The 60,948-nt window shown below is 39.5% G+C and overlaps 3 protein-coding genes across 3 annotated transcripts in view; all 3 read right to left on the bottom strand.

The window, feature by feature from the left end:
* fgf24 (fibroblast growth factor 24) overlaps positions 1-3,260 on the bottom strand; it is a 7,783-nt gene extending 4,523 nt beyond the window's left edge. Inside the window, exons 1-2 of the mRNA XM_030765901.1 lie at positions 3,229-3,260; positions 3,014-3,050 (exon numbers count right to left, since the gene is read on the bottom strand). Of these exons, the coding sequence (XP_030621761.1) occupies positions 3,014-3,050; positions 3,229-3,260 (69 nt within the window). The remainder of the gene's footprint in view (positions 1-3,013; positions 3,051-3,228) is intronic.
* An 11,623-nt stretch (positions 3,261-14,883) lies between these two features.
* npm1b (nucleophosmin 1b) lies at positions 14,884-32,579 on the bottom strand. Its single transcript, XM_030766336.1, has 11 exons — positions 32,528-32,579; positions 31,533-31,615; positions 30,788-30,907; positions 26,520-26,613; positions 26,307-26,401; positions 25,233-25,321; positions 24,986-25,052; positions 22,668-22,754; positions 17,520-17,618; positions 16,289-16,367; positions 14,884-15,247 (listed from the first exon to the last, which is right to left on the bottom strand). The coding sequence occupies exons 1-11, from the start codon at positions 32,577-32,579 to the stop codon at positions 15,198-15,200; spliced, it is 915 nt and encodes a 304-aa protein (XP_030622196.1). The 3' UTR covers positions 14,884-15,197.
* Positions 32,580-37,128: 4,549 nt separating this feature from the next.
* tlx2 (T cell leukemia homeobox 2) lies at positions 37,129-47,269 on the bottom strand. Its single transcript, XM_030766566.1, has 3 exons — positions 46,789-47,269; positions 40,040-40,277; positions 37,129-37,345 (listed from the first exon to the last, which is right to left on the bottom strand). Exons 1-3 carry the CDS (start codon positions 47,267-47,269, stop codon positions 37,129-37,131), a joined length of 936 nt encoding a protein of 311 aa, XP_030622426.1.
* Positions 47,270-60,948: the final 13,679 nt, after the last annotated feature.

Below are 60,948 nucleotides of genomic sequence, written 5' to 3' on the forward strand. Positions count from 1 at the left end.
CCTAAAGGAGCATCTTTTGTCAATCTGATACATTCCCACTGAAATAGTTCACAATGTGTGCCTGTCTGCAATGGTCTGCTTGCACGTCACCTGAGGCCCAGTGCTGAAAAACAGCCTGCCCACCGAAACAAAAATGCATCCAAAAGCCCTCATCACGTCTGTCATCTGTGCCATACATGTGGGGATGCAAGAGAAAACGTATACTTTCAAAGCCCTGGAATTTCAATTCGAGCCAAGATCCCGTTCCCCAGCTGTACTGAGTGGTAATTACACAGTAATGGTCTTTTATGTGGTTGCTCTCCGGTGGCTAATTATATACACATTACATTCTCTGACTCCTTGTTATTTTAACCTCAGCAAATTAATGACATTTAGTGAATGAGAGGGGAAATGCGCTCATGGTAGAACAAATCTTTAACAGTGACAAAAACAACCCACTTCCACTCATTTGTCTACCAATCACTGTGCACAGAATAAGAATGTCTGACTGTAGAATAAACAGTGTGATGTGACATAATGCCAATATTTAGCATGTCCGGCTCAGGATCTTCTCCTGCTTCTATCACTGGACTGAAAGTGTCTGAAGATAATCCTCAAATAAAAAATGAATTCATAATATCACGGTCAGATACGAATGAATAAGGCCTTTCATACCACGGACAGCTTCGGATCATGTCAAACGGATTGATATACGACACATGCTCCCATGCATGACTGTGCAATTCTTTGAGTGACAAGAGAGCATTCAAAATGTGAAACATAACAATGATTTTTTTTTTCCCAGGGTTCACTGCCTTCAGTGATCCAATGTGAAAAAGAAATGTTGAGATGAGTCTGTGCGTCCATGCGCATGAAACAAGAGATGGGAACAGCAGTCAACCTGACTGTATACACACACATACACACACACACAGAAAACACTTTTTGGGGGGGGGGGGGTATTCAGTTTACCAGTTTAGGCAGCCTCACATACAGCCCACACACACCAAACACACAAAATACGACAGAGGAAGAAAAAAAACTTCACTTCTGAGGGATTTGTACCAAAATCTCCCCATCTCTAAACAAACACAGAGGTGTGTTTTGTAGACAGTTGCATCTCAACAAGAAAAGGAAAAGGCATGTCTATGCACGGAGCTCTGGTTAAAACTTTTTTTTTTTTTTTTTATCATGCCGTCTCCCTTCAAAGCCAACCTAACGGAATGGATATCACTAAAGTTCAAAAGATTGGCACCACATTCACTATGAGGCTGACTGCTTTTGCATGTCAAATGGGCCCTGTCTACAGTGTCCTATTCACCATCAGAGGAAACCATGAATTAGCACTCTACCACTTAAATCCTTCATCAATCTTGACGCGGACGTCAGAATATTCCCGCAATTCCTTGATCTGGATTTGAAAAAAAAAACAAAGACAAAAAAAACCAAAAAAACAAATCCTGTACCAAGAGCATGACAGTAGCAATTAAGAGGAAAAACGGGCCACATCTATATGGCCTATCTGACCATGGCCAACCCCGCAATTAAAGCACTAGTATTGTAATTACTGACACAAAAGAGAAAGAAATCTGACTGCCCACACTATGCTCTTGTTTGTGCCTACTGCTTTGGAACAAAGTGAGCACATACCGTTATATAACCCAGTTGGGTCTCATTTTCCTCAAATCAGGGGCTTTTGTTCTTTACTTGAGGGGTGGTTTTGTAGATGGCCCTTTTGTTATAAAATACTGATGCAAGGTTTTATAATTACGTAGCCTTGGCCTAATTGTTGGATAGAAGTTTGACTTTCAATGATGTTTTCTTAGATAATGAACGTGTGAGAAAATTTAATTAATGGCTCCCATTTGCCTCCTATGTGTTTTCTACATAGTGTCTAAAAATCAAATAATAATCAGTTTATCACAATGTCTTTTTCTTAAGAAGGCCTCAGGTTGTGTTATGGCACGCTGGTAAAATCTCGTTGATATGATGGTTATTTAACTTTGCGTCCGAGTTTGTTTGTTCATTATAAACGCAAAACGGACAAGGGAGACGAATAGATTATGGATTGTTTGTAGGATATACAACCAGTTTACCTGTGAATGAATATAACAATATCAAGATAGCTAGCTTTGGATTCTGAGGGGAATATAAGAATGCAGATTGCAGGTAACGTAAAATTTTGGAATGTGAGTTTATTCTACCAAGCCAAACTTCCCAAACTGCATGTAGAAAACCATTAGTTCATAGTTCGTTATTTCTGTCGGGAGGTCTTTTCTTTTTCTTTTCATTTCTTCTTCATTTGTCTCTGTTTCACAAAGACATTTTCCTCGCTTAAAAGCAATACTGTACTGGCATTTTCAAATATAGAGGAATGCTATTGTTCAGATTTTGGAAAGTTCGCGGATCCTTGGGCACCCACACAAATTAAATCACAAATTCATTTTGTCGTAGCAAAAATTAAGACAATTCTGCGAAGTAAATCAAGGTTTTCAACAGAATGTCATAATAATAATGAAATATTTCCCTCAGCCTTATCTCGCTCTGAGTAAGGGTTTTTTTCGTTCGTGTGTTTAGTTGTCATTTTATTTTTTAAAAATTATTTTAAAGCTGTTTATCTCAGAGTTGATGATATAAAAGCACAGATCGTATTTCTAATGATAAAACGCAGAGTGATATTTAGGCAACTAATGCAATAGGCTAAAGGCTATGTAAGCCACAAAGTGATTTTTCATCAGTAACTGAGAATAAACATTACATCGAAACCAAAGGAAAATATATATATGTATAGGTTACTGACGCTGAATGTATCAGGTTCTCCGAAATGTGTAAAGGTTGTTCCCTCTATAAAGTTGTTTATCTAACAGTTCATATTAACGAGGTAAGTGGGGCCACATAGCAGTTACAGCAATTTGCACATATCAAATATAAATGTCACAATTCAGCAAAATATGGGTATGAATTGACTGACAATTAATGACTACCGTAGGTTAATCCAAAGAAATGCGCTTATTCAAGGAAACAAGAGACTCACCAGCAACTGGAAGTAGAGGACCAGAAAATGTAAACACCTGGAAAACCGGAGAGAGAGAGAGCGAGAGAGAGAAGGAGGGGTGAATCACACAAGTAATTACATGAAATAAAACTGTAGCAGTATAGCAACTAAAAGCGGGTTTTGAGCGACTTCTATTGGCAAGAATGTAAGAGCTCAGTGAATTAAAATGAGATTTTTGAAAATGCAGTCCTTACACGTAGATAAACCTTGAAGGCAGAACAGACATCTTGCTCAAATACACCTGTTTCCACCGTTTGCAGCCCCAAGAAGTGTTGAAAGGAGCCCCGCCAGCGTCCTTATACAAAGAATCCCGGAGGAGCTTTGGAATCCCAGTGTAAAGATAGATAAAAGTACAAGTGTGCAACTGGCAGCAGCATGAGGTTCTTTCTTGTCTTTAAAGACTGACCAGCAAAATTAAATTTTGTAAATTTCTCCCCGTCTCCCACAAACCGCTACCGTCCTCCCGCAGGGCGTTCGCTGCGCTGTCTCGCCAGACGCGGAAAGATTCTATTTGCCCGAGATGCACGGAGTAGACTCTACCTCGTTTAAATCCACGGAGTTTACCTTTCCCTGGCGTGTCGCTCCAAAGATCAGAGCAACTTAAATTCCCCTCGTACCTGCCGAATGCATCAAAATCTACACCTTGAGTGGATCATTTCAATCTTCGGAGTCCATTGCTTAGTGAGGCAAAAAAAGGTAATTCTGTCAGCCACAACGGCATTTCAGAAAAGAAATTTAAAGACAATATTCTTCGCCTCTACTTTAAATCTGACTTTTATCCAAGTGTTGTTCACGTAAACTTGAATCAAGAGCTGCGGCAGATCCTTGCAGCGTGGATGATGGTGTAATTCCTGTCAGTGAACTGTCTGCCGCTAAAGATTTGAGCACGGTGAGGTTTTTGCTTCGTGGTGGGTGGAAACTTGTCAGCGGTTTGCACCTGATAGGGTAATCTTTGAGAGACCATCAGTGCGGAGAATGTTTTTCCTCTGTCTTACTGATTGTGCTTGAGGAGTAGCTCTTGTTCTTTGAGAGACGCTGTATTCCATCCCCTTTTCGCCTTCTAGTTACATTGCAGCATCTATGAAAAGAATGTCGTTCCATGCAAATTCCATCCCGATTTTAAATAAACTAGCAAGCGGCAAGTATTCAGGTGTATTTCTGAGTTGACGAAAACCAGACTCACTCCCAAGAGATAACAGAATTCTCGTCTGACTTCGTAAGGATTAAGCTAGGCGCGTCCTCGTTAGACATTTCAACTCTTCAAATACAACAACGATAATAATAATAATAATAATAATAATAATAATAATAATGCAGAGTGTTTATTTGCGATTCAGTTTATTTACAGCTTGCTTTAATTTGATGATCCCCGCATAAGAGCCGCTACCACAACGTGTAAGACTAGTACATATCCGAGTGATAATCTCAAATGAATTTGTTTCTCCACTTCCCAGTGCCTATGGGCTCTTTATTGGCGGGCCCTGCGTTTGTGGATTCAGTTCTGCTCTTCCAGACAGTATTGAGATGCAAGCTGTTGTCGAACTCGATTTTTCAATATTGTGCTATAACTTAGCCTACATTGAAATGCAAGGAAGGTGTGAAAATGTTTACAAGGCCTTCTGAACATACCCCCCGCCAGGTTCAACCATTGTGTGATTTACGTGTATTCCATAATTAGAGCGACGACCACAATTACTTCTATCTCAGAAAAAGTGAAGATCACTTAAATTATTCATTTAACCTAGTTTACACCATATTCCAAATTGTCAGTTAAAACAATCAAATCAATAACCTTTCATTAAAAAAAAAAGTTCATTTCAAAACTGCACAGATTTAAACAGAATGGGGCAAAAATGGTTGCAGGCTTATGTCAACAGATATTAGGGCATGTTTTGATTACTTTGTACTCTCACTAAACTACCTGGGGCATCAGGTTGGTGGATCTCCAAAATGTTTATCATCAGCTAAAAGGAGTCTAAAACTTTGCCTGGAGTATCAGAGCATACAGACAGGAGAAAGGAGAAAGTTATATATATATATATATATATATATATATATATATATATATATAATAGAATTTTATAAACATTAATTATAATTGAGAGCTGTAGTGCCAGTATTGTGAAGTCAGTCATCACTCCTACTGCTTAAAAGTTTTTAGAGTAAAGTTATAAATCAATGGGTGTGAAGCCATGTGAGTACAGATTGCTTTTGATGTGTCTATACATCAAGGGCTTGTGGAAACTCACATTTAACCCATAAGAAGAATCAAACAAAAAAAACATGCAAAAAATAATGAAAGCAACACAAAACATGCCAGTCATCTGTGAAATGAGATGGCTGGTTTTTGGCTCTGGGAGCAGTTCTAAACCTTGAGCGCTAGCTTGAGAAACTGGGATCACAGGATTGAAGATTTGAAAAAGGGAAAAATGTCATCCCCATCATAAGATAATAGTGGGCAGAGGAACAAATTTCAAATGTGGAGTTGTGTTTTGGTGAGCATGTTTTATTTCATTTTATTTATTAAGTCTTCATTTGGCTGACTAATTGGCTGATAGGAGTATTTGAAATAGTTAAAACATTATTTAAAATATTTTACATTGGAGATCCCCTCTAAAACAAAGAAGTGAAGTAATTAGAATTAGCTGTAATTTCATAGTGCCAGAAAACAAATGTAAGCATCATTATCCATAGAGATCTTACAGGGCCTGGGTTAAGAAACATTTGCCATCTTTTCTGTGTGTGTGTGCGTGTGTGTGTGTGTGTGTGTGTGTGTGTTTTCTCCTGCTTTTTTTTTTTTTTGGAATTGGTGTGGTGATCATGAGGAATGTAGAGAGGATTGTGTCTCTTGGTCTGAATGAGAGAAAAAAGATGAGAAAAAAAAAACTTCTAAGGGTGGTCACACACAGTTGTTCAAAGGCTTACAAGACCTTTTAAAGTTGACAAAAGAACTTCGCAGTTCTATAAGTAAAGCCCAATATACTACATTAGTGTCAGAATCCCACCCACACACCCCACCCTCCATGCCTCCCTCCCCAATTTCCACTTTCATCTCTGACACAAACATATCGACGAGGGGAGGGGCACAGAGGGGCATCTGCATCCTATTGAATTCTCAAGGTGAGCGAGAGGCCCCCATTGGCTCGTCGATGGCAGTGGGCCTTTTATACAAAGTCAGGGCTTGACGAGCGTGTGAAGAGTCGGGCAGCACTTCCTCCCCTCCTCGCCCTCATATCAAGCCCACCCCATTTGCGGTGTGGGTCAAGCCCTCTCACTCTGCTGGCCTGACTAGACTCGTATGAGCGGCCCAGCGGAGCTGGTCTGGGTCGCCACAGGGTCATGCTTTGCCGCTGTGGGAGAGGGTGACAGAGAGAGTGTGTGGAAGAGTGGGTGTCACTCAGGGTCTTGATGCTTCATTAAGGGCATATGGACTCTCCTAATTTGTCCTTCGCCACACATCATCTGCATGGAACCATTTAGAAACACTGCAGTTTACCACACTCAACTTCTGGTTGTGGTGTGGGTAATTTTGCATAGGTGTGTGTGTGTGTGGTGGGAGTGGGTGTGTACATCTGTATGAATATATGTCAGTGCGTGTGTGTGTGTGTACGTGTGTGTGTGTGTGTGTGTGAGGAATGGGATAATTGTGCTGTCACTCCAGCACAAATGTTCTCTTACATACAAAACGCATTAGCAGATCTTACAACCCCACTGCACAGTGTGACACTAATGGTGATATTTCCCCTTACAGTTCCTCTGAGGTTCTCGAGTTGTCCAACAACATAAACACTTGGTATTGCTCCCTTGCCATTGTTGTGCAGCTGCTAACATATGTTTTTATTTTTACCACTGCATCTATGCACCGCCTCAATGAACCTCTTTTTCCTTAATTATACTTTAGTAATTTTCTGAAGAGGTTAAAGTTGGGAAAGTTAATAGATTTTAAGGAGCCTGGCTGCCCAGGATCTGTCACAGTGGAACATAACAACAAAACACAGAGAAAATAATTGGTTTTCACTCCAGTGATTTGTCCTCTGGTCTGGCACATCTTCCTCCTTTGACATAATGTGTGGAGGAACCTGGATAGCGGTGACTAATAATTTGGATCAATTTGTCTCTTCAAGTCATTGGAGAAAGATGAAGGTTACGCTATGATGAAGCAGTCCTAAGAATTCAGAGGTGGGTGGATCTGGTTGCAAGGGCTAGGGAGTGTATGATGTAAGCACACTTGAAATATTACTGTACTACACTGACCTTCACAATTATTTGATTGCTGTAATTACCTTCAATATTCAGAATTTTGTACAAAATTACTGAATGTGTTTATGTAATGTTGATAACAGTATACGCTGCCGTTTTTTCTGCCTATACAAGGGCAGTGAAATGACTAAAAAGAATGCCATTAAACTCAAAATGTGAGGTAGACAACTAACCTGTCCATTACTTCGTTTTGACGTATAGTAAAAGCAATTTGAAATCTGATTTACGGAGATCAATTTAAATGTCAATTGTTAAAGGAAACCACAAATCAAAAAGTGTAACGGTTAAATTGAGCACATATTGTTTAACAAGTATGTTTTCTTATATATGTGAGAACTTACATGTTAATGGTTTGGGATTCTGCACAAGCATTTGAATCAACCCCTCTCTCAGAGAGAGAGAGAGAGAGAGAGAGAGAGAGAGAAATAAGAACGGTAATGGGTGGAGCCTTGGTGTACTGTGTGGCCCTGCAGCTAGCCCCAACCTGCACAGCTACTCAGGCCTAATGGGGCAGTCCAATCCATTCCCCCTGTCTAACACCTCTTTAGAGGCAGCTCACCCCTTTGTTCTGACAATACACAAACGGCCATTCAAATGGGGACTCTGTAATCAGTGAAATACTAGCCTCTGGGCTTATGGAGAGAGAGAGAAAGAGAGAGAGAGAGAGAGAGAGAGAGAGAGAGAAAGAGAGAGAGAGAGAGACAGAGAGAGAGAAGGGAAAAAAAGAGGGAAGAAAGAAGGAAGGGGAAAAAAAACCCATCCATGACCAATCAACGCTGTAACTACCTGTCTGGCTTTTAGCTGCAGATGTTATTTGAAAAAGGAGGAAAAAATTGTGTCCATTCCAGATGAAACGTTTAAGGTCTCAAAAGAGAAAAGGTTGGTGCCTCTACCAACGGTAAAAGACTTTTTTTTTTTTACCTCTCCATTTGGAAATCAAGCGGGGAAAAAAAACCTTCTGAGATGATTTGCTCTAAATGCAGTGTTTGCAGAGTGAGGCTCATTATGTGAAATTGTGTTGCTAATCAAAATAACATGAGGAGTTTTAAACAAATTTTCCAGAGTAGCAGCTCTGACTACAGTTAATCACATCCTATGTACCAATGTCTGGATGACCAGTCATCAGCTGAAACAAATTGCACTTGGACACAGATATATACCTTTCATTCATTGGCTAAACATTATGATCAAGAAGATTGAGCACTTTGCACCAATGGCAGACCACGCTACAAAACAGTGATGAGAGGTAACTGTTTTACACCAGCCTCTCCGAGGTGCAGCTTGGCAACCGTACTCTAAAATACATAAGGGCGACTTTTATTACTGTGGGACTGAATAAAACCTTTAAAACTTTCTAAACTACTGCAAATCACTGTGAATTGCAACGAGAGAAGCTTAGCCATTCCGCTGTGAGCGCATAACTAAGTGCAATTAAGCTGCAGCAAAATATCAGCCCAGTTCTGTGTAGTTTTTTTTAAGGCACCGCTTCTATCATTTTCTTGTTTGATAGACACATTTATTCTTAAAGGCAAACGTTAGGCTTGCGTAACACACAACCACTGCTCAAGCAACCACCCAGGGATGGAACAATAGACATAGGCCATCACACTAGCACAAAAAGGCCACAAATCATTAAAGCTTGTCATAGACCATTAGACTGCAAATGGGTTCAATTCATCTTGATAAGGGCTTCCAGAACACACTTATGTGTGTGCATGGGGGGAAAACTGTGCAATGTTCCCATTATTCTTTGAGTGCTACAGGTGCCCCATACAAACTTTGCTCTGAGACAGTGTCTGAAGTGCAATACTTCCTCAAACCTCAAGGGCTGCAATCTATACAAATATTACTTTTTTTTTTTCCCCCCACCTGGAAATGTTTAGGAGTGACAAATTGCCCTTTTTAACTCTTCTGTTTCAAGAGAGGCACATTAGCCAAACGTCTTCTCAAACCACTGCCGGGGTAAAATGCACAGTTTGCTTTAGAACAGAAGAGGAGAAACAACAGGAGCTCTTTTGGAGGCAAATGTGGGAGCTCAACTCCCCAGTTTTTTTTTTTTTTTTTTTCACAATCACCGGTATTAAAAGCGAGAACGTTTCATTTGGGCTATCTCCATTCAAATCCAACACAAATGTCATTAGCATGAGAATATTCTAGCAAGAGCTAATACTCTTACCAACAAATCGATGTGTTGTGGTCCTATTTCAATTTATGTTACACATTTGCTTTAAAAGAGACCCACACAAGTACTGAGATTACATTTAGATAGTTGGAAGGACAGATATTTGACATAATGTGATTTTCTTAGTCTTAGTCTAAACTCCAAAATCATTATAGTTGCCATTACTAGTTAAGGAACAGTAGACATGCCTTTGTCATATGAATGGTTTGAGTGTAAACTACAATGACAGTGATTTCTCAGATTTGATTTACGATCATTTCCGTCCCCAAAGTAATCACAGGACCTCTCCTTTTTTCTGTATCTGCTCTGTGTTGGAGAAAAACGTTCTTGATTCTGTGGGTCGAGGAATGTAACTCACATCTCTGCCGTAGCCAGCCGTGGAGGTAATGTACTCGCGTGTTGGCGCTTGTCTGGGAACATGTGCCTCCTCTCATATTAATAGCGATAGCTTGCCAACAGTACCAACACTAGCTGTTCATCTGCTAACCACTTTAGATAGAAACAGAGCAAGTAACCCATTTCCTTTCATTTGCAGATACGGAACACAATTCACAAGGGTAAAATAATATGAAATTCCTCAAAAATTGGTCAGAGGAACAAGTGCACCAAAAGATAATTAAAATAACACAAGAGAAATCTGGAAAAAAAAAAGAGATCAAGATTAGAAAACAACGTCAGTAAAAGTAGTTCTAGGGAAAAAAAAGAAGAAGAAAAAAAGAAAAATAAATTCCTGACAATGACAATGATGGCTTCCTCTCTGTCTAATATAAACATACCAGCATGATCACTTTTGCCCCCTCAGGCTAGAGTATTCTTCCAGTTCCATTTTGAAAGCTCTCTGCGAATGCTTGAAATGTTTCTTTGATTTTTTCTTTCTTATTTGGCTGTATCTGGGCAATGTGTTAACGTGTCATTGTTGATGTAGCTCCTTACGGCTACACTTAGAGAGGTTTGAAGACAGACAGAGATTTCCCTCTCGACACATGTTTTCTGTCCACCGAGAGAGGAAAGAATATGTCCGCCAGTGAGAGGATATGTAAAGGTCACCGGGGTCAGATGTCCCTGCTTGACTGATGAATTCAGGAGGGAAAGAGCTAATCCCAGCCTTCCATATGCCTCCCATGTAGTTTCCCCTAAGTGTCTACCACACACGGCTGAACTCACATGGTTACATAGGGGCGCTACATACTTCTGTTTGATTTGATAATTAGATTTCATCTCGTTGTGTTTTACAACAGATTCGAGGTTAATATAAGAGTCAAACTCTGTGTAAGTCTATGAGAACAACCTTCAGTTTTCACAGGAGCAAATAGAACATGACTGCTGAAACTGTAATGGGATTTTTCAGCGTTCAAAATTGTTTGAATGTTGAAATCTTCATTATTTTTCAAGCTGTCTGAAAACTGACTGAACTCTGCTTTCAGGTAGCAAGAACTTGTAAGGAAAGGATTGCATAACCTTTTCCCCAGCAATGGAAAATGGAATACCTGAAGTATGAGACTAATACACAAATTATTCTAAATGTAGTGCATTGGAATGTGAAAGAAGGCAAAGGTGGGTCAAAAGTAAACCAAAAAAGCTCAGCGATACAAAATATGCACCATGGCGGTTCTCCATGCTTCCAAGCTCTCTGTCTAACAAGACTGAGGGGATTTTTTTTTTTTGAGGAAACACTGCCAACATAGTCAAACAACATTAAACATGTCTGAGTTGTTTCCATTGATTACCACTGCAACCCAATGGGATTAAACTGAACCGTTCTTGCTTAACACAGAGCACACACCTGAGGCTAATGTCAGACCAAATGTCAAAATACCCACATACAGTCTACGCACTACATAATCATATTTGACATATTCATCCTGGTAAAGAAGTCCATAAAAAGAATACCTTTTGTCAAACGCTAGTTTCCACCAAATCCTCTGTACTATGTTTTCAAATGCATTATACACTTCAGGGAAGGTTCTTGGTCAAAAAAATCAAGTCTGTTCAGTGGTCAGAGGCACCATATGTTGAACTCGTGATAGCTGGGCCCACAGCCTCTATAGTGGTGTGAGGAGGGAATGCCCGTCTGTTGGGATCATAGTAGACAAACAGGGAGAGTGTCTGGGGGGTAAACTGAGTCTAATGCTCCATAAACCTCTTTATTATTTCCACGCTTAGTATCTGTACCTATTCCAGCCCTCATAACATGTCAGAAATTTCACCCATTATTGGTCTCTAATGATGCCTCATATTCAGTCAAACATAGCCAGACTGGGAGCCTCTTTCAAGGAGAAACCAAGACTTCAATTTGTAATAGATGATCGTGATTCAGCACTTGAATCATTCACTTTTCCTCGGTAGACGTGAATACGTGCCTACCATTTTGATTGTATGAAATCATCTCCCTGGATACATTTCCCTGGAGACGTGAGTGAAAGAGAGAATAAGGTTACAGTGAAGCAAGTGTGGTGAAACTGTCCTGTCACAATGTTTGGAACATTCTAGAACAAAACTCTCACATATGTTCATCCTTTAGCGCAGTGCAAAAAAAAAAAAAAAACTAAAACAAACAACCTTGACAGTTCCTACTGCCCCGCTCCAAAAAACATTCGGTCATCAGAGAATAAAATTCATTCCTTGTTGCTATCATTGTTATTTGGGCTGATGTGATGAGATACCTGACTTTGAAATGGATGAAATGGATGAAATTTAGATAATTCCAATTGACTCTTAATTGGAATATTCCAGAATTTGTGGAAGATCACCCAAACATATCCCCACTACTCCTTGGCTTGCCACCCAAAGCCTAGCCTGGAATTCAGCTCACCCAGGAGAGAGAGGGGATTTCCACATGCCTGCTGGTCGTATCTGCCACGTCATGCCTACCTATCCTCACTTCCTGGTGTCATGATAATTCCAGGAATTACATGGATGCTGCTAGAGATTAATGCAATAGAGTGGTGAGTGAATAGGTTTTCAGGTAAGGGGGAATTAATTGGCAGTCCTGTGCTGGGAGACAGCCCTCTATAAATCATAACCTGTAGCCATTAAAGAGCATTACCATAAGTCATTACCGCCACCAAGTGGTGGCTTATTGACGAGATGCCTCCAATTTCCATCAGTTAACTAATTTACAAGCAGAAAGATAAGCCTTGATATATTAAGTTCTGAGTTGTGATTCTCTTTGTTTGGTCAACTACTCTTTCATGTGCAAACAATATGTCCAACACGACTTAGCCCGGCATCAGAGTCTTTACGGTATTCATCACGGATATTCTCTGACTCACCCCTTCAAAATGACTGATTGCCTTGCATAAGCAATCTGCACAATTATGTCATTCAATAAATGAGCTGAATGTGTGCCTGGTACCTTCGCTGAAGTAAATGTGTATTTGGTATTTTTTATTTTTTTTCCTTCTGAGAATTGCCTTTTAACTCACCGCTTCAATATTAAGTCCCTATAAAAACACAGACTGAAAATTTCTGTCATTAAGGGTGCTAATAAGATGTGACACAATGATGTTGAGGTAGCCTGTTTTTTTTTTAGGCGTGACATATGCTTAAATATCCGAATCAGTAAAAAAAACAGTCGACATTTATGTGTATGTAATGCAGAAATTCAAACACATTAAGGGAGTCATTTTCATCTCAATCAAGATCCATCATAATTCTGAAAGAGTTTTCTGTTATTGGAGCCACGCGTGTGCCCATGTTTTGTAACCATGTGCTCTGGGTGACTGCGATTCCTTGCATGCGTGTGCGAGGAGTTGCTCGATGGCAACACTTCACTTCAGACAGCGTGGAGACAGACAGTTAATCACAGCCTCTGGATTTTCTTTCATTTCTTTTATTTCAGATGAAAAGAGAAAAAATGAAGAATATGTTCAACAAAAAAGTTCTCCATACACATCCATTTGAATCGAGACAAAAATGAAAAACAAAACAAAACAAACAAACAAACAAAAAACCACACACACGCGCACATTATGACTTGTATAAATGGGGAAAAACAGAACACGAATGCATGAATATACAAAAAAAATCTCTTTGAAAAAAAACAAAAAACAAAAAACGGACAGAAATGCATGAAAAAGTTTTAGATTCATTCTAATAACACAAGCAAGTTGACTGATAGATATGCTGAAAGAGACGGTCGAGTCATACTTACATCTTGCTCAGGCTGTTTCTGAGTTCAGTAAGCAACCTCATCCTAAGACTACACTCAAGACGTTGTGCTCAGGTTTGTATCAACTGATCTTAGTAACAACTGGCACGAAGAATATGATCAAACCCAACAGCTGTGCTCTTTTATCTTCAGTTTCTATCTGTACTGTGAAGCTGCCAGACATTAACCGACTTCTTGTAATCAAGTATGGGCAAATTTAGTCATAGGTCAATTTAGAAAAGAGGCAAATTTCATTTAATGGCTTTATGACCAAGACCCAGGAAGGAATCACATTGTGCATAAAAGCACTAGCTGATTTACAGTATCTGATCTATCAATTTACAGGGATTGAAATAGTTTCTCTCACAGAACTAACACTTCAAAATAATCCTACAATAACACGAAACTGACGGGCATCCAGAGAGTCCCTCTCCATGCCATATTGACCTCTAAGCCTCACTGGACAAAAGAAAAAGAAATATTTGTATATGTCTGTCAAATGAAACAACTGAAACTACACTTTAACAACAGATAAAAATGTTATCGCCCTGCTAAGTTGAAATGGAAAAAAGGCAAAACATTAATATTGAAAAAAATAAAATACATTGTTATTAGATAACATTGAAACAAAGCTTATAAACTGAGAGCTGCAATAAGTCGGAATTTAGGCTTGGATTTACTGAAAGATTTTTTTTTGTTTCATTCCATCATAAAGTGACTGTCTAATAAGCAGTGTCAATTCCTTCCATCTGAACAGTCTTTTACAGTATTTTGAGAATAACTACTGTCATATCTATGATGTTGCAAGAGAGCTGGGACCATGTCCAGACTGAATTCTTAGAACCTCATGGAATACTGCAAGGCAGACGGAATCCTCAGTCAGACGGAACACTCAGGGCCAGACGGAATCTTCTACACAAATACACCTCAGCAATATTTCAGCTGCCATGTTTGCACATTAAAATGAACAGGACTATTTACACAAAATATTACCATTTCACAAATCTGCCAAGACAGGTTGCCCATAAAAAAAGAATCTTTCATGGTAGTGCAAAAGGCTTAAACCTGCTTACACAGTAGACAAACAGGTTACCACTAATACAGTTTTCACAACTGCACCATTTGGAACCATATGAAAACCAAAAAGTATTATGATCGGTATTGGAATTGCGGCAGTTTATTATTTTAGCAACAAAGTATGTTCAAAATTTGAGCAAGACCATGGATTACACTATCTAAATGCTTTGAATACTTAAATGCTTGTGTCATGACTGGAGTAATTTGGCTCTATGTAACCACTTTTGCACTTGTTGGACTGTAATAATAAATTGTTTAGTAGGAGGCTTTGAACTTCAGTTATAAATCACATGAAATCATGTTGACGAGTGCTCAACGTCATCCCAGCAGGAGCTTTCCATATGGAGTGAAGGGAATCCATTTAAGTATAAAAGGCCAGTATTCACAGCTACAGGGGAACACAGTCACTCACTCTCCTTAGTCCTTTCACAAATAGGAATATAAAATCGCACGCCGGGGAGCAAATCACATGGAGTCGTAAGCGCCGCGACTTTTTATTTTTTCTCTTTTTTCAGTGTCTGTAAATAGTTCCAAAGATCTTTGACTACCTGGAAAAAAGACAAAAAGGAGAAAGAGAGAAAGAGAGAAAAAAGACAGGGCGCGTTAGAAACCAGCAGAGAGATTCATATGTAGCAGCTCATTAAGATGCTTAATAATTAGAGTTGCATGACTCAGTTTTGACTAGAAAGATCCACAGGGCTGCTGGCCTGGGGAACAATAAGGGTAGAGGGAGGGGGGGGGGGAGGGGACCGTAATTGTACATACCAGAATGTATGACTAGTGCCTCAGTCTGACAGAAACATGTCTCACATCTCTGTCTGGCGTATGGACCAAAGTGGTTCCAGAAATGTTTCGACACTCTTGAGATCAACAAAGCGGTGACCCTCCCCTCCCCTCTCCACCAACTTATCCCTGCCCAACCCACCCATTCCACATCAAGAGAGTCCACCTGCAGCACACAGCTCATAATGACACAGCACATGCAAATGGAAGCTCTGCTATGTGAACTCAGATATAACAAAACCTGCTGCTCATTAGAGGCAGCCTGCTGTAACTGAGCATCTCTCCATAAACACACACACACACACACACACACACGTGCGCGCGCCCGTGCGTGCACAGGCGCACACACGCGCACACACGCACGCACACACCAATACAAAATAGGTAAACAACTTTAGCTAAACAAATATTTCTCAGACAGGATGACCTACGTGGAAAAAGAAATACTAGGCTTCAGGAGAGATTTTCTCCTTCACCCAAGCTCCTATTCATGGCTAGTTTTTCAGGACCAGAGACAAGAACTCCATCTAGGCCAGGCAAGGAGTGAGCCATCCTCTCTTTTAGAGTTCTCTATCGATCAGCGAGCGGCGTGAGTGGTTTGATTCCAGTCAGAGCCTCTGATACACTTATTTCTCCTTCAGAGGGTGGCTATTCATTCCTAGTCATCCACAGAAAAACTGATCATCCAACTGTGATGTACTTATACTGTACCATACAAGTCTGGCCACAAATACATATATTTCACCTCAACACAAATCACCTCATCACAGCATAAAAGATGACATTGTTACATCTACGATACTTACTTCTTTGTCTGTGATCTTCCAAGAACTTTTGGCATAATTCTCAAACTTCTGTTCGGTCTTTGGAAGAGCCTTCCCCTATTTGAATTAGAAAAAAAAAATGTCTTTACGATCACATGATAAACATATGTTCCTCATAAAACGTTATGATCAGTGCATTAAACCTCTTTTTATGTCAAAATGACCCACTCTCATCTAAAGCAGGCCCCAACATGTTTATGAATGAAAAAGGAAAAAAAAAAAAAAATCGACACATCGAATGCATAGTTAGACGGACAACTGTTTCCAAATTCCAGTCCTGGGAATCCTTTAACCAGCCAATTTCTTTCCAGTCCAGCACAAAGTCATCAGATTCACAATCCTTTAACCAGCCAGTTTCTTTCCAGTCCAGCACAAAGTCATCAGATTCACATATCGGGCTCTTGCTAATTAGCGAACAAGCTGACTAAGATGTCTTGGTGCTGAGCTCGAACGAAAACATCCTAACAAATGGGTTTTTTGGATTGAAACTGAGAAACACTGATTTGGATATGTCATCAGGAAATATCGGGAGTAAGTCCACCAGCGAAATAGCAGACAGTACCTAAGAGCGCATAGCAGAGAGCGGAGTCACGGCTCGAAAAATGTCAGCATGTGTGGTCAGCTGCTTGTGCAATAAGATCCATCTGATCAGTGTGTGAGGTGAGCTGATTGAGGAAATGACCTGGCCGGCTCAGGAAGGCTCTATAATCCCTGATCTGATGTCATGGACAAGGCAGAAGCTGATCGCTGTGCCCCAGGCCTGCTCGTTAGGGGAGAACTCATTAACGGTACATCTAAAACATGTTTTCTGCTGAGCTGGCCTTAAACAGGAAATCCACATAAAAAAAAAAAAACTCACAGCGAGAGTGGACGTTCATCTCAGTTAACGTATGCTTGAGAGCACGGTAACGCAAAGCGAATACACAAGGTCGTAGCGCTATCCAAAGAAAGCATGAGCTATGGCTTTGAGTGGGTGATCGTCTAAACAGGAAAAGTGAATAAGCCCAGGCGGCGATTTATCAGACAAAACCTGTCACAGATGATAGCTTGTATCCCGATTTACACGAGGTGTTTCTAACAACAGTGTATAAGAATCGATTTGGTAATTCATAGTAACAGCTGTGTACAAAACTACCGCATATCCAAAAATTTGTCATTACATGTTCCGTAGCCTAGTTATGGACGACGAGGGCGCGCTAGTTTGCTTACCTCTTTCGCAGCTGCTGCTAGACGACTCTTGATTTCGGTTAAGCTTGGGGTCTTTCCAGAAGGACCAGCTCCAGACTTATTCTTTCCTTCAACCGGGGTCTGCAAACAAAAAAGCCATCCAGTGTGACCCCTTGGCAGTCAATAGAGTACAGTTCACACAAAGACAAGCCAAACCCAACCACCAGGACAGTGTAGATTTAACTCACTGAAACCAGATATGATTACTGAGGGATAATGATTGAAAAACAAACAACAAACAACCCCCCCCCCCCCCCCCCCCCCCCCCCCCCCAAAAAAAACCACATAAAATACACACGCACACGCCGTAAATGATGAAAATGCCTCGCTTGTCCTATCAAGAGCAATTACTCGAGAGTTGCTTCTGAGCACATTACAAGTGACTTACCGATAACACTAAAGCATAATGATCTGAAGAGGAAATACACACATACCAAAAAACGACAATTTCTCAGCGTTTGTGCTCCGGGGTTTCGATTGGTCGGCATGACATGATAACATGTATCTCCATACACCTCCAACCTATACCTCTGTCTCATGATCTTTTCAAGATTTTCACAAGGCCACTTCCTCAGCACAGTTAAGGATGATGCTGGGGTGTGTGTGTTTTTGTGTGTGTGTGTGTGTGTTGTAAGGGTACGTGTATGGCAGCAGGACCATGAGAAGTCTGCCCAAGCCCAAAACTACAACTAAAGGACGCAATGACCCATTTAGCCCTCTGTCTGATGGTCCAGCCCGAGCATTGAGCTGGAGACCGATTAAAGCGGAAAAAAAAAAAAAAAAGACAGAAAATTCTCCACTAATGACAGCACCTTCCTACAAATGTGGTGGGGTACAAATTATCCTTTTATTGCTTCCAAGCGAGAGAGGGCAAGCCCAAACTTTTCACTGAGCAAAAGGAGGAGGAAAGGACTGTTTGCCAAGAGGAGAAAAAAAAAAAAAAAGAAGTTGTTTTTCAGTGTCAGGATCCTTGCTTGCAACGCTTGTGTGTGTGAAAGAGGTCAACGTCTCAGTCGTCATTTTCGCATGGTTGGGGTGTACGACTTGTCAGCAATATAAATATCTTTACGTCAACAGGACACTGAGAAAGAGGAATTCCAGGCTTCATAAACAATTCCCCTGACATATAGGGATTGTTCAGCCTACACTACAGATTGTATCACTCCATCTTTACGACGGGGACGTAGCATAATGGGATTTTAAACACTGTAGGTTGAGACGCAGTAACTGTACTGACAATAAAAGCGCCGTCCAGAAAGTTTTGATACATTTTTTTTTTAACAACTACAAACCTTAAAAACCTTCTTTGCAATTGTATGAGCTTAAAAATTAAAACAGTTTACGAAGTCAAAAATGTCTTGTGACCCATTACTGAACAGGTTCAAAGGGATCTGCATCAGAAAAACGCTAAAAGTGCATAGTTTGTGTGTGTGTGTGTGTGTGTGTGCATGTGTGTGTGTGTATGTACAAGCATGAGTGCTGGACTAAAGAGCTGGAAGAGAGGTTTGACTCGTGACAGGTGTGGTCAGCTCTGATCAGGGAAACCACTGAGGACCTCCAAAAAGAGTGTGACACTAACACACGCCACATACACCAGAGCGGCACTTAATACCAAACAAGGCCTGTCCATACACGCAAGCTTGGAATCTGTTGTGATTGTAGGGTTTCATTGATGGACAGGGCCCTGTTTTTAACGAGAGAGACAGAGAAGGAGAGAGACTGAGCAAAGGGGGAGAGAGAGAGAGAGAGAGAGAGAGAGAGAGAGAGAGAGAGAGAAAGAGAGAGAGAAAGATTTACCAGGGTACACAGTTTTAACTCAGTGAAATTTTTGCCCATCTTCAGATGGGGTCAATTCCTTTTTGGCCCATCTCATTGTCAAAATTAAAGCCAGACAACAGCAGGTGTGGGACCATGGGAACTGGCAGTGATGAAGAGAACCAATCCCTATATATTAAGTAGGCTATTGGTTTACTTGAAATGAGTACTGCCCAACAGTAATCCTGGCAACCTATCCTGATTGATGGTAGATTTTCCATTCCAGGTCAATCCCAGCATTAATCAAAGGCTAATCAAAGTCATTAGCATTAGCAAAACTAGAGCAACACAAGCATACAATCTCAGTTCGAGCACTATCACAGACTGAGTGAATGTCTTCTTTCAGGATAATGTCACCACTCAGTAGGCCGACACTTCCAAACCTGAAACTGAAGCTACTTAAGATAAAGAGAACAAACAAGTAAAACAAGCAAAAAAAAAAGAAAGAAAGAAAGAAAGAAAGAAAAGAAAAGAAAAAAAAGCGATCTTTCCCTTCTCTAAGAAAGCAATAATCCTCTCTTTCCTGCTCAGAAATTGACGTTCATCTCAGAGATCAAAAGGTATCAAATTAAAGGACGAATGCACAAACACACACGCACATGCACACACACACCTCTCCCAGACTGCAGTGGCGCGCACACACACACACACACACACACACACACACACAAACACACATATGCGGATGGCTCAAGGCCAGAGAAGCCTGTCCTGTGTATTTATTATAGAGGGACGGCTTTTTCTTCTGAGAGGAGGACAGCTGTGGACGTGAGACAGCTGATAAACAGAGAGCGCTGCGAGCTTTTTAATCTATGACAGACGTTGATTACAGATGCCACGGCACATGTGACTTAATCACTTGCACACTATCATTTGATGTAATCATCTGTCCTCGTCGCTCTTTCTGCACTTGTACGGCTCTGACACCCTGGCCTGCCCTCGCTGACACCACGGATGGTGCCTCAAACAACGGGGCGCTTATGAAATCTGTTTATTATGGGCAAAAAGCAAAGATCTATCTCAATGGCTTTGAACCGACAATATTACTTGGTGTTACAGATTTTAGACGCATTTTTTGTTTGTTTGTTTGAAACCACATGTTTTGTTGAGTAGCAATTCTGGATGTAAAAAGTTTTTTTTTTAATTTTATCTTCTTTGGAAAGGGCCGTTAAGGCTGTGCGAAGCGTGACTGGTTGTCGGGTATCTGACACAGGTTGGGATTTATGCTATCTTCCTGCCCAACTAAAAGGCAGCTAACAGTTTTATGACCACGTCACCTGCCCTGAGACAGACAAGATTAGTCATCTCTGCCTCTCACACATTTACAGCACACACACACAGACACACACACACACACACACACACATACACACACACACACACACACACACACACACACACACACAAAAACCCATTTTCAAATCTCTGAACCGCTAAAACAACACGAGCACACAGATCTCTGGAGAGTACAATGAGTGCGCGGCGTGATTACTCCTGTATGTGAAGGAGTGCAGTGATGAGTAATGGATCGTTGCACATCCCATAATCAGCGGCGTCCTAAACAAAGGGCCTACTTCCTCCCTCCTCGGGGCCCGAGAGAACATCAAACTCTAATGAGAGCTATTCGGACAGGTGTGTCCCGGAAACCAGGGTGTGTGAGTTAACAGAAAGGTAGGGTGTTAGAGGTTATCGGATGGTGCCGATGTGCGTGTGTGTAGTTCTTTAAGTGGCGAGAGGTTCGCAGGTGGAATCGGGTTATCTAATCTTCCTCCACCTTTTTAACAGCTACCATCTTACGTCTGAACGCAGTTATTACAGAATTAGCCATGCTCACTCACAGACACACACACACACACACACACACACACACACACAGAAAATACCCCTGGGCCACCTTACACACAAGGTAATTAGCACTCCTCACAGTAAGCACCTCCTGAGGTAATAACACACTAACCTGTCCCTTTGTAATCAGGTCAAGTGAATTGTCATCAGGAGCATAGAAGAGCTTGTTTAGGCATTCTTAAGAAGAGAAAGTTGTTTAAGTGTGAGAGTGAGTTTGTGTGTGTGTGTGTGTGTGTGTGTCGTGAGTTGATTTTGAAGGTGGTCTGTATACACAGGTCTCCTGTCAGGGGTCAGAAGTCTAAGCCCGGCCCTGAGGGATTCTGTTTCGAGAGGTCAAACGTGTTTATATAAGTCAATCCTCTTTTTTTTTTTTCTTTCTTTTCTTTTTTTTTTTTGCATGACCTCTTTCCTTTTCTTCATCAAAAATGCACGAACTATCCGTTTCTGTTTACAGCTAATTGCCGAACAAATTAATGAAATAGTTTCGTGTTCTATTACAAACGCATGGGTTGTCAGATAGCTGGAGGCGCAGCTGCGTTCACGTTTACCCGCAGGCCACTCAGATGCCTACATTTTTCATTCAGTCAGTGCCTCGTTCAGATGCATGTTTTTCATTCTAATGCTTTGCTCAAGACTCTTTTAAAACAGAAACACATTTCCAGCTGAGGGCTCATTATCGTGTACTGCAGACTTCGGTTTGGTCCCAATTAACCTGGTGACTCAACTACCTCATCTTCCTTTGAGTACGCTGTGCCTAGGAAATAACGTTTATTCGGATAGCTCTGTGATTTTACACTAACAATTAAAGCAAAGCAACATCAAAGACGTCTCATCTATATACAACTGCATGTGTACCGAGGAGAAAAAAAAAAAAAAAAACAACAAAAAAAAAAAACAGTGATTACGCCAAAGTCTGGCAAATTTATTTCAGATTCTCAACCTCAGCCGCTGCCAAGGGCCATGACTTTTCGATGAGTTTGTTTTGAAAACCAGACCACAAATGACCCCTCCAATTGAATGTTTGGGATTGTTGCCATAAACATCTATTTAGGAGCCTTCACGGCTTGCTCGCCTGAGAAAACATTCTGGGATAACTTCGCCCCTTTTTTTCGAGATTTGAAAGAAAACTTTGCGACCGAATGTCAAGAGTCATTCCAAAATCACTGTGTTAATCTTCTCACTCATTAAAACTGCACTGAGGCATTTTCAATCTATTCCAAAAATTAGACAGAAATAACAGCCCTGAGGATTTAGAACAGTGTGTCTCTGGTGGATTGGGCTGTTGTTAGCCTACAACTGTTTGACTTTTGGACGCTGCTGAACTCATTAATCTTAAGACTGGACCATTGTGAGCGTAATTTAGCCATTGGGCTGGCTGCTGCTGCCCATCCTCTGCCTAGACCAGGAGTACTTACCCTAATATTGTAATGCTGGCTTACTTAACCTGAGACTGGACATTCTCTAACCTACCTTGGTTTGGATTTTCCCTGCAGGTGCCTCCTTCTTCCCTGAGGAGCCGTTCTGTTTGTCTGCACTTTTGGGATTCTTCTCTCCGGTCTAGGCAGAGAAAGAGAGCGTATCACATACCCACAATGCTTCTCTAAGGTGACCAGCTAACATATTCAAAGCTGTCAAAAAGAAATTAATTCTCCTAATGAAAGCATAAAAGTGTTAATTCTCCTAACGAAAGCATAAAAGTGTTATGTAATTAAGGTGGCAAAATGATATTCAAAAATAAGAGGCAGTCAGATCAGTTCCTTTCTGGCGTAGAGAGTTTCGGATTGATTTATGCCTTTTCTGTGTCAACCTCTGTCATCTTTTTTTTTTTTTTTTTGATCTTTTTTGGTCAGCTGTCAGAGAGCAATGAAAAAAGTGTTGGGCAATTTGTACATAGTGTAGCCTGTCTAGTCAGGGCCTGAAGCGGACGAGTATTCTGTCACTATTCAGCAGGCTATGAGAGAGACGAGGAAATGGGGGGGGGGGGGGGAGAGGGAGAGAGAGAGAGAGAGAGGGAAAGAGGGATCATACGAGAAGTGGGAGAAAGGGTAGAGAGTAAATCAGCGAGTGACAGAAGTGTTCAGCAGTCATCTCCCCCTGAGGCAAAGAATCAGCTCTCACAAAGCAGGTATGCACGCCTAGTCCGCTTTGATCTCTCTCCCTCACACACACACACACACACACACACACACACGCACACACACACACAAACACGCACACACAGATATAAACAAGCTTTTAAAACACAAAGGCCAGGTGCACCAGAGGACTGTTTGACAATGAGAGGAGGGAACTGGTGGAGTAGGAGAATGAAAGATGAAAAGTGGGGGTGAGAGGGGGGGGTGAGAGTAGGGTAACCCCACGTGTGAACCATGCCCTTCTATCCGTGCCCCCTTTTCTAACATGCATCTCCTTCAGTAAAAGAAGGCTGAGGCGCAGAGGACTGGGGGGGGTAAATTACAGGGGAGAAATGCAAACATTATGCTGTAGACCTTGCACTTCAGCCTGATTCAAATACACACATTTAGGCTTGAACTCAGAAATCCCCCATTCCAAAACAAATCATATCATATTTAAATTCAGAGAGTTTAAATGAGCAGCTCTAAATTCAACGACGTTTGATTATTCCAATATGCTCATACGACTCATCTGCAACATGACCGACATTAAAACTCCGAACGCAACATCTGAAGAGTACGCTTTGATTAGCGGTAACAGAGATGAAACGGATCAGACCTGTGTTTGGAACGGAGTGTGTGAGGGTTCATGGAGATGTAAGAATGTAAGGACGATGTGAGGACCCTGTGTGTGTGTGTGTGTGTGTGAATGCACCCGGGACCTGCTTTCCTCATCTGTAACCACTTTCTTTTTTCTCTTTGACTTCTCCTCAGGTACACACTGTCACCTGCTGGCCGGTTTACACATTTTCCAAAACTAAAAGGTTGCCTCTCTTTTGATTTGTCCCAGATTTTTATTTATTTTGCACTTTAAAATAATAGTACGAATAGATTCTAGAAAGTTCTGGCCATACACCAGCCATGTCTGAGGCTACAAGCAGGGAAATCTGTTAGATAAACAGACATGTATACAAACCTGTCTGACTAACTAAACACTGATGCAAAAAGTGAAAAGCTTAAAAGGACAAGCCAACAAGTGCATATTATGTAAGGCTTAATCCACAGCAGGTGAGTCACTACCACAAGATAAAGTGAGACGGGGTGGTTAAGATCCCGACACAAATGATGACCTGCTGTAATGATGATCGCTCACCTCACATCATCTTAATCATTCCGGGGTTGCTTGCTTAATTTACTTAATCTAGTCCATTTTCATGAGGAAAAAAAAAATGTTTAAACTGATTGAATTATGGACTGTTGGTTTCTCTTCTACAAAGCACAGTTCCACTTTCAATAACTTAGAAACCATGTTGACTACATTAATTCCAACCTAGCAACCGTAAACAAAAAGACGCTTGTCAGCGCTCGAGGTTTGTGCTGGCTAATGGCCCTCGCATTGCTAGCGACGTGTTGCAAGGTTACTGGAAGAAGACTATGCAACGAGACCAGCAGTCATCGCCCACAAAAATATTACATTAATAAATGATATATATGTGTCACACCAGCTTACTGTTTATTAATGACAGCAAATGTGTCGATAATATGCTCATTGTGTAATTGGCTATACATTTGTGTAAATATATAAATATATACATAATTTCAAAGATTCTGATCTGAGAGACTACAACTTTCAGTCTTTCTGGTGGAACCAGTTGAGGAAGGGGAACTTACTACTTTTGTCGGGGGTTTGACAGAACTCTTTTGTGTGGTCTTTTCTTCTTCATCATCTTCATCATCCTCTCTGAGGAGAGATCCACCCCGGTTTTAGGTTATAGAAAAAGAGAGAGAGTATGTATATACCACTATTAATATGCATCCTTTACATATCTTATCACTTTAAGCCCATTTGTAATTTACAGATTCTCACTCAATATTTTATGAGACAAACACAAGCTTCAGAGAGCAAGATAAATGCCCTTACTCATCATCATCTTCATCATCGTCTTCCTCACTGTCATCCTCATCATCGTCATCTTCATCATCATCATCTGACTCCATTTTCAGCTTTTTCTAAGAGGATCAAATGAGTCACATGGTAACACATGAATGCTCACCTTGGCACAGTAAAACACAACAAAACATACACACAACGTAAGTCAGATACACTGAGCATGAAAAAAAAAAAAACCCCAAAACTTATCACATAAAGATGTCACTCTCTGAGATACTATATGAAAAAATACAACACGACGACACCCTTTGGGTACCTTTATTAAACAAACACAATTCAATCAAGAACAGGTTGTTTTCATCCCTAATAAGCAAAGAGCCTAAACAGAACAGAAGGGGTCGCGTAACAGAGGTCACAGCGTCACAACACGACTCGAGCCTGATGTGGTCTAGCACTATCCCGCGAGTGAACTGGGACGTCAGGGCGAGCCTTGAGAGACATCCCCTGACCTCCCACTTCCCTCAAACACAGGGTGTGGCAGTGACCCCTCGGACGACCTCGGCCCCGCTGAGAATTTGCGGGGTGATCTTGGGTGATGTGTTTCGTCCAGGACACCAAGACCTGTCGACGGGCCGATCAGGCATTGCAAGACTTCCTAAGGATCATATATGAGACGCCTGGCGGAGACCATGCATCACAGAGGTGCAGTTTGCATCACAGCTAAGGGAGGGAGGACACACACGATATTCAGGACCGCTCTCACGTTGTGTTTGACTGCAGCGACGTGCATATCCCCGTGTCTTTCTGGTCGTGACCGTTATTTGTGTTTTTGTTGTGACTTTTGTGGCACCATACCGTGTTCTGTTTAGACTTTTTGCTTACCTGTCATGGAGTCAACCTGTTGATAATCCGACCGTGTCATCCTGCCATTTTATTTTTTTTTTTTCATAAAATATTTCACAAAGTGTCCTCTTAAAGGTTTGATCATAATTTATGCTCACTACACTCGCTGTAAATATGGAATTTGTAGTCTCTGATTTTAAAAATACATCATTTTAGCCAGTCTGAAAAGCATTTCACATGCAGAAAAACACTGAGGTTTACCTGAAGAGGAGCTTTCTTAAGTACCATGTTAGAAGGCCTCTTCACTGGGGAAGAGTTGTTCTCCTCTTCCTCTTCATCATCAGATTCTTTCATACCTAAACGGACACCAGACCAACTCCATTAGGCTGTTACAATAATAACATGCTGAGCATGTTCTATGGAAGAAATGACAGACAGATGTGTACTGGCCTTTGATAAAAGAGACTGACTTACTGACAAAGTGCTGCCCACTTATATAGACCGGGCCTCCACCAGACCGGAGACGGAAAGATACAGGTGGGGTGACCTCAAAACCTCCCAAACTCAACTAGGAGAGAGAGACAGAGAGAGAGAGAGAGAGGGAAAGGGCTATGAAAACTAAGCCATCGACATTCAGGTTTCCAAACCTGACTGAAAGCCACACTGAAGACACTTTAAAGATTCGAGCGGCGCGTAGGTTGAGGGAGTGCTGCGTGAGCCTACAAATGCATGGACAGACCATTCCTGACACAACTGCCACTGCCCATCAGTACCATCACCTTAGCACCTAAAGTATTTATTTTACAAACACGATGATTATCTCACCAATGTAACAGACACAGACATGCATTCTGAACATAGCATTCTGAAAAAAACTACCAATACCAAAACATCTTTTCTCTCATTGCATGGTTGTGCAACTCCAAATGTCAACGTGCAGCCAAAGATTGTGAATGAACAGTCTGGTATGCCAGGTGATTGCACTGGTATCCATGGAGACAGAACATAAACATCTGAAGGTGTGGTAACGTGCCACAGTACAAATGCTTAAACTGACAGACAGAAGACTAACAAGGGATTAAAAAGATTATGGAAGTACATCTATACAAAAGGAAAAAAAAAAAAAAGATTAAACGGGATTTAAAAAAAAAAAAAAAAAAATTGTTGTTAATTATAAACACTGGGTACACTGTAAATTTCATCTCAGCTCATATTTCTTTTTTTTCGTTTGCTGAGTGAAAATGCAGTCCAATATGCTCTTTGCTGCAAAGCTTGCATTTTGTTTGCACAAAGGCATGGCAATGATTGTGACTTGTCATATTTTCCATGAATGGTGTTGAGGATGGTTAATGAGTGTTGTTATGGAGACTGTACTCTCTGTGCCAGATGTGATAGAGGCTCTGCCCCTCCTTGAAATGGTCGAGTCAGTTGGGACTCCAGTGGCTTTTAACAGAAAAGGAATTTTTATGAGACACATTCCCCCAGCGCTGTGAAATAAATGCAGCTTTCCGAAAGTCGACACGGGGATACGAGTTGACGACGGGATACGGGATTGATGACGTAAGGTTAAATCGGTTGACATTAGCTCCATCGTTATGATTGCGCTATGAAGCAATAAAGCTGCTTGCCACAGTTGAACTTGAAAAGATTCGCCGTTTCCAAGCAAAAAGCGCGAGCTGAGCCTGACGTCATGCCACAAAGACGCGTGGACTATTTGTCAAAACTGCTTTTTGTGTTGCTATTTACTGAACTACCTCAGAAAAATGCCTATCTTTATTGTTTTTTTCAACCCGTTATGCAATGAGACTCTGAAGAGCACGGGTGTGTCCTTCTCAGAAACAGTCCAAAGTAATCTATATACTGTGACTGGGACATGTTCTGCCCCTCCCCCCCCCACCCCCCACTTCACAAAACAGACGTTTGGAGGATGCCCCCCACTGCACATTTTTAAATGGACTTATCATGCAGTGTTTATAAGGAGATTAAGTGCCTTTGTTTTATCAAGTGACCTTGTGCCTCCTGTCTCTTATTTTAAAGAGCTGCTTTGCAAACTTCAAGGTCAATTTCTGGGAATGTAGTACGGTTATACTGTGCATCCATCCAGGGTGGTAATTCAGTATAATCCTTGTTTTCCGCGTTGCGATGGAAATCAGTAGGGGTGTAACGTTTTTGTGCTGAAACCGAAAACCCCAGCTCTGTGGTCCTTGTTTCGGTTCAAAGTATGTTTGCAGTTAACCGTGGATTTTTTTTCCCCTCGGCTGTTGTAAGTGAAGGTTTCTTTTTCCCAAACAAAATACACGGAATATATATGGCTAGTATTGGAGAATATTAAAGAGTGTTTGCGATTTAACATTAAGAATAATATTTATCATTATTTCAAACTCTTTTCTTTTTCATGCAAGAACATATATGCACTATGCCCATCATATGGTGCATCAAATTCTTTACAGGGAGGATGCTTCTGCGAGTTTTAATGACCATGTAGACCGAATAACCATTTTAAATAACACATGGAGCCATTACTCACACCATAAATAACCTAAACTATTTTGGAATTTATGAATCCACAGAAATAAAATAGATTCTTACACTCATTTCCTAAAATAAGGACTTTAAAATAAAAGGTACTGAACATAAGTTTTCATTCATTCACATTTTTTGAGTAGCTCTGTGGCTGTTTGTTAGAAATTTGTTCTTTTTGTGTTAAATTTATATGTGTTTAAAAAAATAATGCATAAAATAAACCTTTAGCTGTGTGCACATTAAATTTTATTTCAACCCAAACCGTGACACAGAACCCGAGATGCAAAGCAAACCGTGAACAGAGTGAATCATTCCACTTCTAGAAAAACATGCATCTACTTTATCTTCTGACAGTGAAACTGAATGAATGTACATGCGAGGAGAGATCGTTTTGCTTTTGAGAACCAAGTAGAGTGTGAGCCATGGTGGAAGTGATTCTGGAACAATAATAAGATCATTGTACCTTAGAGATTAGAGATTTAGTGCCTTATGCAAGACGACATCAACAGTGCCAGAAAACTTTAACTGGTCAGTGTTTCCTCCAGGGGTTTTTTTTCAGCGGCGGGAGAAAATGGTTTTGTTGTACCTGGGAGGCACACGGGCTCAGTGTGCCGGCAGTCAGAGCGGATTGTTCATATATTGAAATACACTGAATCGCATGATATGGTCACCACTGGCGTAATGCTGAACACTCACCGTGATCGGTGTGGTAGAGCCACACTGGTGTCTACCCATTTAAGGTCAAAGCCTGATAGCCAGTGCTTAGTCTTCGTTTTCTCTCCTCTCCTCCTCCACTCTCCTCTCTTTCTGCCCTCTTTCCTCTTCCACTCTGTTCTCCTACTCCACTCACCTCCACTACTCCTGCCTGTCTACTTGTCTAATAAGGTTACATGTGAGAATGAGTAATGTTAGGTAATTCTCTCACTTCACAAATATTTGATCACCCAACTGGTAAGAACATTAAAAAAGTATAGTAGCCACCACTAACGTTACATATTTTAGAACCAGAAGGCCTTTCTCTCCATTCAAAACTTCAGGGCATAGCTGAGAACCTTGAGCCCCTCCCTAGCTAAAATAACATTACCTGACTATCTTCATCATCGACATCAGGCATCTTTCTCTTCTTAGAGAAATATTTTAACAAACTCATCTGAAAATGCAATCAGGAATATTTTAATACATAGCTTATATAAACATCATTGGCAATTATTTTACCGACATTTATTGAAGTAACATTACCGGTATTATGATTCACTGAGTTTGCTATGTTAACGTTACCTAGCTAATAACGTCAGCTGGACCATTATTTCACAATATATTACTAATAATAATTAGTTGGCCATGAACATCAATAGAGAATACATTGTGAATGTTCATTTAAAAAGTAAAATCTAGCTAACTTAACGTTAAGTCTTTTGCCAGAGCCTTGGCATACATGTCTTTGATGGTGGGAGGAAACCCACGGAAACAAGGGGAGAACATGCAAACTCCACACAGAAAGGACCTGGGATGGCTGGGCTTGAACCCAGGACCTTCTTACTGTAAGGCAACAGTGCTAACCACTAAGCCACCATGAAACCCATACCTAAATCTCCCTGCTCTTTCCTTTCTCGTTTCAAATTAAAAGTCCTCTGCAGAGTCGCATAATTGCGACGTCATGGCATTTCATAAAATTCTGAAGCAACGGCGACAATAATTTAGCACTGGCGGGCCACCACTACAAAATGTATATAACGGGCACGCAGCAGGTACTCTAAAGAACATGGTGAATTTGCCCATTATTTCAGGACTCAAAGTCACCAACTGACTCCTGGTCTTATTCCTTTATCTATAGGCTACAGTTTGCCCATGTGATAACTCATTGGTAACTACATGCAAGCATAAAAGGGCAGTATAAGTATTTGTAATAGCAATGTACTTACAATGCCCTTGTGCTGATCTATAATCTGTATTAGGGGTATACAACACACAAATGGTGTGAAATGGATAAAACAAAGGCGAAGCACTATACAACTCAAATAAATTATGCATGGAACTCAATAAGAAGGATTACTGTATAGCATAAAAGTAATTCACTTACAACTTTTTTTGTTTATTCGGTTCACGCAAATTATTGAGGAGGGCCTAAAACCAGTTTCATGCAGCTCAATTAAACAAATTATGAGCCACAAGAGAACCGAATCATACTGCTTTTGAAAAGCGAGTATCGGTGCACTCACCGAAGGCAGCACAGACGGTTTCAGCACAGCCAGGGGGATTTTGATAGTCTTGCCATCATATGTCGTTCCCTCCATTTCGACCGTGTGAAACTGGTCCTCAGCCTCTGCGCCTAGACACACCTGCAAACAAGTATTCACCAAAAGTGTCAAATTGTCTTGGAGATGTACATATCTTTCTGCTATTACAGTCATCTATGTTAAATCCTGTGCGTGTATGCATGTGTGTGCATGTTGGTATGTGGGTTGTTCACACATTTAAAGACGCAGTTAAAAGCCTGATGATATGAAACACTATACCCTGTGTGTGTGAGCTGTATGGGTCACCTGACATCATCCCCCTGAAAGTTACAGCCATGTTGAGGGAGTGAGCGTTGCTGTAATGAAAACCTGGTTTGACCTACACGCTCACACGGTAAGTTTATGATGTGTTACATTAACACTGGAGATGTAAGTGACCCAGTATACATTTAGAACTTGACTTTGTAGCATAATTGAAATTACATCAGTAAATGTGTGATTGTGTTATAGCAGTCGTGTAATAACATATGGATATTACATCTAGCAATTAGATACACACATAGATATTCCTTAAAAAATATAAATAAATAAATAAATAAATAAATAAAATGTGCTTTTTTGAGACCCCATACCATATTTGATATTCAACATTTGGAAGAAGCGTTTTTGGAGGAGTTATTTACAATATGCGTAAACTACAAAAAATAATCGTTATATGGCACCATACCGCTTTGAGTGACAGTTGGTGATCCGCCTCATCATCGTCTAGCTCAACTTTGAACTCCTTTTTGTCCGCTTTTAGCGAACAACCTGCATGATATGATGAATAGCGTTCAGACACATTTTTAGAGTTCAGACAGGAGAAAAAAGTTTTCTATTACTTTTACATGATAAATATACATGCCAACCATCTGAACACACTACAAGTTTAACTGCAATACAATTAAATGTAAGATGAATAACTGTAAAGTATGAATACGTAGTACAATGCTACAATGAAACTAACCCATGAATTGCAGCTGGTTGATAGCGATTCAGCTGCAACAGCTATATTTCGCTGATGTTTGCATATGACTCACAAACGCAAATAAGCATTGCAGAAGTATTATATGATTTTCCCTGCGACTTTTTCCAGAAACTTTTCGGATTTTTCTAATTTTCCTTTTCTTGGCCTCGAAGATCCGATTTAAGCAAGAGTGTCTGACTTTGCAATCTTCTGAAGAATGGCATTGGTCTGCAAAAGCTATAGTACGTTGAATGAAGAGCTGTTAAGTCCAAACCAAAGGTTTAAGCTAAGACAGAGCTTCATTATTGCCTCCACTCATACAAACAACAGGTACTGTCTGCTTCTAGAAATAACGCACTTAAGGGTGCTGCAGAAGATAAGGTCACTAAATTAAATGTCAAATGCCGAAACGTCTTCAGTTAGAACTGCGTGTTGATTAGGCAAATGTGTTAATATTATTGTCTATACCATTACACCTTAAGTGCTTATTTTGTGAGTCTTAAGAATTAAAAACTCGATTTCAGCTAAGTAGCACGGGCTGCTTAGCTGACTAGCTAAGATCCAATGCAAATTCAATCTGTTTGCTAAGGCTAGCTAGGAATAGGCATGTGTGATAACTATCCTGTACCCCTTCGGCTCTGCCACAACATGCATGACAAAATAGCTACTATATCTGATTATATACTGTCACATAGGACCACGTTTAATGAGCTCACCAAATAAAAACATCTGAGGTCTGTTAAAGTCATGGATGTTATCTTCTTCCATATTTGCGCCACTGTAACCGATTTCGTATTTCCGGGCACCAGAGTGATGGCTGAGCGGACAAATCATCACACAGAAAGGATTTCCGCCGAGCCTCCAATACAGTCGCTACAAATGTGGTGTCAGAAATTTCGTGACCTTGTATAACAGCCAGATGGCGGCATTGCAACATCAGTTGTGGCCACACTGTGACTGCGGATTTTCATATTCCATTTCGGCTACTGATATATTTGCAGAAGATTCTTTCGGGTGTACAAACATGAATATTATTCCGTTATGATGTTTTAAACAGTGAAATGTATAAACACACGTGCACGTACACACACACACACACACACAGAGAGAGAGAAAGAGAGAGAAAGAGAGAGAACAAAAAACAAGCAACAAAAACAAAGAAAGAAAAAACAAAGGACCGAATGTTTTCAAAAATGACTTTTGGATAGGTTGTTATTCTGACTATGATCAAAAAAGTGCTGAGCTGAAAAGTGTTGACTGAAAGCTTTTGCCTGGTCTCACCTGTACAAAGGCTATACAAACATGCCCCATAACATTGAGCAATTCAAGGGGGCATGAGAATCTGTCGAGTCTTCCCGAAGAATCATAATACTGGCATTTCTTTGTGTTAGGCACAGTGTTTGATATGGGTCACTCACCTTTAAAGTCATATCTGTTTGCATTGTGTTGTTTCTCCAAAAAAAAAAAAAAAAAAAAAAAAAAACATTTTCGCCAAGCACCAGCATGAAATGTGTCAGTAATGCTTGCATTTATCAGCACCACCATGAAAAAAGTTTGACTAATATTGCTCTGTGACGTAAAAAAAAGCAAGGTTTTCTTGACAGTTGTGCAACTTAAGTCCCCCAACACCATGGCAATCATTAAGACCTTTAGAGCTGTCATGAAATAAACAGGCCATTGCTGCTCTAGATACTATTCTGTTTTCACATATCAACAACGTGTGTGTGTGTGTGTGTGTGTGTGTGTGTGTGTGTGTGTGTGTGTGTCTGTGTGTGTGTGTGTGTGTGTGCAGGTGTGCACACATGCACACCCACAAGTCCCACTGGAAACCAGAGACAAAACTAAAATATTTATTGGGCTTTTATTGGATCCAGCTGCTTTTTAAAAAAATGTATTTAAAGTGCATCATCACTCTCAGAAAACATTGCATAAGAGCACAGACTCACCTTCTAATAAACAAGATCTGTGTGACTTACACGATCCAGTGGTCGAGCATATTGCTTGATGTCACACTCTATTCTCTCATGTTCACATTGTGTGATCAATTACAAATGGAATAAATGTAGCTATACTAATGTGTAATAAAGATTATGGCATAATGCTATTTTGAATAATGCTAATTACAGCGTAATAACACAATGAATGACCATATTGTAACAGTTATTGTATTAACAGATAAATTTACAAACCACATCATTTTTGTAAGTGGAGGAAAAACTAGAAAAAGAAAATCTATCATTCACACAGTGGCAACTGATGTCTTCCTCACTTTTGTCCTGTCAAATGCGGGATTTCTTCGAGAGTATGTATTTTGATCTAGATTTGCAGAGCAGACTCTGTCTTCTGGATCTGGCATGTTACCCAACACATCAGGAATTTGTGCAAACTCAAATCTCAAAGCAGTTGCACATTCACAAAGTACCATATCTTTGCAGTCACTGAAAACATCAAAGAGAGTGTCACACCCATGTCTCACAGAGACAGACAACATCTCACCATTCACTGTCTACACACAAGTGTTTATCATATAGACCCTGAAACTCTGTCTTTTTTCTGTGACATTATTTAAGCAGCAGCGTGCATACTTTTTTTGTTGTTCTACACGTCACAACACCTTGTAAATTCACTGTTGCCTTTGTACAACTTGCAAACATTTTGCATTTTGTGTATTAACATACATTACATACACTTCCGAATTTCTGCTCTGTTGCTGCTTTGTAGATTTTCATATTCTAAACTTTCTAGTTTCTAAGGAGTCCTACAGATGGGGATGCCAAACAGACGTTAATGAGCTATATATAGGTAATAAAGTTAGAAAGGGTTTGCATCGCTTATGACAGAAAGATAAGAGTCTGTCTACAGACACAGAATGAGATATGGAAGCGAGATGTAGTACGACTCGAGTTCTTGTTTGTCTTGTGCGGTGACACTCTCTGTTGGGTTGGAAGAGACTCCTTTGACAGATAGAGGAGAGAAAAAAAAATAAAACATCAGAAAAAGAGGGAAAAAAAAAATCTTAAAGCACCTGTGGCTAAACACAATACTTGGTTTTCAAAACAGAGCGAGAGAGGAATTTTGGCAAAATGGGCCAAGTCACGTCTTCACGGCAGCCCAGACAGAGGGATGAAAGAGGTCGGCAACGCGGCAGAGGAAATGGGGGTGAAAGGGGTGTCACCTGGGCAACTGCCTGATACTGACAGGATCTTAACCAGGCGCGACACAACTGAACCTGACAAAACAAACCAGACAGGGAGAGGCTGTTTTTAAACCTGGGAGAGGCTGTTTTGAAACCAGCCTCAAAATAATGCTGCAGCAAATATCAAGCAAACAAGACCTATTAAAGAAAAGAAAGAAAAAACGGTGTTCTCTGACTTTTGTTCTTTTTTCAAAGTTTCATGATGACATGTGTTCAAAAGAGAACTTTTTGGATATAGTTGTATCTATACAAAGGTCCTATTTCTGATTTGAAAACTTGAACTGTTTCATAACAAACAAGAACAGATTTCTGAGCCAGAGGAAACAACAGATGGAGGTTCGTAAACGTCTGCTTTTCTATGAGGGATCTTTTGAATCAATACCAAATTATAAAACCTGATGAACATTATGCAACATCCAGTGTATCAGTTTCTGTGCATTCACAGAGACACAGACTATCATGATCAATCATTTTAAGCTTAAACAAATAAAGAGAAAGACAAAATGTTTCGTTCTCCCTGGACAATACATTACATGTGCGGTCGAAAAAAGGGAAAACATGTTTCCGACATGAAATCAGGCCCATTATTTGCACAGTCATTGATTCACTGGAAAAGGACGCAGGCTGTAGATCATACACCACGGTAATCAGTTTACTTCTTCAGCGTTTCCTGGGAGAGGCAGCCATGTGTGGCCACGGTGTAGTGAAGAGTGTGAAGCCTCATTTGCTGTGGAGAACATGGCCATGATTTCGCGTCACTCCCTGGAGATCTGTCCTGATAGGGCAGATCTTTGGCATGAAGAATGGCCGTTTTTTTTTTTTTTTGGTTTTTTTTTTTTGGGGTTTGTTTTGTTTTGACTCAACTCAAGGGTTTCTATGCTCTCTGTAATGATAACGCTTGTTTACATCCCTTTGGTTGGATGTGGATCACAAACAACACCTAAACAGCTCTCCACGTCAGGGTCTGGGTATTTATGCCAGTGCAAGAAAGACTCCTTAATATTCAAAGAGGAGAGTGAGATAAACTGTGATAAGTCTATAAAATAGACATGAGAGTTTGTTGAAGAGAGTGTTTAAACTTAAAAAAAAAAAGGCAGACATGATAGACAAAACAGAGGCTTTCACATTGTTGTGTTGCTTTAAAGTCACAGTTATATTTAATATAAAACACATTTAAATGTAACATTGTGAAGATTCCAAGAGGAGCGCTTCCAGATTGCTTGCAAAAGTACAGTCAGGAAGGACTCCAGAAATTATAACTGACTCTTAGACTCCTGTACACGCACAGGAAATGTTAAGAACATGCATCACAAAGATCATACAAAGTTAAAGGAAAAAGAACAAGAACGAACGAGTCAGTGGTTGAGTCAGTCTTGGTGATGCCTTGTGGCACGTAGTCAAACAGCGGTCTCCATGGTGGAAATTCATCAGACGTGTCGGTGTTTTCAGTGGTTTAAACAGGCAGCTGAGGGGAAAGTGAAAATGCGGCGTAAGGAACGGACATAATCAATCTGAATCATGGGGAAATAACAACGTTCATCGTTGAAATGGGAGTGTTTGTTCTTCTTGTTTTTTTTTCTTTTTTCTTTGTTTTTTTTTTTTAATTGAAATACATATTAGATTTTTTTTTTCATGCCAATAATTACTTCACATAAGTCCTTCAAAAATATATATTAATACATATATATGCGTGTGTGTGTGTGTGTGTGTATGTCCATACATATATATGGACAATGAACAAACACAAAATCATTTCTCATTGGTGTTCCCCTCATTGTTCTTCTGTGTCATTACAAAGATGAACCAAAGCTCATGTCATCACTCAAAAGCAAAGCATTCAAATATTCTTTTTTTTTTTTCTTTTTTACAGGTGTTTGGAAATAAAACACACAAAGTTATGTGCCAACGCATTTTTTTGCGGCCTCATGAAGTAAACATTTTAAACCTATGGCTTGAGATTGTGTGTCCCGAAAGGAGTCCAGCTAATGGAGTCTTAAATTCACACACTTTTGTCCCTTTTAACCAGGGTCCCATTACGCTATTAAATCTTGGCTATAAAATTCCCCCCCCCCCCCCCCCCCCCCCTCATTTCCTATAAACAAGCAAACACATAGGTGTCAATCAGACCACTGATGCGACCGAGGTGACAGAGGTCACCTTGTTGTCTTCTGCCCAGGGTTGTAAGTTCTGCAGGGCATACAGGGAGGAGTTGTGTAGGCAGAGGGGGTCCGGCTGCAGGGGCTGGCTCAGGGTCTTCTGGAAAGCCTCCTGTTGAAGCTGCAGCATCAGACGATTGGCCTGCTGCCGCTCTGCTTCCCGCTCCTCTGCCGTCTGTCTCCTGCACATGAATAGAAACACAACTTTCATTGATATTTCTCCCTTTTTTTCTTTCTTTCTTTCTTTCTTTCTTTCTTTTTTTTTTTAATTTTCATATGTTCATGTATTTGTTTCAATTCCCTTTTTTTTTTTTTAACCACATGTGGTAGCCTGTATGGCAGGTCAGCGAGTCATTACATAAAATTAAACAGCTATAATTTTTTTTTTAATTTTATAACTTTCAGTAAATATAATTTTCATTTGTGAGTATTCTCATTTCACAATGGTTTCATGTGAAAAATGTTTCAAATGTTTTCCATAATTTTAGTCTGAATGTAATTTAGAAAAAAAAAAGATGTGAAATAAACTTTGTGTTACTTTTTAGCAATTTTTTTTATTACTGTGGTTAAGTCATACACAACACAAACAAATTCATGACAGTTTGACCAGTAAAACCTCCACGACCCAAGAACCTTCCCCTTTCCCCTCACATATCAAGCACAGCTTCACAACTGTTTGGCATCATTATTCCACAAGTTCACCTTTCCTAAATGTGTTAATTATCATGTTTAATGGGTATGTGTGCCTCATAACAAAATTTGAAAAGATTTTTGTCTGGCCTCTATACTGATCCACAGTGTGAGTGAAACACTCATAAGAAATTTTACAGTCTTGTAAATCCCATTGTCACAAGTGTACATGTGTACAATTCCCCACGAGTGTAATCCAACCCATGCCAAAGTGTTATTTGAGTTCACCTTCATTCAAATAACAGTAATGATTTTATTCTGACAATGACTCTGACTTTGACTGTTCTAAAGTAAAACTGTTATACTACAGTGAAATTATTTAATTTTGTTATTTGGTTTGTTTGGATTTGCAAAAACAAGCCTACAAGCAGATGTCACAGTCTTGTTTTCATTTGATCAATACAGCTGTCTTCTGAGAGAACCACATTAGATAAAGACAGAAACCAACTGAATTTGAATGTTCAGACTTAGTATAACCGAACTTAACTGGCAACAAGAGAACCAAAGAACTCTGATGACAAAACTGCAAAATATCACAAATGATCAAAACGTCATGTTTAAGTGTTTATTTACTATTATTTAAACAGTAAATCTGTAAATGTTAGTTTTTTAAGCAAAAAGACAAAAAAAAGGTTGCAGAAGGATACAAAATAGCGAAAAATATCAATGTGATTAATGTGACTGATCCCTGTGAGTAACTCATGACTTCATTGTCAAAGGCGGACAGCGATGTAACTCTAAAATCCTGTTTCACACACCACCCTCCATCCATTAGCCACACGTTACAGCTAACTGCATCACGCTAATCCGATTGTGCGCTGCTCATTTGATCATGTTCTTGTTACCCGTGCAGTCGACACACAAATACATCCTTCATGACCGTTCAAAACCTCTGAGTAAGAGGAGATATTATGAATCACAAGATGAGAAACATTTAAACAAAAAAGAAAAAGTGAACGTATGCCAACCCATAGCATACGTGAACATTAGCTTTCCATTGTTGCTGTGAACTAAAAGCATTTGCCGCATACTAAGTTGATAAAGATTATAAAGGGGATGTCGATGTTTTTGAACACACGTAATCTGTATGGTTAATGGCAAGATGAAGATAGTTATTAAGACATATTGTTAGGCTGACACAGTAAAATGACCTTAATCGTTTTTATACCTTAAAGGCCATGACTAAGCCTCATTAGGAATAAATCAACTACAACAGCTTGTTTCCCTTGTGTAGCTTGTTGGCTAAACCAAAGGAAAGTAAGCCTAGCAGTAATTACATAGCACACTCATTTGTTCTGGAAGAGCCATCGGCAACAGGTTGAGTGGATTAGAGAGAGTGTTTTTTCAATGGACATGCACTCAATTATTCAGACCTGCAGGTCCATATTGCACTGGACAGCAAGTTTCCACAAAACCTTTTAAGCTGTAAGAGCTGTTGCATTTCTGCTTGGTCAACTGAAACGGGTTCCAAAATAAATAAATAAATAAATAAATAAATTAGCACAGCTAAGCAAAACTAAGTTACTATTTTATCTGCAGGCATGTTATGTGTACCGGAATGAAATGGTTAAAACCGGATTATCATTATTGCTGTTTTTTAATAAGCCTGCAAGTTTGGTTTGTGGAAAACTAAACTAAAAAAAAAAAAAAATTAACTGCCAACATGAGAGCAAAGTAATACTTAAGATGTCTCACCGCTCTCAGCAATCTGAATGTTCTGGACCTCAGCTGTGTGTATAATATATCTGATGTATTCCTATGCCACCTGACTTAGAATGGTAGCTATTTGAGTGAGATTTCAGCTTCTTATTGCTGCTCAGCTATGTGCATTAGAGCCCCATAGGAGGAACCAAAATACCAAAACGGATTTAGTGGCGCACAGGGCAGAAATAAACATGCTTCAATGGAACATTTGTTTAAAGTTGCGAAACGGTTGTTGAACATGAACAGGAGTAGGAGAGAAAATGTTTACTGAACCACAGCGTTAAATAGAAGTCAATTCACCGGATATTCCATGCGCCGGGTCTTTCCATTTCATATTCCTTGGCACCTTTTCTTCATACTACTCATCATTCTTTTGATCAGTCTGAAGATGCATGTTTACCACAGTCTTCCTTAGCATGCTATTTTGAGATATTCAACGCATCTACTCAAGAAAAAAAATAATGAGGGCCAGTAATACAAACCTCCATTTTGTTCTTCTGTTTTGAAACCAGGTCTTAACCTGGGCATCTGTCATCTTCAGTGCCTTGGCCAGAGTAGCTCGCTCGGCAGATGCTAAGTACTTTTGTCGGTGGAAGCGTTTCTCCAGCTCACAGATCTGTACTCTGCTGAAAGACGTGCGGGGCTTTTTCCTTTTGGGCGGCGTACGGTTCTGGTAGGGGTGACCGATCCTTCGGGTCACAGAAAACGGTGAGAGGGCGGCTGGGGAGGAAAAAAAAAAAACATGACAGAGAACAGTCACTCATCTAACAGAGGCTCCATTATCCTGAGTTCTGAGCAGCCAGGAAAAAAAAATTACACATCTGCTCAAGTACAAACGGTTGAAAAACAAAGAATTCTAGATGAATGAACTTGGGAAGAAATCCTCACAAGAGTTCCTAATTGTAATAGTAGTACTTATAGCATAAATAAGCTCTTCATAATGCACACAGGGAAACAAAGATGAACATTAAAATCCAACAAATATACATATGCATATTTTGTTTTGAGTTTATCATTATCTTTCCTCTCTGTAAGTGCTCCATTGTCTGTCCTTATAAAGGATGGACAAACAATAGAAGGTTTACTCTACTGGAGCAAAAAAAAGATGTAAAACCAATTCACCATGATTTTTAATGAACAGTTGGCTGTGCTAGCTGTGTCTGGACAAAGATGCCACAGAACCCAAGAGAGAGATCCTGCCTTTGTTGCCTCTAAAGTGTACCTGTGAGATACAGAAGAGCTAACAAGCTAGCAGGATAACCCAAGGCCTCCTAAGGACATGATTATGCTTGGTTCAATACAGCAAGACTGAGGTAGCACACACAGTACACACAGAGAGTGACTGACTATTTGATGTGCTATGGTGAGAGAATATTAAGCTCAGTTTAGTTTCTAAATAACAAAATTTTACAGATGTGGATTGGTAGGAAAATAGAGATAGACACAAACTGGCATACTAATGGCAATCATAGCATGAGCTGTGTAAAGGTCATTCTACAAAAGACTGGACATATTTATAGCAAATGTAAAACAGAGGGATAGACATTTTCATTTTGTATTTTAGTGAAGTCTATTCATTTAAAGGCCTCTTGTTCTTCATGTTTCATTAATTTGCAATACATAGAAAATGCAATACATACATAGAAAATTAACTTCAATTCATCGGTAGGCTATAGAAAGATGCACTGTTTCCATGCAATGCCAAAATGCTTCCTCTGCCCTCATATTAATTATCAGCCAGTCCACAAAATCCATTGAGAATACCTCTTACAGTTTTACAGCTGGGAAAAAAGCTCTGTCTCATTTCTTAGTGATGCTGTATCTCTTCTTTTTTATTATGATTGCCATTGTATGTTTTGTATGTGGTGTCATTCCCAATAATATGGTGTGTGTACTGTTGTATGTGTGATGTGATGGTGCTGTACAATGTATTGGATTAAGTGTTATGCTCAGATAAGTGTGTTTCACGATAACAAACCCACCAGAACAAACAGAAGAAAATAGTTCAACCTCAGTAAACAGTGCTTCTATTGGCAAAAAGCATTTTGAAATTATATTAATACTTAATAACCAAAAAAAAGTTTAGATGAAGAAATGTCTTCAGTTAATGCAAATACCTCTGACATCAACCATAGTCATGTTTTGATTATTACAATGTCTTTGGTGAATTTAAATGATTCTGATCCTAATTCTGATCATCATTGGAAAATTCATTATAATTACTTAATGCAATTTCCTTTAAATAGTGAGTCACAAGATAACTGAGAATCTAAGAAAACTCATTTCAGAAACTGTAACTTGCTAGTTAGAAGGTGGAATTGTAACTAGACTGAACTGAATTATGTGTTTCTCTGTTTGATGGTACCAGATTAGCCAAAATTAATATGAAATGTCCACTAGAACCTCTCCTGAAGCTCCACTGTGAAGACAGCTTCAGAATGTAACTGAAATAATTAAGTTCACTGAAACATTTTATTTGTAAAAATATAGTGCACAAAATAATGGAATTACCAGTGACAGTGACTGACAAGAAGACTGGAAGATTTTTTTTTATTAACAGAACCAAACTGAAGTTGTTAATGTCTGCAATGCAGATTCCCTATGAATAACAAATGATTAATAGTTACAGATTTTAATTATTCCCTTTGGGAATATCTTGGTGTTTAGTTACGTGTCCTCCACAGCTAGTGTATTGGAAGGTCAGACTAAATACTTTTAATGATGCCGTACATTTGGTTCCACTGGCAGCTCAAAGTGTAATGCCAGGTCAATGCACAAATACTATTGGTCAGATAATACTGTGTCAGTGCAGTTTGTTGAAGTCCTTTTAAGTAAATTCACATTCAGACACGTTTCGCTGTAATGTGTTCCACATGCAAAGGGCCAAGGCGAGCCAGCGGAATGCAAAAGGACCTTTTACTAATTCACACTGGTCAAATTTGGAAGTGTTATAGTACAAGGAGGACATTGAGGATGGCTATTTCTGGAGGTAAAATTAGTTTCGAAACATTTCAGGTTTTTAGTTAAACTGGAATGGATTTTAAATAAACAGAGAGGCACCAGTGTATGACTAATATTAATCAATAAATGAAACCTGGCTCGTATCTTTATACTTTACAATAGATTGGCAAAGATTTCATGCCTTGTGCTACTGTAAAAAGATCGAACATCTAACTGGACAACCAAACACACAAGCGATTGATTGGATTAGGCACACGGTCTCTTCATTCCTTTGTGTAATTAGATGTGATTGCTTTTAATTACAACGCAGCCAGTGAGTGACAACGAGGGATGACAGGCGACCACTGCACTGATCCAATTAAAATATGGAATACTGTGTGAACTACTAATTTTAACGATACACTTCAACAACCAATGCAAAAAAAAAAAATGAAGGCTATAAGAGCTTGACGTGTATTTTCCTTTTTTGTGATATCTCCTGGGATTTTTCCTTTAGCCGAAGTGACTTTTTGACATTGTAGTTTATGTCAGCATTGGACTTTACAAAATATAGTATTACATTGCAATAGCTTTCTTGACAAGGAGCCCCTTGCTGTCTTTTTGCGTGTTTGATATCAGGTGTGAACCAGGCCAGATATTAGATCAGGAAGAAACCCTCGCATGGCCCTAAATAAATATGAAGGTCTGTATGAAAGCAAAAAAAACGATCTCTCCAGTTCGCACAGGAGAATTCTAAATGATACGACGGTGTAATAAAATTCAGTATGAGCATATCAAAAAATAAATGCTGCCGTAGAGAATATGCGGACAGTAATAAAATCATTTATACGTAATGTCACCTCAATAGGACGGCGACTGCCTTTCCCATTGCGTATATTACCTTTGTAGCAATCTAATAAATATACATGTAATGGATTCTAAAGGGGATATTGAAATATAACATCAGCATTTATCGCTATTTATGCGCGGTGAGGCAAAACAGAATGTGCCTTTAAATTTGCTTTCAGACTGAGAATTGAAATATTGAATGAAATAAAATAATTGTCAGGAGAAACCATAAAACGTCCTCTTCAGAGCCGCCAGTGACGACTGCCTTTCCCTCTAGTCAGTATCACCATGACTACATAGTCCCTGTTTCAAAATCATTTGTATTTATGGTTGAAGAAGATCATTATTGTCATTTTAGACAGAGCACCATACACATACAATTTCATTTTCCCATTTCTCCAAGGCTCCTGCTCAGATTTCAGCCATTACCCAGCCTTGTAGTGATGCTCTCGAGTCCTTACCCATGACGCTCTTTGGCAAGGAAAAAAATATTATTGATGCAAACGCTATTATGGGAATCAACGCCAGCTTGAAGAGGAACCTTGCATGTCCAACCCATACCCATGGTTATGAGTGGAGGTGGACTTGAAACAGGTTAGGCTAAGACCTCAGTAAGGCCGTGATATTTCTGTGCTCCTCAGCAATATTATCCAGGGCAAATTTGCATGAGCGTAAACACCATCTCAAATGAACGCGGCTGCTGCAAGCCTCTGTAATCCACGAGACCATCTCTGTTTGTGGACTTCGGGGGCCAGGGGAGGGGGAGGGGGGCAATCTGTTATTCATTTCTACTCTTTCATAAACTTGCAATCTGCCGAGGAGTCAATTAACAAAAACGTGTGGTATAGCCTTTCAACGCCTTACAGTCTGTACCGATTCGTCCTGTCTGTGGTGAATATCAGATCTCAGGCCGCGCTGCGCCTGTCCGTACTCTCATACACGCTGTGACACTTGTGGTGAAATGCAGACATGCAATTTAAGATGATGAAGAGAACTTTTGATGAAGGGAAATCTATTTCAGGCATGAGGAGAAACGCTTCACAGTTGCAAAAAGTGTTTAAAGGCTACTGAGGAAAACTGTTAAAGTGTTCGTTCAGAACAACACATGCCGTTGCCTTATGGTAGTACTAAGGGTAGCTACACACATTAATTCAGCCTAGATACACAAAGGCAGAATAATCAGAAACGCTTAAATAATAATAATAATAATAATAATAATAATAATAATAATAATAATAATAATAAACAGAGTTAACCTTGGCCTCAATAAGGCATCAAAAATATGACTTCCGGTGGAGGACATTGAAAGGATGAATAGGCCGAAGTTTTAAGTGACATTATGAATCGCTTGTCGTTTGAACAGTTACCGAGAATACCTCGGTGGTACCAGGGTGGGGATAAACCCTGCGTGATTCCACCATCTGTACCTTTCAGAGATTTAGCAAAGATAAAATATATTAAACGAGTGGCCCTTTGTGGCTATGAGTAAAATTGATAAGCATATTTACAAAAGAGCTTTTGCAGTTGACATATCATTCCTCTGTTTGAATAATTAATGAAGAAAGAACGGCATTGTGAATATTTAATGTGCAGATCCATATGGGTCTTCATTTTCAGTTTAGTATAGGTGACGTCATCGCCCAAGTTAATCCACGGTGACCAGAGGAAGAGCTGTGATGGCGTTCAAACAAAAGGGACAAAATACCAACACAGAAACAACTGCTCCAAAAGTTATTTCTCGCCCCCAAAATTTTCACCTGTGCGAACCTAAAGCAAACAGATTGTTACATCTGTCAGCAAGGCTCGTGAGCACACATTGATATTAAACCAGACTTGTTAACAGGATATCATACCTTAGTTATCTGCTCTCTTATTTGAAGGATCATAATCAGAGGCATGTGATTATTTATAATCCACATTTTCTCACTGGGGTTCCATGATGTAGTTCCATACGATTAACACCAATACATTTGGGAAAGAAATGACATAGACATAGGCCTATCGATATCACTATGTCACTTGAGCATTCAGGGGGACCTCATGGTTATTTTTACTCAATAGAAGTCCGAAGCCACTTTACAAAGAAGGTCAAATTTAGTCCACATTTTCTTCATATGTGTATTTTAATTTTGCATATTAATTTTGTATAATTATGTAACGATAATCGACGCATCTGTCACTCAATTTCCTCTTAACAGCTGCACAAGTTTAGGCCACGTGCTAACTTGGGTGTCAAATGCAAGCCAATTTAAGTGGTCTTGTCTCTAAAGAACTTGGTCAAAAACTTAAACACACTGTAGCCACTTTAAATCGAGTAATTCTGATTTAAAATCATGAAATCCACAACCAGTGTAAAATTTACTGGAAAATTATGTATTAGAAAAGATTTGGAATCATAAGAGATTGCATTTAAAATTTCTCCGTTATTGTGACTAATAAATGAATTCAGTAAATAAAGACGTTAAACGTATTATCAATGCCGAAAATAGATTAGCATTTTATGAAAACATTCCACTCCAAGGACATCGTGTCAATTTTTCTCTTAACTGAGCCAGAATGTTGCAAGAATTTTGCAGTATAAGAGAAAGGGCTCCAAACAAAAGATGTATCTTTATGTTGTCTTAAAACTTCAGTTCAAATAATTCATAAAAAGTGTTAAATTTACAGTAGTGGTGATGTTACAATTTCCAGTCCACTATAACAATACGCGTGTAAGACTTAATAACCAAGTTTTATTAATTTTAAGTGTCTTGAAGAATGTTTATTAGGCAACAGTACTTGCAGGCCTGTTTATCTGAGTTAACATGTTATATTACTACTTTTAGCACAGCTACGTTTTTATTATGGCGCTCCAGCAAAAACCTCATATATAAGCGATAATCCTTACATTATAACCCTATCGGTCGTAAAATACCTTTTAAAGGATAATCCCATAAATACAATTACGTCCCCGTTTTTCATTTTTTTGGCATCTTTGTAATTTATGACACCCTAAATAACATATAAATAATAATAATAATAATAATAATAATAATAATAATAATAACAGCAATATTTTTCAGAGCGTAGACTAGTAAGTATCTCCACAATTTCTGTCTCTTAAGACATGGATTATTTTTCTTTTAAGGGCAATTTGACGAGGACGACGGCAATCCTATTACTACTACTACTGCTGCTACTAAAATTAATAGTAATAAATATGATAATTATAATAATACAAGAACAGTGAATATTACTGATGTTGCGGCAATATTGTGCTCAGCTGTAAAATTCAAGGGGGGCTATGTGACGAATTTTGATTACTTTTCCCCCCATGCCCCAGACCTCTTCAGTACTGAGTCTGCGTAACACTAAGCATAATGCTACCGCTTCAATGCGGCTGAAGTACGCAGCTCCTCAGTAGGACACGGTGAACCGCACAACAACAGATGACATCCCTTACCGGTCAGCCTGTCCTTCGCAAATCTTCTGCTACTCTCCATCCAGGGGAAAGTGAAATTCGCTGCGTTTCCCATTCCTGGAACCGAAGGCACGGTCGGTAGTCCAGCAGCGATGCCTGGTGGATGGGTAGGGGGCGGCGGATGTGGCGCCGGGGGCATGGGTCTGTGGGCCGGGACACGAATAACACCACCAGCATTCCCAGAGTTCACGTTTACGTTCATGTTCATGCTCACATTCATGTTCATGTTCACGTTATAGGACCCCGCCAGTCCGGGCGCCATGGAGCAGGCCGGATTGTAGACACTGTTATAGCCATTGGCGTACACGTTGGGCGCCAGCTGGTAATCCGTCTCGCTGGTTCGGTTCGGCAGCATACAGCTACTGGGTTGGTCCGTGCTATTTAGAATCTGATCTATTCCAAAGCTGATGGGTTCATGTTGCTGGTGGGTTTGATTCACTTCTTCTATCCCCGTGTGCTCCATTGTCTTGCTAAAGCCTTGAGTTACAGGAAGCCTCAAGTGTTGTACGGATCACGTTTTTGTAGTATTTCTCTCGTCACAATTCGAAAGAGCCTTTTCAAAACAGCTTCCTAATTTTAAAAATGCAGGCTATGTTAATCAAATATGTTGCCTTAAAATGTTAGCAGACCGCGTTACCTGTGTCGCAGCCATAGGATGTGATGAAATCATGCGAAAATTGATCAGAAATCACACAGATTAATCCATGGCGGTTAATTCAAGACTCGTGGTCTTTTTAAAATCATCCCCCATCCTCTTGCATTTCGTCCGATTTTGTTTCAGTACTGCAAATCAAGCAAACGAGAGAGAGGCTGATACAAGGAAAATGTTCACACTTACAGTTAAATCCGTAAATTGGTGCTTTGCCACTTTGTCTTGAAGGTTTTGTTTCTGTTTTCAGAGCATATTACCACAGCAGAGGAAGCGCAGGGATTTGCCGATGAAACTTCAGCAGATATAGGTGATCCTGAATGAACTGTTAACCGTCCGATACGTGCATATTAATTGTCAAGAACGGAAAATCTCCCGTTCATGCGCTTCTTGACGTGATTTTCAGCAGGTGAGACACTCCCTCTACCCAAACTCTGTCATTCGGCCATTCATTGGCTCTGAGACTTTCACATAGACAAAGCTTACAACCCGCACCAATGTCCCTTAAAGAGCCCGCTTCTATTTTCCAGTGACTGATTGAGCTATGGAGTTTATCTAAAATGTTGTTTTCTCAGCAAATTAAAAATGACGACGTTGAAAATGAGGGATGATTTTTTTCAGTGATTAGCTTACTAAAATCCATTCAAGTGGATACCAGTTTTAGTGATAAAAAAAACTTAGTAGGAAAAGGTTTAGCCGCTGATAAGAAAAAATGTTTGGCTAGAGAATGCTTATGAACATTCATAATACCAAATGTATCAGTAAAAGACAGAGCTAATTGAAAAATTCACTCGACAAACAGCCAGGAGGATAGTGGTCACTGGCTTAGTTTCATTAAAGGTGATCAGCAAGTGGTGTTTTCCAATGTCAAAAGGTTGATAGCAATTTCACTTTATAAGCTGGACAATACCATAGATTTGTCGTTGTAACAGTAGACTGGACAATGGAACCGAGCATTACAACAATGACTGCGAATAAACTGGCCTTTTCACATTCAAAGGTAAACGACATAATGCTACTTCAGAAACTGGTATCATCCTTAATTGTGTCCGTTTTTAATAAGCGGGCAGATAAGTCGATTACATGCCGTTCACATGTAACGATCAAGTCAAATATAGTTTTAGTAATTCACGTGAAATCCAAAAATATGGAAACGTGCCATTTTATGCAAAACGTGCTTCCTTGATCAAATGAAATCGAATTTCATTGATATGTACCAGCCTATGGGTCCATAAAATGAAGAGTAAAGCTAGAGATGCCTCAGTTGCCCTTTAGTGATGCAGAAGCAAAGCTGATTGGCACAAATAATTTAACCTTTCGGCGCCTGAAGCAACACGGCAGATTCACCGCTTTCAATTCAATAAAAATGAAAAATGGCGCATAATAAAACCTCAACACAGGGAAAACGAATTTAATATATCATCGTTTTATTACGCACTTATTTCAGCTTTCGCACGAATAAAAATATTTCTCCGCAGCACAAACTGGCTAGGGGGAAGCATAAAAATCAATTTTGTGAATTCAAGGCTGTATCAATAATAACTGGTGCTACGTTTCTCTTGCAAGGGTTCATACTGTTTGTTCAATGAGATATAAGGAATAAAAGGACAGGACAGTAGAGCTTTCGGTTTTGGTTACATATGGCGCGTTATACTGCAAATGCATTGAAACAAAATATAACAAATTGTGTATTATCTTTTCATTATGATGCATTTTTGATATTTCCGAAAGGAAATAAACTTTCAATTTGTAAACATGCGGAATGTCCATCCAATATACAGCAATATCGTTATGGCTAGATTTGAAAGTTTCCTCAATTAGTTATTTTCTCCCATTTTGCATACAGAGGACAGGGGTGGGGGCACTAGCCTAAGTGTTGTCATGAAGAGGTTTATTCGGAATTAAGTGCAACAGTCACATGTAAACACAGGGATTCAGCTCTTTGATTGCTTAACACGAACGCTGGACACGTTTCAGCTATATGAGTGATCTTATCTGAGTTGATGTCAACAGATGCCAGTCATTTGCGCACATTCATGCAATTAAACAATTTTAACATACTCTTGAGGTTACATTAACCTTTTCCGTTTCTTTTTATATTGTAACATTATAACCATATTGCTAAAAGAGTTTTCCGAAGTGTAAAAATGAAAACATCCTTCATTGCATTCATCTGTAGCTCCATTATCGTCATTAATGACATTTCAGGAGAAGCAAACGATGCACTCCACCATTTGTGATTGTTCCGCCGGAGTATTTTCGTCAGTAGCGAATGCTGAATACAATCCAATTTCACGAAGAGGCAAAATTATATCTACTAATTAGTTTAAGCTCTAATTATTTTGAACACTAAGAAGCACTCTGATTATTGAACCTGACAAGCCGCGCCTACCTAACTCGTGTTTCATTTCATTATGTGCATCGAACAGTCTATTCTAAAATCAAACTAATTAATGTTCTGTTAAAATATTGTTAGAAACTATTGCAACCCAGGGCCCAGAAATAGATTCAAATGATTAGGTATGCTTTGGAGTAATCGGAACATAGGACGCAGTTTGCTTTATCAGCAGACTGGTCCTCAACTATTAGCAGTTATCTAACATCTGAATGGCACTAAGTGGAGAAGATGTTTATTGCTCTTTTGTTTGAGAGTCGTTATTATTTCTGTTTGGCTTGGGCGTTTATTGAGATTTAAACCAATTCAATTTATCTGTTCCTTCCATATATTTGCAGCACTACTTTGCAAACTGCCCTCTCTGTAAGCTCTCCCGTGAAAGCGTAATATAAAAGCCCTTAGCTGGTCGCCCGGAGGCGATGTCTAGAGTGGGTAGCACCGTGTACGGAAGCCTGTGATGAATCGTTATCTCCGGGCGGTGTTGGACGTCTGGGTAATAAAGTACTGGCAAAGCGAAGACAATAGGAATTTGTCACAGTTCGCCTCTCGACATAGTCTCTGACCTGCCGCCCTCTCGCGTGCAGCATGCTTTAGAGGGCTTCGAGAGATTTACAAACAACTGCAATGTTGTTTGCACAATATGAGCGGAAGGGATAGGTCCGAGGGGAAGCCGATCCTCAGTACAGCTCATGACTAATGTGGATTACAACGCTACATAAAAATGGCAACGAGACAACTTAGCAGAGACTTACCATTCACTGTTTAAGAATAACACGACAATAATGATCGTTGCTGCTATCAAAATTAATGTTCCAGGCAGAAACGCCTGGTTTATTCCAGAGCTGCATGACTTAAATGTTAAAGGACGGATCCGACAGTCCAGCAAAATTGTATCCTCTTTAAATTGTACTGTTATTTGTATGAACTACTCATCTTCTTAGCTGCATTAACGTGGGAGTGAGGTTTATGGGCATTATTGTCATTTCACATCTATTTGTTGAAATAAATTAGCATTGAAAATTCAGATCAAATAGTGTTTCTTTGCTCATTTGTGCTAAAAATATTAAAATGTTTAACTGCAGCATTGGTCTGTTGTTTACGCTATTGGCAGGTTGCATCAATAGCCTACAATAATAATAATTATTATTTGTTGCTGTAACAGCAATAGTAATAGAGGCAGAAAATTCGTGGTGATTGTTGTGGTGAGAGTTTTTCCAGCACTGTTAACTATATAATTTGTATTAAATTTCTTCATAAATCAATTTCTCTCCGCAATTAATTTAGGCCTGTAAACAGCATGATAAATGTGAATATCTAGTTTCTGTTTCTAGTAAATATCTAAGCAGCTAGGACACGATTAGTCTGGTCAAGGTCAAAATTATTTTTTTTTGGTATGGTTGGGTTATTTTTTTGTTTTTGTTTCTGTTTTTATTTTTTAAATGAGTACATAGTGGGAAAAGCACAGGAGCTGACTTATGTCACTCATCTTGGCGCCCTTCTTTCTTCTGGGGTATTCCACTTTCACGACTGCTCTCTCTCTCTCTCTCTCTCTCTCTCTCTCTCTCTCTCTTTCTTCTCCGAGCTGAGAGGGAGAGAGAGAGAGAGAGAGAGAGAGGGAGAGAGAGAGAGAGAGAGAGAGAGAGAGAGCATCATGGATAACGTCGTGGACGCCACGGATAACGCTGATGAGCCTGTCATGCCTGTCCATTTGCATCCAATGACCCTCTGCCTGTTGTGCTTTCTGCTGTAATTAGGTTGAATTCAGACCAGATTGAATTACATTATTCTGCATCGCGAGCTCCAGTCCTTGACTTTCCAGTTCCCTCGGGATAACCTGGCGCCACCTAGCCCGATCAGACGGCTTAAGCTGGACAAACCGCCAACAGAAGAAGCGCTTAGGCGCACACTCGGGATCTCCAATACGTCATCCCGTAATGTGGCCTGAATGGAAGGTGCAAGGACAGACATACGTACCTCATTGGAGCAAATAGCCTCGTCTGGCGTGGCCTGGAATAGATAGAGTGTTAGATTAATGAATTGTTTTATTCCTTTGTCGATATGAGTTTTGCTTGAAGGTGATGGGTATGGAGTGAGGACGGCAAATGAAGACATATAAGCTAGATCGTTTCAAGATAATATTTCATTTTTTAAAATAATAAAGAAAAAATATTTTAAGTGACTAAGTGAACATATTCATTATTATTATTATCATTCATCATCATCATCATCATCATCATCATCATCATGTTGTTTTTGTAGTTGTTGTTGTTGCTGCTGGTGTTGTTGTTGCTATTTATTATTAGTAATTTTATGTTGCACATGTAATATAATCTAATTTTATACATTTCACAACAGAATAAACGTTTTTGTTGATATTGTAGTTTTTATTTAAGATATACAGTTGTAACATTACAAACATAAACATTTATTTCAAATAAAAGCCGCCTCATGTAATTACGCGATCAGTTCATCTGCTATTCGGCAATGATACTATGTATGAGCAAGTAAACATAAATAGTGCGTTTTGGTTTTGCTATCACGTAATACTGTGTTTTTTACCAGGGGATAGTATTATATTTACCGTTTAATTATGCGTGGCTCTCTGATGTGCTAAAATGTAACCGTTGGCAGATTATATTAAAGTTAGAGTTTTGATAAAATGTGTTACCTCCACGGAGAGAATAAATATCTTGAAATATAAATGAACTGTAATATTTGATTTTTGAACAATACTGGTCGGACAGCATATAGCAGAGAACTAGGCCTCGTCACTGTAGAAGAATTTAAATGTAGCGACCTGGAGTAATAAGAGTTCAACAAAATGGCACTTTAAGCAGTCCCTGGAAATGTCGTTAAAAATTGGCGCACAATACTAGACATGTGACATACAACAAGCTTCATGACAACATTAATTAAGTATTTTGACTTGATTTAATATGACTCTACAGCTATGTTCCCATCTGAATGTACCTACCAGTCTTTTATGTCCATAGGCCTGTGGCACATAACTCTACTACTGACAATTAACAGTATACGAACGTACCACTTTCACCTGGCAAAATCATTGGGGTAAATATATAGTAAGTGCTATAAGCAAAGAATGAATGAATCTCGCCTCACATGCCAGAAATATTTTGTGGGCTAGTTCAAGCTATGTGTTGATTAGAACTGCCACTAACCGTTGACTGTTCGTGAGTCAGTCACTAGCATCTCTTGAAAAGCTGTGCGATGAAGTTTTTCGTAGCAGCGCTCGGCAAGATACCAGTGCAGTTGTTGATGCCTAAGGACCCGAAACTAAAAATGACAAAGCGACAAACCAACCAACGAACGACAACCAAATCCAACAGCAGTAATTTGATGAATAGATATAAAGCAAATTGAGACAAGGCGTTTTTGTGTTCTGACGAAAAGAAAGAAGTAGAATTTTATTTAGGAGATTTTCCTGGTGATGCGTCATCATTACAGCGTCCGGAGACTGCTTTATTAATGTGGCTTATATTGCCTTTGTTGTTGTTTTCATCTTTTGTTCAAGCAGTTCCTTTTCATGGCGTTCCCTGGTTGCACATGCGCCACTTGCTGAAGTGTCAAATGTGTAATTAAGCGTATCATTGGCTTTGTGTTGTTTACAAACCGTATAGCGCGAGCAGTAATTTAATTTCCTTTGCCGCCTTGAGCAGCCACCAGCTTGCTGTCAACCCACCGCCATCGGCACTGTCACAGCAGTGAAGCCTAAGGGCTTTCTGGAGAGGGAAACCGTATGCCTGTAGCCCGGGCCACAGGAAACTCGAGAAAACAGCAATGCTGGGATATGGAGGATCCTTTAAACTACCATCTCCGATGAGTAATTGCTCTTTGTTTTGTGTCATGTACAAAAACCTTTATGCATTATTTTAGCTAAACAAGTTGATTCTGTTCTTTCTTCACATTAGCGCACTTAGCCTCGACAAAGGAACAAAAACAATAAGATATGATATTATTTAGATATGACAAAATCAGTCCGCTAAATGTGTTTATAGTATGGAAGCTGAGTTTCATCCAAGTCAGCACACACGAACAGAAACAACTGTCTTTTAAAATATATAGAGGATGATGTTTTAGAATGTAAATCAAGTTCACCATTTGTAGTTGTGTTTAACAGTTGTCTGCACAGCAGTATACATAAAATATATGTTTTTAAACTGGTTTTAAAACTTAAATAAAAACAAACAAAACAAATCAGGAGGAAAGGCATTGTGTTTTTCCTGTTTGAAAAAAAAATACCATTCATTGTCATTGTTTTATTTAAAAAGATGGATGTTTTACATTTAGTCATTTTTATTTATTTAATGGAGCCTGTTTCTTTACATAGTACTTGTAACTGAACTTGGAACTATTTCATATCAGCAGTGTTGTGTTAACTGACACACAATATAAATACCTACTATTAAAGTCTGGGTGTGTGTGTGTGTGTGTGTGTGTGTGTGTGTGTGTGTGTGTGTCTACATCTGTATTCCTTGTACACTGTTTTTGATATCTGAATAGAAAATAATTCACATTGTTGTTGTTTAGAACATGCATCTTACTATCTTGTTTAAGGCAAAAACAAAAAAAGAACAAGTAGATGAGATGAGATGATGAGATGTGTATGTGTGTATCTGTGTGTGTGAGAGAGAGAGAGAGAGAGAGAGAGAGAGAGAGAAGGTAGAGTGATGGGCAGCCTCACAGCCTGAGGGTACATCATTATTACAAAAGCCCAACTCGTTTCTCTGTTCTGCTACTGTCCTTCTCTTCTCCCTGCTCCAGTCTTGTCCTCCTCTGCTCCCATTCTCTCTCTCTCTCTCTCTCTCTCTCTCTCTCTCTCTCTCTCTCTTTCACTCTCCCTCTCTCTCTCTCTCTCTCTCTCGTTCTGTCTCTCTCTCTCTCTGTCTCTCTCTGTCTCTCTATCCATCTCTGCAAAGTCTCAATGTAGACAGAGCAGCCCAAGGGGAGGAGGTGTACTGGGGTCCAGGCCAGAAAACAGGGAGCACCAGCTTCCTAATTGATGACTCCCTTTGAGTGAGGAAAAACACAAGGCGAGATTGATGGGCTTGCAATTTTGGATTTTTGGAATGGGTCCGTGCAGCAGCCATTAACTTAATAAGATGGCTCTTAAACTAAGGCAGCACCCCCTCCTATGATAATAGGGCTTCATGAGTGATTGGATTTAATATTGAGGGACATGAAGTTTTAAGGGGGGAAAAAATATAATGTATATTTGTCTATGAGCTGCATGTAAGTATTTTCTTTAAGCATTTCTTTTTAAATGTTTCGTTAATTAAATAGTGTGTTTGTTAATTTCTGTCTGTTCGTTTATTAACATAAAAAAAAACTTAGAAACAAAAGCCATGTGCAGTTTACGGCACATTCAGATGTAATGTGCACTTAAAAGAAAAGTTCTTTGTTTATGAATAATGACAATAAGGGTCCTTTACTAAACCACGTTTTCACTGTAAGAAAACAAAAACAAAAAACAAACAAAAAAATCCCTCATTACTAGTTCCATCAAAGTTAAAAGACTTCTTTCTAATCTGACCCACATATTAGGTGGAAGTTTCTTTATGTATTTATTCGGAAGATCAAAAAGGCTTCACTGAAGCCAAAATGAGTTATTATTATTTTTAAAACAATTTGGACGAATTTGGTCAATTATAAACATCTACACTTTTCTCTACAATTATGTGAAATCTCAATCTGGTGAAATCTCAAAAATTTGCGTCAGATCGCCTGTATCACTTGTAAGATTCTACCTCTTTCGAATTTCAAGTTTTGTCAGAACAAAAGAAAAAAGAACATGTTTACGTGTCATAACCTGTGAGATAATTCGTGGAAAAATAATGGACTTTCATTCATTGGTTTTGTACCTGCTTCGTAATGTTTAACTGTATTTTTTGTGTTTTGCAATTTAGCTCTGGGGCCTACGTACTCTTGACGTCATATCAGTAGAATACTTAAAGCGTGAGCTACTGCAATAGCCCCTATCTAACATATAAGAAGTTTCAAGGGCCATAATTGAAACTAAGACCAATTCGGTCCAAAACAAGATAAATCTCAAATATTCAACCAATGTTAACATGGTGGAAGGAGCCAAAGGATCTTATACCGTACTGTTTTTCTGGCATTTCACCTCCAACGGCTAGTGTCAAGCCTGTAGACTACCGGGTTCCCGCCAAGCGAAGGCAGTAATTGCATTTTTTTCTTTACTTGGACGACTGAGGATCCACCGTGAGTTATTAATCATAATGAGGGAATGCAAGAACCCTCATACATCAAGCCAGAGACAGTCCAACAATTTACGACTTGCTTGCATAGACATTTTTTGTAACGTTTTTAAGCAGAATGAATGTATCTTACATGTTTACTCAAGATCAGTTGTTAGTGAACGTCTCCCCCTCTCACAAGACTACTTAGGGATGTTTCTCATAGAAAAATATGAACACTTTGGAGATAGTTCTGCTTTCTAGATGCTCCCCAAAGAGAGGTAAATATAGTAAATTTATGTTGCTTTAAAATAAATAAAGCAATAGATTTTTGCCCAGCAGGGCTATGAGTTTATGGAATTAGTTTGGGTAATTCGTTTTTTTTTGTATTGTTATATCATTCACAATACTTTAACTTATATCAGTTAGCAATAGCCAAATAAAATGCATGGCTGTGTAGAGAAAGGAAACCAATAAAAGCACGTCTATCTCCCTCTGTCATCGTGTTGCGAGTTCCTTGTGAGCATACCTATTAAGCGGCTAAAAGTTTGGGAGTGTTGAATTTCATATGGTATTTCAGTGTTCTTTTCAATGATGTCATGTTTTATCTAGACAAAACTTGCTGCTATTTTACAATTGGCTTTGCATGTGTGTTTGATTAAAAAGAGTTGTGGATCAATAATGTATAAGAGTACAAGGATCCTGAGGAGAGCAGCGCCAAGAGATTTAGTTATACAGAAGAATAGCCTCAATGATATCATTTATTACTGTTCATTTTAGGACCTCCGGGCTCAGCCTTATAAATCTCAGAGTAACAAGTAGCAGCTCCTACCTTACTTAGCTCTTGAGTCCGTGAGGCGACACAATCTAACGACTTCATTAGAGCCCCACAGAAAGGACCAAATTGATGTGGTCAGTCTTTCAACGGGCACATCAATCTTGGTATAAAAAAGACAATTAAACACCAATCGCCTTTATTTTCTGCCCGAGCTGTTCGTGCAGTTTCATTTCTATAGAGAAAGCAATCCTCCCCGTTGTAATTAAGAGCATCCAAATAAACTCTATGGTTGCCCTGCAGTCTAACAAAGAAACAAATTAAGGTATAATGAGGAAATGATTGCACTTCTAGATAGATAGACTCTTTAGTCAGTGGCACAGCTGTACACGACTCATAGTCTTTCCTGCATTCTTGCCTCCCTTAGTCACGCGGAGGTGATCTGCCTGCAGATGTCATCAGAAATATCTGGCGACAGGTGAACCATGTAAAACTGTAGCTGTGTTGCAAAGTGATGATGAGTGATGGTGGACTAACGTTTCAAAAACCGACGAGTCAAGAGCAGATAAGAGATGAAATGAAAACGTTTTCCTAAATGTCAAATTTCTTACATTTCTCAATAAGAAACACGGAAGGACTATAGAAGGGCTCAGAACTCACCACACTGGATCGGCCTCAGAGAACACCACGGCTTTAAATTAAAATGGCATTTTCCAAACCGCGCTACATGTTAAGGAACGTAAAGTAATACATAGTTAGAAAGAACAGATGACTACACTATGACTACACAGCAGAATTGCCCCTTTTAAATGAACCTTACGGTTATTTATATTGCTAAAGTACAAGTTTAAACTAATGTTATCCATTTAACACTTTTACATTTGCTTTGTACGCTTCTTTTCAGGGGCAATGTAAACAGATACAGCATTACAGCTAGAATAGATTACCACAAGAGGCGTCTTTCTGTGGAACTGCGGCACGCATGACAAGATGAAGAAAACAACGACTTCGTCTGACACCATCAATATCACGCGAGGAAATGAAAAAAGCAAAATAACTTCATGCTTCAAACACTATTTCTCCGGTCACACTCTTCTGTTTCTGATCACCAAAGATATTTTCACTCTCCCAGTTCATCTATTTAAACAGGGAGACTATCTAACTTTAAAGACTTTTGACCTTATTGATGGAGAGTCTTTTCTGCATCACTAGCATTGCATTTAGGGCCACTTTACAGTGATATAGGCAATGGTTCAGTGAAAACAACAAACTTTGGAGTCCTGTTCATTTACTTATTTATTTATTGTTTATATATTTACAAAATTATGAACTTTCATCAGTTATGAATTTTGGTGGCATTTCCGAGATGAAGGAAATAAGATACAATCACATTATCATACGTTATTTTAGGTTTGTTTTACTACACTGTGCAAGCTCCAAAAATGTAATAATTAAGGGACAATAGAGTGACATTTTGCACTTTGTGAGGGAGAAGACCACTCTTAATATATTCACTTTTCCTCAGTAAATAACTGACAGCCCATGTACCCCTTTGAGCCTTTAACGCTGAAAGGTTTTGACTACAGAGATGAAAGTTTGGGAATTCCAGAGAACAACGCTGTCTCATATTACAAAAGAGGTCAATCCACTTGTAGTGACTATATTCGAGTGGCAAGAGTTAAGAAGGAAGATCACAACAGGCAAAGAGATGTCAACTTTGTCAGGTTTCATTTTCAGCTGCTCTGTTTTTGTTTGGGAAATAGAAAATGGACAAACACTAATCCTCAGGACCCCAGATTTACTTTATGATGGCTTTTAGGTTTTGACATGTCTCTTTTACAGCCAGTCAATGTCAGATACGTGTTATCTAAACTGATGCTAACGTTTAATTGAATGTTTGGCGGCTTGCAGCACCTTTAACATTTGTACAGACTTGCTGTTCATTGGTGTAGACCTGTCTCACCTGAAATACGATATCTGACATCTGTGTTTTTGCTGCACGCCTAGATTCCTGGCTACTGTAGCAAGAGCGCTGTTTTTTGTTCCACTGTAATGCAACTTCAATACTCTTCTGCCTAGCCTTCCATAAAAATGTCAAGAAATAAATATCTGGATTAAGCACAAGTGGAATGGTGTCCATTTTCAGTTAGTTGTGTGAAATTTCTCAGTCTCTAGGCCCAACTTCCACCAGGAGGAAAATGCATTAGTTGTAAAAACAGAAACATATAAACGTGCCCCAGAAACTAGATATGGTATGAAGGAAGTTCCCTAGATATAAAGCTAGTAGATTTATATCAGGATTTAAATGCGACAAGTTGATTGGCTTGATTCCTGTGTCTCATGTTGTTTAAAGAGAGACTGGTAATCCTTGCAGGTGTCGTAGGACACTACCAACACGACTCTGATCTGATACAGCTGTTTGAACACCATGGAAACCTACACTGAAACCTTTGTCTTAGACTGTATTAAGCTCTCAGGAAAGCTCATCTCAGCGCTCCAGAAAAGCACCCTCACACTCCAAAGAATTAAAAATACCCTTTCACAGGTGGATTGTGTATTATCCAGATAAGTTAAGTCCTTTTTTATTCAGATGTGGTAAGTTCTTTTTTTTCTCTCCCAATTTTCCTGTATTTTTCAATCTTTTATAACTGTCATAAGTGTATATGTTGATTTCCCAAATATATGTTTATTGCTTTTTTTTTAATATGTCCTGACAAAGCTAAGTACATAGGGGCAGACGTCAGACCCATGGACACGCAAGGACTGCTTTCTTATCCCTGTAGCCTATTAGTATTTACTGAAAATCCTTCCAGTAAACAAATAAACAAATACAGAGAAAAGGCCAGATAGGCATTTGCATCTATCATAGATTTATGATATTGTCTCTCTCTTAACTTGATGCACTCTCATTGACAGTTGCCCAGACAAAACAGGGAGAAGCCCCGTGTCCCCTTGCAACACAAAGGTTGAAGACTCTGGACAGCATCTCCTCTCTGGGCCTCTGAGCTATCTTTGACTCACTTGAAACGTTTCGTCACCAGCAGTCCAAGTAGCACCATTTTCATTCCTTTCCTACCACCTCTCTCTTCCACCTGTCAGGCCTCCAAATCCCCCTGGGCCATCTGATGACAGCTCATGAATGTGTGCACGTTCTGGAAATGGAGAGGTTATTGTGCGTGCATGTGTGTGTGTCTCTGTGTGTGTGTCCGTGTGTGTGCGTCTGTGTTTGTGTGTGTTTGTGTACAGTGTGGTTTCTTTTCTCTTTTTTCTAATGACGGAGGATATTTTATGCCTTTAAAGTTACAAACCAATCTAAATACAAAAGTGAGAAACTGCCCTGTGTCCTGTTGGCTGCACCTCCTCTTAGATGTCACTGCCTTACAGACATGATGTGTAACTTTTTTTTTTTTTTAGGGGGGATTAATTGGGCCATTTGGTTCTGTTTCATAGTGTCATACAACTGTGTTTACAGTAAGTGAGAACTACCCACACTTTCATGTCATTAAAGCTTTTCAGTCCTTTAACAGGAGGCTTAGAGTGGAATGTAAACAATCTATGATGTCTGACAATGATTTAAAAGCTGTCCAGATTTGTCATCTTTATACCCCCTCAGTCAAGCCATGGATTATATTGAGCTGTGTGCATTCGCATAACTAGTTACTGCTTCTGAGTTAGGTATTTACGTCATTGTTGTGGAGAGGTTTTTTTCTGCAACCACAAGACTAGTGTACTACCTCACAACTAAAACGTAACTCACCACAAAGATAATATCAGAGAAATGTATTGTACTACTCTTGTTCATGTTCAAGTTGTTCAAATACAGTTCACATTAGTTTATTGTCAGATTTAATAAAAATGTCCATTAATTCAAAATTTTGCTTGCTTAAACAAAGAGTAAGCCTTGAACTACATTTTATCTCAAATCAAAGTCTTTTTATTCAAAAATTCAAGTTTGGGGCACCGGTCCTTAAAGTACTAATGACACTTCAGCGTAAACAAAACGAAGCATGAACAGGGCGTAGCAGTTCCACCAAACGTCTCGTCTTTGTAGTTCCCTCACTGGTTACTTGGGAAAAGGTGCGATACAGATCTTAACAAAGAAGAAACA

The sequence above is a fragment of the Chanos chanos genome, chromosome 2 (genome assembly GCF_902362185.1).
Source record: "Chanos chanos chromosome 2, fChaCha1.1, whole genome shotgun sequence".
NCBI classification, from domain to species: Eukaryota; Metazoa; Chordata; class Actinopteri; order Gonorynchiformes; family Chanidae; genus Chanos; species Chanos chanos.

What these genes read in the sequence shown, in the direction of transcription:
- tlx2 (XM_030766566.1), bottom strand. Translation starts at nt 47,269, where the DNA reads ATGGAGCACACGGGGATAGAAGAAGTGAATCAAACCCACCAGCAACAT. An exon ending in TGCGAAGGACAGGCTGACCG is followed by an intron (nt 40,278 to 46,788) that starts GTAAGGGATGTC and finishes TTTCCTCCCCAG; the next exon opens with CCGCCCTCTCACCGTTTTCT. An exon ending in AACAGAAGAACAAAATGGAG is followed by an intron (nt 37,346 to 40,039) that starts GTTTGTATTACT and finishes ATTCATGTGCAG; the next exon opens with GAGACAGACGGCAGAGGAGC.
- npm1b (XM_030766336.1), bottom strand. Translation starts at nt 32,579, where the DNA reads ATGGAAGAAGATAACATCCATGACTTTAACAGACCTCAGATGTTTTTA. An exon ending in ACCTCAGATGTTTTTATTTG is followed by an intron (nt 31,616 to 32,527) that starts GTGAGCTCATTA and finishes CATATCATGCAG; the next exon opens with GTTGTTCGCTAAAAGCGGAC. An exon ending in GATGATGAAGATGATGATGA is followed by an intron (nt 25,053 to 25,232) that starts GTAAGGGCATTT and finishes ATCTCTCCTCAG; the next exon opens with AGAGGATGATGAAGATGATG.